The sequence below is a fragment of the Amblyomma maculatum genome, chromosome 1, assembly GCF_055883805.1.
Source record: "Amblyomma maculatum isolate TAMU_Amacu chromosome 1, ASM5588380v1, whole genome shotgun sequence".
NCBI classification, from domain to species: Eukaryota; Metazoa; Arthropoda; class Arachnida; order Ixodida; family Ixodidae; genus Amblyomma; species Amblyomma maculatum.
In genome coordinates, this window is record NC_139344.1 from 241,536,265 (window position 1) to 241,608,353 (window position 72,089).

At 45.2% G+C, this 72,089-nt stretch overlaps 2 long non-coding RNA genes across 3 annotated transcripts; one reads left to right on the forward strand and one right to left on the reverse strand.

Annotated features, from left to right (window-relative positions):
* Positions 1 to 22,982: 22,982 nt before the first annotated feature.
* Positions 22,983 to 35,137, forward strand: LOC146206057 (uncharacterized). The gene is made up of 2 exons (XR_014704332.1): positions 22,983 to 23,229; positions 34,933 to 35,137. It is a non-coding gene; the product is annotated as an uncharacterized LOC146206057 (long non-coding RNA).
* Positions 35,138 to 55,404: 20,267 nt separating this feature from the next.
* Positions 55,405 to 66,921, reverse strand: LOC146206058 (uncharacterized). Of its 2 annotated transcripts, none has more exons than XR_014704334.1 (4): positions 66,612 to 66,921; positions 59,773 to 59,858; positions 59,477 to 59,542; positions 55,405 to 55,733 (listed from the first exon to the last, which is right to left on the reverse strand). It is a non-coding gene; the product is annotated as an uncharacterized LOC146206058 (long non-coding RNA). The 2 variants fall into 2 exon arrangements; XR_014704335.1 differs by lacking the exon at positions 66,612 to 66,921 and adding an exon at positions 63,133 to 65,115.
* Between the last annotated feature and the right edge of the window lie 5,168 nt (positions 66,922 to 72,089).

Genomic DNA, 72,089 nt, shown 5'->3' on the forward strand with positions numbered 1-72,089 from the left:
CCACAATATGAGAAGCTGCACAACACTGTATTTTTGGAAATAGATATGACTGGTTAAAAACATCTCTGTGGAATATATGTGCCAATTACAGAAAACACTCGTCCTTTCAGGGTTAATGTCAAACAAGTGCAGTGATTCGTTTTGTGGGGCTGTAGAGCATGGCGGACGTGCGCAATGTCTTGGCGTACACACACACCAACACTTTGTTTGCTTCATCTGCTTCTCGAGACCATAGCAGAAAATATCCAGAAAGGCGGAAAGCAGGCGGATGTCGAGCTCACAGACAAGGGGAATTATGAAGAGCGTTTCACAATCTGGGGGCGGCGCGCTGTTGGTAAAGCGCTGGGCAGCGGATCCAAGGGGTGGTAGTCGATTCCAGGTGGAGACAAGTTTTATTATTATTTTTTTAACTCTCGCTTTCGAAAGCGTGACACCACTGTTGGCAACCTTCTGTCAACAACCTTCTGTGGACAACAATGAGGCATTAAAGCTTTCGCTATAGACCTTTTCACGACCCTGGGAGAAACTGATTTGACTGGGCTATGAAGCAGTCTTGAGAGGAGAATCCGCAGCTTATTCCTGTGTTACGAGCACAGCCCAGTCTCCAACACGGCAGCGCCCTTTGGCCAATTTTGAAAAGGTCTATAGGGTGCCTCGATACCTTCCGTCTCGTGCCTTGATGCCTTTCCTTTCCGCTTTCAAGGTGGAGACACTGCTCTCTTCGGCGGCATGTTTGGTCCCACTTGCCCGTTAAGCATTAGGCGCAAGGGGGCGGCGGTCGGTTTCGATAATAAAACCACCGCTATCGCGCGAATTTCCGAAAATTTGGTGTTAATTCTACCAAGGCAGGATGGCATCAGAGCGTGTTGTAGCTGTGAAACGTAGTTAGTTGCGTTAAATTCTTTCATATTTTGTTGTTCATCTGCCCAGAAGCTCTTTGCACTGAGAACAGCCTTTATATTCTGATATGCATAGCATACCCTCTCGCAGTTTGCTCACCCGTGATAGCCAAAATTTCGATTCTTTGGAACTTAGCGTGAACGTCTTCTTGTAGTGTAACAAAAGTAGTCAGTACGTAAGAGAGATACTTTGAGAACATTTTGAGATAGCGATAGAAGCTCTCTCTAGAAGGTTTCAGACTAGATTGAGATAGTGACAGGAACGCTCTGGAGATCCTGTATGTAGCATGCATGTTGGAATATCCGAATAATAGTAATCTATTTTATAAGTCTACTATTTATTAAAAGTGTGCACTGGTAATATGTGGAGGTGCACTGAAATTTCAGCCGATGTTTCGCTTTTTTTTTTCTGCCCTCCAGCGCGCCTTCACAAACGAAACTCCTCGTTCCGAGCTACACTTTCTGCACAATGCTATCAGAAGTCTCTTGTTTTGTACACAAGACCTGAGTCACGTGTCCTGTTGAGTAGGCTCGAAAGCGTGTCATGCTCTCGCATCGTTTTTGCAGCGCGTAGCCGGACAAGGACAAAGACGGAGGAACATGTAAGACGCAAAGGCGGAGGAACATGTAAGCGCCTGTGCGCCTTGCATGTTCCTCCGTCTTTGTTTTTGTCCGGCTACGCGCTGCAAAAACGATGGAAAACCAACTAGCCCGACAGCTTGTCCTCTTCATGCTCTCGCAGCTGTGAAGCTATATGCCACAGGCGAGGTGGGAAATTGTTGGTAAAAACGTGCCCACGAATTTGTCGTTTTCTATTTTTTTTTTTGTTCGTCATATTTTCGTCGTTTCAATGGGCGCTCAGCGAAATTGCGCTTTTAGCTGAAATGATGGTCACAAGGGGAGGTGAGGATCTAACCTGCTACGCAAAACCTAAATATACCGAGGCTTTCTTGAGTAACCTGATGAAGAAGGCGTTTTCTGGTAAAATGACCGCATTATATAGAGGCTTTCGCTATAAGGTGTCTATCTGAAGCTGTCGTCGCTGCATTTTGTGCAGTTCACAAAGGCACTCAGACTACCACTCCCTCCCACCCGCTTCGTTCGATTGTTCACCCTACCCCACTAAAATTATTCTAATGATGTCAGTAGGTAAAAGTAATCCCCTTTACCCATTTCAGTATAAAATAGATGGCGGAAGGTAATAAAAAAGGCTTTCATTTGTTGGAGTCACAGGCCATTGGCATGAGCATAAAAATTCTTCACGCATGTGTTTGCGCTGAAGCCTTTAAGTTTCTCTATCTTGCTCATCTAGATAACTCAGTGGCGATGAAAGCTTGTCTGTCGCCTTCTTGCATGTTTTCGTTCTGTGCCCTTTATGATGATAAATTGGTTTTTTATCCATTCTGCACGAATTTCGACTCGTCCGACGATTATAGTGCGAGAGCGGACGGTTCCGCACAAGATATATAGGCGGCAAGTTTCCTGCTTCCTTCTGATAGTTGTAGTAATTGAGCACGGCCCGGGGGCTACACTATTCAGAAAGTATAGCAATCAGGGGCTTATTTTGTCTGGTTTCTTAGTAACCCGGTCGCATGAAGAAAACCACTGAAGCTTCAGTGCTTTTCTTCATCATTAGATACGTTTACATGAACTCAACAAAATTCAAGTCTGGTACCCCTTTAGAGGGAAAGTGCAAAAGTGCAGATAGAGAGAGTAGTAAACTGGTCATGCATTTCCTTCTAAAAATTGGCTTTTTTTCGCATATAACCAACTCCACCCGCATTCTCTCGGGTTCATGTACATCAGGCTATTTACAAAAATAAAATACAACGCTATGTTTAAATTTATCCTAGAAAAGGAAACATAGCAACTACGATCCTGCAAGCCATCGTACCGCCAATTCACTCCCAAGTGTCCCCATTCAGAGGAAACGTAACTGTCTGCAAGATATTATTTCGAACAGGCGACTATAAGATGGATGGATGGTGGATGGAACATAGTAGCGTTTCCTTTGAAACGGGGGTGGTAGCAGCTGCTATCTTGTTTTATGCCACCAATCTTCCAGTCGTTTTTTACTAGCTTCCACCACTGGTTTATTCACCCGGCCACCGGTATCTCTAAACCCAAGAGCTTCAGGAAGAGTGACTACGCCTGCATCATAGAGGAAGGAAAGAAAAAAGGAGAGGCTCTGACTTCACTTTTTTGAAGCAGGCGCGGCCGCGCCGCTACCGGACGCTCTTGCTACTTGCTGCTACTTGCTACTTGCTACTACTTGCTACTTGCTGCTACTTGCTACTTGCTGCTACTTGCTACTTACGCGTATTCTGCAGTATTTACATTATTGCAGGTTCCTGCAACTAGAGATTTTACATCTCTCCTCCGCCTTTACCCTCCGCCTTTTCTTTCTCCGCAACGCTCACGAACCTCGGGCCCTTAGCAACGCTGTTGCTAGTGGCCCGAGTTTTCATAGCAACAGCGATCCCGTTGCTAATGGCCCGACTTAACTAACCCTAAATTTTGACGTCACTTCCGCCACACTTTCTCCAATGCATTGGGAATGGCAAGGGCCTCTCCTTAGTTGTTTCCTTTCTCCATGGCCTGCATCGACTTCCGGATGGATACCATTACATTTGAGTATAATATGGCCAATTGTTTCAGTGGAGTTACCACATACTGCACATGCGTCATCTTCATTGTTAAATTTCTTTTTGTAGCTGCGTGTTCTAAGGCACCCTGATCTATCCCTTACAAAAATGCATGTTGGGTGTCTATAGAAATTCGGATCAGATGTGTCAACATACGCTGTTGAAACTCTATCGATAATCATCGACATCTTTGAAGGTGCCGTGTTGACCCCTTGTTGTGCTCTTTTGGAATAGTGGCCCATGTGTTTCTTAAGAGCGCTTTTAGAATTCGCGCCACTGAAATTCTGTTGATTTCAGGCTCAAATGCTTCACAAACTCTGCAAGTGACGCTTTTTTGATTTTCTGCTACCTTTCCACTCCTGAACAACAGAAAATAGTACACGACCATCGGTTTGCCAGGAGCAGACACGAGGTGATTTTCATTAATGCAAAAGTAGTACAGTACATCTCCTAGCTGTGATAAGTCACCACATTCTATGTTCTTCCCCACCAATCAACAATCCTGTCTGATCAGTGCTGGTTAATGATAAGCATAGTGAGGCTTAAAAGAACAAAACAGATCTTGATCTTTTAAGCCCCATTATACTTACTCACTCATTAACCAACACTAAACTGACTAAATTGTTGATTGGTCGAGCAGAACATAGAACGTGTTGACTGACCGCATCAAGGCTATGTGCTGTGCTACTTTTGCATTAATGTAAACCACCTCGTGCCTGCTCCTGGCTAACCGTTGATCACACACCATTTTCTGTTGTTCCGCAGCGGAAAGGGAACACAGAATAAAAATGCGCTTTCGTGAACCCACAACATGAGCTGGGTTGTTTATTTGCTTTATTTCAATTCATGTGCAAGGTATGACGCCAGGATGTTTTTTGCGTAAAACGCTGATACGTCCGGGAACTCCTCGCATGTGATGCTGAAATAAACAATGGAAATCATAATTAAGTTGCGGCATATACTAACCTAAAAATCAAGCAAAGGCATTTGTGCGCTGCTCCACGTCATAGCTCAAGAAATTTCTTGTCTAAAATGAGTTGTTACTGTCTTTCACTGCTTAGATGGCATCGACCGCTGCCTCCACAGCTCAGCAGCACTACCACATCGTTCATTTCTCCCTGATAAACAATATATGCTGCCGCCAAAGATCCAATTGTGAATATAAATAGCAAAACGCAGGTCACAAGCATTACTACCCAGAAAACTTCAAGCAAAATTACCAACTATAGGCACTGAAATAAGTGGAAACAAAAACACTGCAAAAATGGTGGAGCTGCGCAGATTCAGATAACCCACAATGTGTGACAGAGGCATATTATGATCTCGATAATGTGTCCATCTCAGCGCGAGTACCGTATCGAAAGAGTACAGCACTGTGACGAACAATCCTTCAAAAACGGTGACCATGTAAAAGAAAGAAAGAAAATGTCGCCATCCCAACTGGCGTTCCATCGGCCCCAGCGTCCGCGTTAGAGACAAGCCTCGTTCTCTCTCTCTCTCTCTCTCTCTCTATCTCTCTCTCTCTCTCTCTCTCTCTCTCTCTCTCTCTCTCTCTCTCTCTCTCTCCCCCCCCTCCTTCTTTTCCGACGAGGCTGGCTTGCCTGCTAGAAATATTTACATGCGCGCTTCCCCTTGTAGCACACATTGTACAAGACTGGCACAAACACGAAAAGGAAAAAGCAAAACACTCACCAAAGTGCAGACGCTCCGCCCGCGCCGGCTTTTCGCCTAGAATCCAAAATGCCTGCGACTGTTGAACTTCTTAAACACGTCCTCCTTGCGCAGAAGCTGCCGCCCGAGAGCGGAGTCCTCCGAAGACTTAAATTCGTTTAAGTGTTCATGTTGACCACAGCCGCTGCCTATAGTAGAGGAAGTTGCATAAGCAGATACTGGAGGCATGCATCTGTATGTGAGTGCAGATCTGTAGAATCACTACTGCACAGCAATAACATATTAACTGGAAAAATATTATTGCACTCACCAAAGTATTGTTTTACAAATGAACACCAATCTCTATCAGCAGTAGTCATGCAACACTCGTGAAAATCCAAGCACAAAGAAATGTCAAGAGGACAAACTACAGTGTAAGAACTTCAATCAAGCGAACCTTTGCTGGGCTTATCAAAGCCAACAGCAGAAGGTTTGAAGGAATTGAGCTAATTATCTGAACAATATATCAGATGCAGAAGAGGTCAGCAATAAACTGATGGGCGTGTATAAAGATGCATGAAGCCTGCTCGTCTTCATAAATCATTTTTAAGTTAAGAAACCAAGCTTAAGACCATAAGCTACAATGTGTGGGGTACGTGAGGTACCAGAAAATGTTTAATTGAAAAATTGTCACTGCATGTCCCACAGATTTAAACTTTATGTGGAGTGGGGCTTTAATGTACAAAGTTGTGAAGTATTTACAATCATAGATAAGCATAATACTGAGCTCCAGGGAGTCTAGTTTGGCAGTCTAACAGTTTGTGAACTATCTTACTGAAGATCTGGTGCCCAAATAAATATTTTCACCTCCTCCCAGCGTCGACTAAGAATGCCCGACAGCCTTTGTGTAGGAACTGTGATGCTTTTGCTTAGTACACTTTTACAAACAAGTCTTTAGGTGCCTAGAATGTAGCACTATCGTAGCATAGATTCACAATATACAATAATCATCACTGGAAAAGCGAAGTCGACTATTTTAGATGGCATTCAGGAGAGTTGTCACCCACCTACCATTCAAGTGCTCCATAATTGAATTTAATTTACCAGCTTTATGGGCACAAATCACCCAGTGATAGGAAACTGGAGGGACGTGATGCCTATTTTGTGTATCACAACTCAGACAACTCAGTGCGTATTACAAAATGTTCTTCTGGCATTCAAGCAATCGTGACTAGAGTACACAGACAGGTTTACTTATAAGATTCGAATAAGAATTTTGCATGAAATGTGTTTGCACAGACTGCAGATGCATAGTTTGAAAAAATTGACAAAGCATCAAATTTTATTTCTTAGTCATGCAATACAGCACCATGCTACCTCCAAGCTCTAAACTTCTACAAGGAAAAGAGCATCCTTTTCTTCAAATTACAAGGCATTCTAGTATTTGGGGGTGTTATTTGGCATACACTAAGTGGCTGAGAAGCAAGCCTTGTTGCCTGGTAAAGATGGTATGTGCGATAATTGCAGTCAAAGTTCAGTGTCATTGACTCGACTGTTTTCCTGTCCCCCTCTGCGCCGCATGTTCCACACACAGGCATCCACCGCTCTTCTTCAGCAAAGTAGGTTGATGTGGACGGCAGGCCTTTTCAGCTACATTGTTAAAAAACACAATTAGAACAATGAAAAATACTAACAGTAAATGAAACTAGCACTATGGTTCATAGAAATTGTATAAACATAAAAATATGGTGAAGAAAGCCTCTGCAAACTGAGTACAGATAAAAGAACTTCACAAAGAAGTCAGCAACTAAAATTGGAGAAGCAATTGCTCAATTCCTTTGCCAAAGATATGTAACATCTTAAGAAACATGTTTAAAACAACAGATTAAAATAACAATCATATGCTGTTCCACAGTCTAGTAAAAAGGTCTACCGCATTAAAGAAAGGACAAGTCGCTCTTCTTATACCATGCTGGAGTTCTTAGCACCGAAAATGCGTAGAAGCATATTATTCCTCCAGCAGAACGTTTTTCTCTCCTGAAATATCTTCCTAGTGGTACTTGCAGCCTATAGAGAACAAGTTATACATTATGCAACCAGAAAAGTTCCAAACTCCGAAGCTGGTGCCATAAAGAAAAAAAAAAAATTTGCCACCCATCCTACACCAGCAGTGCCATGCTCCCTTAACCTGAAACCAGGCCAGTGGCAAAGTAATGGGTGAGATACCATGTAACACATGTTATGGTCCGAATGATTTAGGCACACCGATTTAGGCATCCGAATGAGAAAGGCACACACATCCAGTGTGTGCGCCTTGCAACAACTGGTAACTACTGTGTAGAGTGCACAGTAGGGGAGCCAAAGGTGCCATAATAATTTCACTTTCACTTCAGTTGTTGAATCACTTTACTGGTTCAAGAATCAAAGGAGCAAGACGAAATTGAGAGTGACGGACCATGCAGGCCAACAGAAAGCACAGTTTTATGGTTTACTTTCCTGTCTGCCCTGTTAACAATTTTATTAGCAACTTTTTTTTTTTTTTTTTTAGCTTTTAGCCCTGTAACTGGGTTGGAAGTACATCGTCGACAGGTAGACACAAGCCAGGCAGGCCGAGCAGCGTGTGAGTACGACACAATACGGAATTTATACTGACAAGCTTCTCGATTACAGACTGCCTGAGGGAGCAAAAATTTCCGAGGGCCTAGCTAGAGAACGAGTTTATAATATCCGGTAGTCTAGATGTAAATACACACGCGAAAGAGGCGACGCAGCACGCAAGCTTTTCGAAGGCATCACTTATCACGCTCGCACTCTCGAGGAAAGCAAATGCATACGTGCACGTCACACAGACAGTCGGCGTAGCGACATAACAAGCAAACGCAAGACATCTGTGTGCTCAAATAGACACAGAGCAATGCAAGCGGCACCATCACTCACGAAAGAATGGTTGCACTAGTTCAGTGAAATGCGCTGTTAATTTAAAATGCACTATCGTGCACAAGCCAAATCTTATCAAAAACCACATTCATTTAAAATAATAATGATGACCCTTCACGCCACGAATAGCTTCATATTATTTTGGAAACGAAAACATACCGCAGACTGGGGAAAAAAAAAAAAAAGTTTTACTGCTGATCGCTATCAAACAGCGGCAACAAGCTCGACGACCGGAGGCTCGTAAGGTGAGCGTGGCACCTTTCCATTCACGCTCAATAATTGCGAAATCGTTGAGGTCCTTACCTGTAGTAATATGTAAACACAGCCAACGTGCTTCCGTAGAAGCATCGGCGACGCAGTAACACGTCGCTTTTCTCCACAGTAGATTTCATAAACACGTTCGTCAGCTGATCACTATTTCTTGAGGATCTCCAGAGACACCGGCGCCTGAACTTCGGTCTGATAGTCTGTGGAGCACTTGGGGCACGTCAGAATGAAGCGTGAACCGTCACAAACGCGACCACTCTTCACAAAACACCACAAATTTCGTCACAAACAAGGAACAGCAATACATTTTAAAGGGACATGTTGCGCGCAGATCTCAATACTGCCGCCATCTTACCCAGTGTGGATGGATGGATGGATGGATGGATGGATGGATGGATGGATGGATGGATGGATGGATGGATGGATGGATGGATGGATGGATGGATGGATGGATGGATGGATGGAATATAGGAGCGTCCCCTTTGAAACGGGGTGGTAGCAGTCGCTATCATGCTCATTTTTCTCCATATATCTTAATTATTGATTTAGAATTTTTAACTAAACCATCATTCTATTTATTAAATTTTGCTCCTACATTACTAACATTATGTTACTTCTCTGCTTTTAAGCCACCAATCTTCCAGCCGTTTTTTGCTAGTTTCCACCGCCGGTTTATTCACCCGGCCACTGTTATCTCTAAACCCCAGAGCTTCAGGAACAGTGATTGCGCCTGTATCAACTTCCGGATGGATACCATTGCATTCGAGTATAATATGGTCAATTGTTTCACTGGAGTTTCCACATACAGCACATGCGTCATCTCCATTGTTAAAATTCTTTTTGTAGCTGCGTGTTCTATGGCACCCTGATCTAGCTTCAAAAAGTAGGGCACTGCCTCTTGAGTTATCAAAGAAATCTTCCTTCCTGATCTGCATTTTCCACTTTCGGTATAATTCCACACTCTGTTTCTTTTCCATCGAATTTATCCAATTTTTACCTTCTGTGTTTTTCACCTGTTGCTTAATGCTCTTTATTTCTCCGTCCTTGTTACTAACATACTTACTAGTTAGTTTCCTAGTTCTTTTCCTCCATTGTGAGTCAACGCTTTTTAGGTACAGGTATTTAAATACCTTAGCTGCCCATCTGTTACTGTCCAATTTCCTCAGGCGTTCCTCATATAATATTTTACTCTGAGCTTCCCGTACTTCGAAAGATGCCCAGCCCATATCTCCCTGTACCGCCTCATTTGTAGTTTTGCCGTGGGCACCTAGTGCTAATCGTCCAACGGATCTCTGATTTGTTTCTAATGTCGACTGTACCTCTGATTTTAGGCACAAAACCGCATTTCCGAAAGTAAGACCGGGCACCATAATTCCTTTCCAAATACCCCTCAATACCTCATACCTATTGTATCCCCACAATGCCTTATGCTTCATTATCCCGGCATTCCTTCGCCCTTTCGCCTTAAGTGATTGCTCATGCTTTCCAATGTATGCCAATCCTTCGTTTATCCATACCCCCAAATACCCCCAGTGTGGCCAGACTTCACAGCGCCCCCTGTTGTTCATTGGAGTTTCGAATTGAGCGGCCGTAGTGATTGCATGCCTTATTTACAAAAATAAACAAACGCAGCGCCGGTGATAGGTGGCCCTTGCCAGATTTTCTTTGAATCGCATTCATAGGGTCCAAAACTCACATCTTTTAATTTTTTTGTGCCGAAAGTAAGGTTTCGTCTATGTTGAAGGGCTGGAAAATTTGAACTCGTGGTGGAAAGTGCAATATTATTTTCCTCTGAGTTGCTCCAAATATAAATTTTACTACTCCAAAATTAAGATTTTGCCGCTAGAAAAACTTCTGCACCACTGATAATGTAACGATCACTCTCGCAACTGCCAGAACATTACTGCCAAGAGCAAATAAAAAAAAAAAGCTGTCCTTTTCCAGGCCATTTGCATTATTTCAGTCGCCGCATGACTGCGGAGAGCCCCCGCCGCAATTATTGCTCGCTGCGCAACTGTCGAGAGAGACCCAACATGCCGCCGGGAGGGGAAAACGGTGGCGCGAGTTGGTACAAAGGGCGAAATGCATCGAAGCACCCTAGGTTTTACCTTAAAGGCCCACTGTCCACCCTCCGGTCGAAAATATTTTCTTCCCCGGTGACTGTGAGACTTCGCCCCTAGAACGCAAGGCCGCAAAATGTTTTTGAAAAGAGTAGCTAATAACGCAGTTACAGCCACCGCAATCACCTGATTCTGTCATGCCTCTCTCCTTCCGTTCCCTCGCAAAGGTTTTTCACTCTCCTGCCCGAGGTCGTCTAGCCTCCGCAATACAAATTCCCCTTCCTCCTCCGCGTTTGGCGGGAGGTGGGGCGTGGCTCCCGCGAGCGCGAAAAAAAAAACGGTCGAGGGAGCGCGCGCCGCTGTATTCAGTCTGGCCGTGGCGAGGGAAAAGCGCGCTGCGAGCGGTAGACACCCATCCTTCTCCCGTCAGTCAGCGAGACGGACCAATGTACATCGTTCGCGGTACGTACGTCATTGCTGTGGCCCGTCGGGCCAGCGCAGGAAACGGGGAAGCTGGCTTCCCGGAGGAGAGCATGAGAGAGCTTTGAATTGTATTTTCGATGCTTTGCGGCGCTCGTGTCACTGTAGCATTTTGCACAGTCTATCTCCGGTACCTGATCGAAACACTGGGCTCCTTTGCTTAAAAGGGCCTTCCCCGGACAGTGGCCCTTTAAAATAGCGCTCCGCCGCGGTGGTGCAGAGGTAAAACGCCCGTTTAGTGTGCCGGAGCACCGGGGTTCGATCCCGACCGCCGGCGGCTGCGTTTCGATAGAGGCGAAACGAAGTGTCGTCCATGTGCTGTGCGATATTATTGCACGATAAAGATCCCCAGATGGTCGAAATTACTCCGGAGCCCTCCACCACGGCACCCCTTTCTCTCCGCTTTCAGTCCGACCTTCCTCCCTTCCCTTACGGCGCGGATAAGGTGTCCGCAGAGCAAATGTGATAGATACTGCGCCTTTCCTTTCCTGTGAACCAATAATAATTATGCATTTCTCGCTCTAGCTATGTTAAGTGACCTTAAAAAGGGGTGACAACTCTGCTTGGTGGAAACGCAGGTTCTCTTTACTGAACTTGAAATATCGAAAAATGGGGCAGGGTGCATTCTAGAATTTGTTTTAAATAGAGAAAGACGTTTAAAACACTCAAGAGCACGCTGACATGATAAACAAATGAGCTTGTTCACAGACAGTCACAGAATTAGACTTCACACATGCCAAAAAAGTGTCGACTGCCCCATTGAAACACAACACTGGCGCACACATCAGTCATGATACGCAGATCACACACAAGCTATAATCCACGAACTAAAATTCCGGAGAAAAAAAAACGCAGCGAGTCTAGCTGTGACGCGGTTAGCACATCGATGGGGATCTGCGATCATAACCAGCTGCCGCCAGGTGATGAGGTGCAGAACAAGCCGTCTAGCTGTAGGTCCTTGGTGGCGAGCGAGGATTGAGGATTCGGTTCTAGGCGCCTGGGGGAATGCCTCGACCCAGCCCCATGACAGGGACGTCATTCTTCTTCCTGGGAAAAAACGCGATCACAGGGATGAAACCTCTACCCAGCCCCATGGCGGGGATGTCATCCTCGATCCTGCGCACGAACGCGGGCGTGGATATGAAGTCTTCGTCCAGCCCCAAGGCGGGCATATCATGATGTATTCTGGGCACGAACCCGGGCACTGGAATATATCCTCGTCCAAGTCCCATGGCGGGGCCGACATTTTCCATCCTATGCACGAGTCCGGGCACGGGAATAAAGCCCCGTGTCAACCAAATATCGGGGATGTCATCTATCCTGTGCAGGGACCCGGGCACAGGACGAAATCCTCGTCCAATCCCCATGGCCGGGACGTCATCCTGAATTCTATGCACGAACCCAGGCAATGGATGGCCACGGCCCTGACTTCGTGCCTCGGCTTGGTGGGCCTCCAGCAACCGCCTTCCGGATGCTCGGTCGGCGTTCATGGCGCGTCAGCAGATATCGGCGGGCTTCTCTTTTAGTTGTCTTGCACAAAGAGGGCTCTAAAGCACTCTCGGAGCAGCCTAGAAGATGGCGGACGTCAAAGGAGGAACGTGGCGCGTGATGAGCGGACACGGAGCCCTAGTGCGTGCTTCGCATGATGATGATCGGCTCTCGACCGCACTGGCAATGCATGAGAAGATGAGAATAAATCGACGAAAAAAAAAACTCAGTTTCTCAGCTAACATATTTCGACATCGTGTTTGCCAGAGCATGACTAAAACACTTTTGTCGGATCCGGAGTAGATGCGTGGTTCTGAATGTAGAATTGTAGTGATATCATTTTTCGTCTGAAGCTACGGCAGTTCCATTGCCAGACTGTGATGCTTGACGCCAACACACCTGCCGGGTGTTATAGACGGACCGCCAGGAAGGAGTCCACTCAGAATGTCCATCAGGCCTTACCGCTCCCCACCTAGTAATATTGATGCCAAGACGCTCGGAAGTTAATATAAAATTCAAGTGGCAAGAGAAGCGAAAACACTCATGAGGTGGACTTCCGTCGAGGTGCGCGAGGACCTGCATGTCCCTCTGTGTACAGTATGGGCACGCTTTGAAGCAGTGAAAGCTGAGGAATGATCCTTCGAAGGCGTTTTGAACCCGTTGTTCGGGGCCGCACGCCTTGGCGGCTTGCCTAAGCTCCATCCGAGATCCCAACGTTAAAGGGACACTAAAGACACCAAAATATGCTATCAAAATCTAATAAACGGCATTTCGTGACATCGCTGCCGCATATCCGGCAGCAAAAAATCCAATTACTGCTGAGATATTGTGATAAGAAGTTGAGGTTTATTTTTAATCCCGCCGGCCGAATTCAAACTGTTTTCTCCTACTACGTATAGTAGGGCAGAATGACGCACACTATAACGCAAGAGGAGACTCCAGAGTGTCTTCCTGATGTCTGCGTCTATGTCACACTGCGCCGACGGAAACAATCGGCCGACAGTCGGTGTCGGCGCCGCGTCGCTCGCAAGACGGCTGTCGGCCGACGGTCGCCCACACTAGCGAGACAACGTGCAAAACCTCCCCACCGACTAGGCTCTCCCATTCTCAGTCTCTTCTCGTGTCATCATACAAGTCGTTTTCTTAATCCTTTTATTTTTTCTGCCATGCGAGATTCTCCTTTCTACACCTACTCCCGTTTTTATTTTACATGGTTTATTCTCATAAAATTAAGGGGCACTTTATTTTTAATTCTATTTCATAAAATCGACCATACCAAAACAAGCGCCTCACCAGTCATGATTATGGGCCGAGACTGAATGCTGCCCAGTATTTTACGGTTGTGGTTGCCGGATCAGAGCGGCAGTGTTCGAAAAATAAAAGCTGTCCACGGCGAATAAGAGACAGTATATTAAAAGCAGAAAAAAAAATAAAAAATATTTTCCCGTGGGATCGAACTTACGACCTCCTGTAGGATAGCTAGCTGCGCCATCGCCTCCTCTAGAAAGATGCCTGCTGTATGCACCGAAAACCTGCTGCCCTTACCTTTCCCTTTTTCTCCTTTCCACGTGAAGTGTGTGGGCGATTCCTCCGCCTGAGGGATATGCAAGACAAACACACAGCGGGCCGTGCAAGAAACATCTTTATCTCACTCCAGAAGGTCCATGGCCGTGCGGGAGGGAGGTCAGCGGGGTCGTCGTCTGGGCGGGCAGGTAGTGTTCCTCGGGTTGTCTGGGAGCGAAGAGAGCGAGGCGTATACGTGCGCCTCTCTTTATAGCCCCCGCGTGGGACCGGTTATCCCAGAATGAGCGGGGAGAGGCAAGGGGTAAAGTGGCGGCGCATCGGTAGCCGCGGGAAACGGTCACCACAAGTAACCACAAGTGGTATCTAGCGATCCGTGCGGCGCCCGCCTGCAACATGCATTTGCACATGCGCTTTCGCTTTCCGGACAACCGACACCGCACCACCCCCAAACCCCTTTGCAGAGGTCCACCTTCCGGTCGAAAATATTTTCTTCCCCGGTGACTGTGAGACTTCGCCCCTAGAACGCAAGGCCGCAAAATGTTTTTGAAAAGAGTAGCTAATAACGCAGTTACAGCCACCGCAATCACCCGATTCTGTCATGCCTCTCTCCTTACGTTCCCTCGCAAAGGTTTTTCACTCTCCTGCCCGACGTACAGTGCCCGAGGTCGTCTAGCCTCCGCAATACAAATTCCCCTTCCTCCTCCGCGTTTGGCGGGAGGTGGGGCGTGGCTCTCCGCGAGCGCGGAAAAAAAAAAAAAAAAAAAAAAAAAACGGTCGAGGGAGCGCGCGCCGCTGGATTCAGTCTGACCGTGGCGAGGGAAAAGCGCGCTGCGAGCGGTAGACACCCATCCTTCTCCCGTCAGTCAGCGAGACGGACCAATGGACATCGTTCGCGGTACGTACGTCATTGCTGTGGCCCGTCGGGCCAGCGCAGGAAACGGGGAAGCTGGCTTCCCGGAGGAGAGCATGAGAGAGCTTTGAATTGTATTTTCGATGCTTTGCGGCGCGCGTGTCACTGTAGCATTTTGCACAGTCTATCTCCGGTACCTGATCGAAACACTGGGCTCCTTTGCTTAAAAGGGCCTTCCCTGGACAGTGGCCCTTTAAGATAGGGGCGTATCTCGCGCCATCTCTCGATGACCGCGCGCAACTGAAGGCACACTGGCTCCAATGGGTAAGCGAGCGATGCCGCAGGCATCTTTCTAGAAGAGGCGATGGCTGCGCTAACCGCTGCACCAACGTTTATCTTAGTTCTATTAACGTTGCACTGCACCACAAAAGTTAGGCCTAATCGGCGCTTTCAGAGGTTGACATATATGGTTTTAGCTGATATGCTGTCTTGCAGTTTGAAAGTCGCGAAGGCAGGTGTAGTGTTCACCGCTTAACTGACTGTACAGCTTGCTGAGAATAAACTGCAGATAGTTTGAATCATGCCGTGTAGTGCGTAAAACCTTCGGCGGATTTCGTAAAACCTTAGGAGTATTTCACAGGGCTGGCCGCGGGACCACAGCCGCTATTGGTTCTGTTGTAAAGTTTAAGGCCGTGGCTAAAGGTACGTCGGACGGATTGGATCAATGGTCTTAAGGGTACATCCGACGGACCCGGTGCTTTTTTCTTCAGGATACGCCGGACGGATCCGGGAAATATTTTTCAGTGGTACGGCGGACGGACCCGATCAGGTGATCACATCTGACGGACAAGACACGTTTTTGTTCGCGGTACGTCGGGAAAGCCGGAGGGCTCCGGGAGGGGTATAGCGGACGGACCCGCACGGTGGGGTTCAGGTTTACGTCCGACGGACCCGACGCATTTTTCTCCGGGATCAGCAAGGTGTAGCAAGATATATAGATGATCCCCGGATGTGTGGTTGCAGCAACAACTTGGTAGCGATAGCTATATATGTAGCCAAATCGAAGCTGGTACGAGGTGTGCGAGATGTATGTACTGCATACGTGAAATGTGAAATTGCGAAGAATAGTACAATGGCAAGAATAGTGCTTAGAATGGGTGATAGACTAAGTGATGGCATGATGATAGGTTTACGTGAGTTGGACCGCGGCAGGGTGGCAAGCACGACCAGAGCGCAAGCGCATGTAATCGCGGTGTTGACGGCCAGCCCGCGGCTCGCACGCCCGCTCATTTGGACTTCGTTATCATGTGAATTAACGTCGACGACGGTCGTTATGTAGTTATGTAGTTTTGATTCTTCAAAGTTTCCTCACTTCCATCTGTGATGAGATGCGTCACGTAACGCCGTAACGCTTCGCTTTCTGCTCGCATTGAAGTTCGACGCTGCAAGTTCTACATACATACAAGTGGCGCTGAGAAAGCTGGGTAGCGCCGGCATGTCTCTAGCCCAAGCATCGCGTCTTTCGTGTTTGTTGTACAAATTGAGGTGTGGTTTGTGCATACCGTGAGATGCTGTGATGTCCGAATTACGTCCTACGAGAGTGCTGTACGTGTGAGACTACGAGAGTGCTGTGATGAGTACGCCGATGTCCGGACAGACATCAGTGTGTCCGTTCATGATCGGCGATGTTCCACGTGCATGTCAGTATTTATTAGGTGCAGTGGTAAGTCCGAAAACGTCGCGTAAAGAGAGCGTCGTGGGAATTTATTCACACGCGCCGTGCAACATTCAGACGAAAATAAGTAATCGACAATTTGTTATGACTGTGCTACAGAGCCCAAAACTCGGAAAACGGGAATGTACATGATACAGTTTTCGCACGTTGGAGTGGACAGAAAAAGAAGTGCCCTGCCCACACCGCCCAGATGCGCATTACTACAGGCGAAAGGGTTGAGGCTTCTGTAAAATAGCTGCCTGGCACAGCACCTTCCTAAATGTTCAGGCTTAATTTGTATGTGGTTGAACGCCACTTTATTGTTAATAACGGAACGAATATGCTTTATGTGTTAATGACTAGTGCTTTTTCAATATATTATGTTCATGTTTTTCGTTTTTTTTAGTTTCTTTATTTTTCACGCTAGACAAACACTAATGGTACACTTTTAAACTTGTCAGTCCAAAGCTGAAGATGAATATCTACAAAGCATGTGACAGTTTTAATGCTGGAAAGGTTGACGTGTATAGCATGTACATATACACGCTGCAACATCTCAGCGGCACGTTCGGCTACTTGCCCCAAGGTCGTGATGTTTAATCCCAGTGATGGCAGCCATACTTTGTTGGAGACCAAATGCAAACGCATCTGTTTCCTGCGAGATGTCAACGCAAAGTACAAAGCCCAAGCAGTTAACTTAATCTTGAGCTCTTCACTACAGTATTCGTCATAGCTACATATGTCACTTTAGGATGTGAAACCCTACATGCCACAGGTAGAGTGTTTTTAGATTTTGTAACCTCTCATCTATGCTGTGCAACATTTGGCTGATTGTATTTCTCAAACAGTTGTTGAAGATAAAACTAAAGTTTTTGCTATGGTTTCCTGCTTGGATTAATTTGCTAATTGCAGTTCTTTGGAACTTGCATCAATGCTGGACAGTTCAAATAGCAGGCAGTTGAATTACAGGAATGATGTGGATCATGCATTTCAGTTCTGACAAATGGAAAGCAACAGTCCCCTCCATGCATGCACAGGTGCCCTTAGACAAATACATGATCGGGTGTATGATTGTGACACATTATCAAGGGTCGACAGAAGGCCATGTGGAGCCAGTGTGATAGTCTTCATGAAGGCTAAAATAACATTGCACAACAGCTGCGGTACCATGCAGAAAAAATTGGTCATTTTGTGTATGATTAACTGGCCATGAATAGCATCTTACTCAGAGGACGATGTGATATACAATATCTGGTATAGCATCCCAAAAAACTATGGCTGTGAGAAACACATTAGTTGAGGGCTCCCGAATAATTTCGACCCGACCCCCTGGGGTTCTTTTACGTGCACTGACACTGCACGCTGCATGACAGGCTATTGTTTTGCCTCTTGAAATGCCCCTGCTGTGGCTGGAATCAAATCTGCATCCATGGGTTCAGCAGCCAAGCACTCTTAACTACTGAGCCAGCACAACGAGGTCAAGTAACAAAATGCATGCCATTACATTTCCTTCTAGCCTGTGGTTTCCTTCACAGTACTAATGTATACAAGGAAAAGTAAATAGCAAGAAAACACTAGTTTATTGCACATTATATATTCACATTTCAGCAAACATTCTCTAGAAAGAAATTTCTCATAATGATTGCATGGAAACCATGAACATTTTACAAAAACAAAACAATGCACTTACTGCACTCCAATTCTTAATAGGCAAGGTTGCATCTATGCTACTACACTGCACTTATCACAAAACCACAGGCCCCATCTGCTTTGGCCAATCACTTGATGAAACTAACTGAGACAGATGTCGCACACCACAGACTGGTCATTTCGCAACATATCTCTGCATACGTTGCATTTCAATTTCATGCCTTTCCACTTAGCTTCAACTGTTGCCAGCATTACTAGTCACACATCTTTTCTGCAATTTCTTTTTACACTGTTGGGATCAGCATCCTTGTTACCGATGGTCTCTGGAATTCTCGATGCTATAATTTTCACATTTTCCTCATTTGGGAGAACGAAGGAAATGACAAGCCTTGGGCAAACAAAAAATTAGGGAGACTCCTAATCTCCACCTGTAAGGGTATGATGCGCCAGCATTAATGGCTTTTGTCTGCAGATCCCATTGTGGATTCCCGTTAATTTACATGCCCTTTGCTACAAACGTAATTACTAATGCCTTAATTCATGTCTCTCTTATCTCAGACATACTCATTAGCATACAGTCGTAGGCTGCCCTGTTATGTGATAGACAACCTGGTATAGACCTCTGTAAGCCTCGCATTAACCAAACTGTACAAACATGCCTCCATGGCCTAGGAGTAACCTTTCTTACTCGGAGCTGAAATGACCCGGAACATATTTCAAATATAACTTTGTATGCGGGAGTTAACAGCTCCTGGCCTGTCGTGTGGCCTCGTGGCATTTGGCTCGTAGCACTTTTGGCTTGTGCACAGGGTCCATCTGTTAATCATACTGGCTATCATGCATGAAAAATACATTTTCACACAAACTGGTGGCAAATTGTCAAGTGGTGCACTGCAGATTCTGAAATGTATACCTATATGCATGCAAGGCTGGCATCATCACATAACATGATCAAGGGTTCTGTCGGTACCTGCAGTTAATGGCACTTTTGCCTGGAGTCTGCGCATACCTCGGCCAGAACTCCGGTCACAACAGCCCGTCCGCCGCCCGAAGAGGTCTCGTAGTGTTAGCAGCCAACGCTGCACCCCGTAGAGACCTGGAGTCGGTTCAGCCTGGTCGGTCTGGCCACGTCAAACCTGGTGATCTGGTTCCCGCTTCCTTGTTGAACAGCGCTAGCAGACTCTGCCACTCAAAGCCCAAAACACAGCAAGCAGCGAGCGCAAAACAAACTCTGAGAAGTGCCAGCTAGGCTGCCTTCATAACAATGATTGCCATTTCAAAGTAAAGAAAACAAAATAAAATTCGTCCAGAGAATTTTAAGTTCTCTTCCAAAATAGACCATGTCCGAGAAACAAAGAAAAAAACAAGATTTCTTTCTTTTTCTTTTTTTTTTTTTTTGCAAATATGCTAGCTAAAATTTTGATCCGTGTCGTAACATGAAAGATGCCATAGAAGGCCACTTCCTGTGATAACACATCCCAAGGTGGAGCGGTAGGTAAACGATAGTAAGAACAGCAGCAGCAGCAACAACAAAAAAAAAAAAGAACAACTACGCGAGCAAAAAAAAAAAGGAAAAATATATGAGATGCGTAGCCAGTTAACGTCTGGGAGCCCAACCAGAGAGGGTTATCCAGGGAAACTTCGGCTGAGGCCATCAGCGTTAGCATTATCGCGCCCATTTCTATAACGCACGTCAAATGCGTGCTCCTGCAAGGCTAGACTCCAACGCAGCCTGCCATTTTTGGCCGACATATTACGAAGCAAGTCAAAGGACAATGGTCAGTGTCTACAAGAAACGGAGGCCCTGCCAAATAACACTACAGCTTCTGAATCGCCCACACGAGACAGGCGCATACCTTTTCTGATGCACTATAGGCCTGCTCGCATAGGGTGAGCTTCCTACTTACAAATACAACAGGGTGCTCCTCCCCATTGTCATCCTGCTGGCTGAGGACGGCCCCCATACCGCGGTCACTCGCGTCGCATTGTAGCACAAACAGACGCGTGTAGTCTGGAGTTCTCAAAACAGGCTGACTGGCCAGGGCCGCTTTCAGGACCAGAAAAGAGCGTTCTTTGTTCGAATTCCATTCTACTTTGACAGGTTCATTCTTTCGCAAACTATCGGTAAGGGGGCTGGCGATTTCGAGAGATTTAGCTTACCGGAGACGTATTACGTCTCCCGGAGACGTACAGACGTAGACGTATCGGACGCCTACTGCGCATGCGTGAAAATTGATGTAGACGTATTCGGCTGACACCGGGCAAAACACGTATCGCCCATACGTAAGACGTATCGCTAGACGTACATGCAGATGATGATGATGATGGCTATCCAATAAAAAAAAGATAGAAGTTAGTTGTAATAAATACTTCAAATAATGTCACAAAAATGTCACATGCAGATCCCCCGAAGTCATCATGTTGACGTGTTAGCTGTGTTTCGAATAATTATTAATTTGAGCTCACATTTAACCACTTTGCCGGCGCCGTCTGCTGCGACCCGGTTGCAGCAGCGAAATGCTTCCTGCAACCGGGTTGCAGGAGCAAAATGCTTGCTGCAACCCATGACGTCTTATCCGGTTTAAGAAAAACGTCACGTCCGGCTATTGTTTTGTGGGTAGGTGGTTGTTTTTAGTAGCAGAAAGGCTGGTCGTCGGAGCCGTGGCCGTGGGAGCTGCGTCGCCGTGCCAGCCGTGCGCTCTCGTGTTGTACGGTATGTAAGCAATTTTTTCTATTTTTTAGATATTTCAGTATGCATGTATTGAGTCATTACCCGCTGTCTGGAACTCTACATTTAGTTTTCAACTTCCCTGCGCCCAAATGTTCTGTTGACGACCATTGAGCCTGCTTGGCCGGCAGTGGGCCCGAACGGCCCAAAGGTGTATTATAGAAAGTTTCAATCGAAAGCTCAACGTAGTTCTACACCAATGAACATGCGGTTAAATACCGTTTATTAGGCCAACCGCACGAAAGTCTCAGTCATGTAAAACACGCCTGACTACCAGTCTTGCGTGCGCCTAAAAAGGGCGGGAAACTTGGGTGAGCTTTCCTCAGCGGTCTGGATGAATATTTATTGATTGTAACGTCTTTGAGCTGATGGAGGGACTTGAGGAGATACTAGGACATGACAAAACAACGCGTAGAAGCAGGAAAGGTGAGGATCACACAGGCCTGTGTGGGAAGCTTTTGTTTCGGTGCACCACGACGTACTAACCATTTGTGCGACGTGACCCTTTGTGTGACCCGCATTGTAATGACGCGGTGTAGAATAATGATTTCATACCTCATTTTATGACTGCGCACTGTCAAGTGTATGCAGGGCCACTTTCTAATTACGGTGAGGTAAGCGATTTCGCCTTGTACTTGTCTTAATTTCTTTTGTGTGTGTAAACATCGCTTATAAGCTGACGTCTAATATTTGTACGCAGGGACCTTCCTGATATGTGTTTTGGAGTCTAGCATGGGCTTGCTGGTTGCTGAGGCTGGACAAATGGGACTATGAAAGGCGGAGGCAAAACAATTGCTGTGCCACCGGGACTGGTCATTTGTTTTAATTTTTACATGGGGAACATGGCACAGGTCACCAGTTTGCATAGAGTGCATAAAGGATTCGAATAAGCAAGCATCCCTGCAGCTTCCTGCAGTTGCGGTGTCCAGCTTGTAGTTCGCAGCCTTTCTTTCTCAGCTGCAATTAATGCATCGCAAACAGTGTGCAATGTAACAGTTGATTCAGACTAAGAAAACCAGACTAGCTCCAAAAACAAACAAATGTTTGCACGAGATGGAAGATCAAACCACGCTATATTGTCTTCTCAATTCGCTGTGAGAAACTAGCAAAGCTGCCATTCTTTAACGAATGGTATTCCTGCACAGATTGGTTGTGTCGCTTTTTTGTGCGTGTGACAAAGTTGCTGCAAGAACTTTATTTATTTATTTATTTGGTTACTATCAGGGCCGTTGAGCAGCTAAAAACAGTGACAGCTTCTCCGGGCACCGATATGCCTACCAGCCGATTGTGGCAGGGTTGCTTCACATTAATCAAAGCAGCCTAGCAAATGAGGCTCACTGTAGCAGCAAGAATTGTGAGCACGCCCTCGCACTCACTTGCTTTGTCATCTCCTGCATCTTCTGGCGCAGCAGCGCCGTGCAGTCTCTTTCCGCTCATCAGAGATGATCCTTTTATGCCAGGGGTCTTGGAGCACGGCCAGCGAAGCTGCGTGATGCAGTCTGCCCAGCTCAATTTTCAGCTAACGTTTTGAAAGCATTACCACCAGCCCTAATTTCAAACTAAAATAAGCTCAGACTTAGTACCCAGTTAGTACGCATTCATTTTTAATAAGGCGTTGACCACTTAATCTGCATGAACTTTCATTTGACATCACTATGCCTTCAAAAGCAAGGAGCCAGACATCCTGCCTTTTCTTTTATTTCCAAGTGTGCTTTTTTTTTTCTTGCTGAGGATTATAAGTGTGGTATTTATTAACAGGTATGTCATTTCAGTACCTCTCTCCGAGTGATCCTGAAACTGCTTTTGTCGGGCATTCAAGCGGAAAGGAGCACACGTTGCTTTTCTTTTGCAATAATGGAAGGGCTTGGTCTGGAAAAAAGAAGTTTTGCTTCTTTTTGTTCATTTTATCGTTATTTATTGTACTTTGTTTTCTGTTGTTTTGTTATTTTCTGGCTCCTGGATCATGAGAGAAAAGGCTTTGTCAATGCGGCCCACGTAGCAATATGAGTTTGAGACCGCTGCTCTATGCCCATAATGACGTGGCTATCAATGGATTTCATAATGAGTTTGTTTGAGGTAATTGTCAAGCAAAAAACTACCATATGCCACTGGTCGGCCCGGACACACAACCTCCGCATCATGGTGTTAGAATAGAAATGCGTGGGCGGGCTGCTCCACACCAAGCAGTAAGTGGCGATACCGATGCGCTGATTTCTGTAGGCTGCCGAGAGACTGCGTTGACTGTTGGTGGCCGCGGGTTCGCTGGTTGCCGCAAGGAATGGCAGTCAGTTCTCAACTTTCGCTGACGCCCCCGCTCTACGCCTTTCTTCGATCATGGTATATTCTAAGTTGTAATGTAATGTGGAAAAAACGTGCATTGTTCTCCACTGTGATACAGACTACGTATTCTGCAATGAAAAATGTCAGCTTTTTTTGGTGCGAAAAGATGTCGAACAGCTTCAGCTATAGCGGCCGGCATACCAAGATAGGACCGAGCTATACAGTCACTGTTTGTGAGGGGCATTTGAAGCCCAGGTTTGTGTCCAAAACATGGATGACAGAGTTAAATGGGCATGTGCTACAAAGCGTTGCTCGTTGCTAGCAAAGGAAGCGGTCCCCACGATATTCTCTGCCGGCCTTGCCTACCTTTCAGACTTCAAAAAGTAGAAAGCCACCCACTGAAAGGCAGCCCCAGGAACCGAAAAAATAAAAGATCGTCAAACCTTGTGTAGAAGTGTCAGGTGAAGGTAGCACGTGCTTCACACGACACTGCGTGGGCATGGGCCGGCCCAAAAGCCGGCTGCGGCTCAGCCCACGGGTCGTCTGGGCCGACTCGTGAACATTTTTGCTGGACCCGGGGTGGACTTAAACGTGCGGGCCCGAGCCGGATTCGGGCTTGTACACAGAAAGCCGATGTCCGATTTATAGTCACTTTGTCAGAGTAAAAATCCGCGGCGTCGCAGCAACGAAACGGATGAAATAACTGGTACGCTCCGAGAAAAAGGTTTAGTCTTCATAGCTTATTTATTTACTTATTACGGCACCGCGGTGGCTTAGTCATTAAAGCTCTCGAGTACTGGGCTGGGATACCCTAGTCTGATCCTAATTGGGAGACAGCATTTCGGTCGGGGCTGAAAGCATGGCAGGCATATGCTATAGATGACAGTTTCATTGAAGAACCCCATGTTGCCGAAGTGATCCGAACGCCTGTGCTACAGCATCCTCATACCTTGAGCCGGTTGGGGACCATTACTCCAGACATAGCTTTTTGATGTCATGTACACTTTTTTTTTTTTTTTTTTTTCGTTGTGAGAATATTCAAAACCAAACGTGGGTATGGTTTTCATTTTTAGCTGTTGATTGGAACGTCTCATAACAGAAATAGCCGCAAAGGCTTGATAGAGTTTAGAAATCTCCTTGATGTTGAAATAAGATAAATCTTGAATGAGCAATGTTTAAATGAGTCAATTAATGTCGTAAGCAATTAGACGTGCGCGGGCCCATTGAACGATTCAAACGAATATATTAAATTACTCCCCTCTGTGACTGAAGAGCAGCAGTCAGACACCGCTCTTGCATGTTTTAAAGCTTAAAATGCCATGTGCGGGTTACTCTAGTGTGGTGCAGCGTGGCATTCGCCTAATAAATTAGAGTAACGCTGGATGAGGCTGTTTAAGCTATCAGCGAGCACAGACAGTCTGGTCTGCGATAAGGTGCTTCCGCGTATGGTCAGTTTTGTATACCACTGGAGACTAGGAACTGGAAACCTCATACAAGCCACTGGGAAGGGCCAACGTGTGAACGCTTTATGAGGTTTGGCCTTTTCCAAGGTTGCTGTTCAACACTCGGGACGCCTCAGCCACAGATACAGTCTTGCTGCCGCAACGGCGCCATCTTTCTCGAAAGGGGAAATTGGAGGCGGGGGGGGGGGGGGGGGGGGACCTTCTACATGCAGAATCAGCGAAGAGCATTGCAGCCAGAACACATGCCGGCCCTGGCGGCGGTGCGATAAATATAGCTATGATATAACAGCGCCTCTCGCACACCACAGGGCGGGCACGCCGCCTGAGCTTCTTGTCTTTCTTCTACCACCGTCGCCTCCAGTTCAGATACATTAAATTGGGAAGAGTATTGGTTTTCTCTTTCTTTGACGGAGGTGATACCTACACTTAACTAACGGCTGTTTTGGCATGGCGTGAAGACTACATACACATGCAATTGGCTACCTTGCGTTTCCTCGAGATTTTAATGTTATATTTTGCTGCACGCGGTGTCTAAATATTAAAGCCTCCTCACAAGAAATCCGATTACTTTCTCTCTCTCTCTCTTTTTCCTTTTTTCGGGGCCCCCTCGAAAGTTTAGACTTGGTGGGGAAGAAAGAAGCCGCTGTGGCAGTGTAAAGGGCAGCACACGAGGAGCTCACTGACTGCCGGCGTCTCAACAGTCTGGCACACACCTGCGTCGATCGGCGTCTGTCTGCGTCCCATTGTCGGGGGCACTCCCATGTCGAACGCGCCACTGCGCGCTGTCGGCAAGACGAATTGGAGAAGCGTAGTGTAGATGGCTAGCGAGGACTTGGTCTGGGCCACACCGTCTGCGTCGCAAGGGCCGTTGCGCGCTGTCGGCCAGACGAAGGGGATGACCGCGTGGCCGGCTTGAGGGTACTGACCCAGGCGGGAAGACGCCGAGATTCACTTGAACCTTTTTATTTCCCGATTGCCCGACTTGGGCTGCTGTCGCCGTCTGGCCAAATACCCCGCGTTCCTTTCCGGTGGGGAATTCTTGTCACAATAGTTGAAAGCGGCAGCTCTCGCGTTTGTCTCGTTGTCGCCATCCTTAACAGGGGACATGGCTCTTAAAGCTATCTTTCCTACGTTTTTCAACAAATTTGATAAAACCTGGTATTCTGATTTAGTTTCTTGCACTGATTTCAAATATATAATTATGTTTCCAATTGGCCAATTAGTTCAGAAGATAAAATGAAATTGTTCATAATTTGCGGGAACAATGAAAAAATAACCGCACTGCAAAAAATTCACGTGAACACTTTGCTAGGTACTAGAAAGCATAACAAATACAATGTTACGTGCACTTTTGTATAACAAATATTAGCGATGTTATAGCAGTTTAAAATTCACTGCGCCAAATGTGAGTGCCTTCCTGTCTGGTTTAGAGCAAAATTGAAAACTTTGAACTGCTATAACATCGCTAATATTTGTTTAAAAAAAAAAAGAAATGCTCCTAACATTGTATTCATTATGCTTTCTAGTACCTAGCAAAGTGTCCATGTGAATTTTTTTGTAGTGCTGTTATTTTTTTATTGTTTCTGCAAATTATGAACAATTAATTTCATTATCTCTTGAACTAATTGGCCAGTTGGAAAAATGGTTGCATGTTTGAAATCAGTGCAAGAAACTGAATCAGAATGCCAGGTTTTATCAAATTTGGTCAAAAATTGGAAAATAATTTTAAGAGCCATGTCCCCCTTTAAGCAGAAGCGAAATGCAATACAGCTGACATATTTCGTGGTGTGTTTGGAGACTGTAAACGGCCTAAACTAATGCATTCGTTTTCAGCTAATTTCTAAGTCTAGAGTTATCATGGGAAGACGAAAGAGTCACACTGGCCGTACTGCCCGAATCCGTGGGTCTCACTGCCTGTCGGAGGTTGGGCACACTACAAGCAGTGGCGTGCCGCGCCGGCGCGGCTCGTTCATACACAACCCTTCAGACACCACGCTCCACATCATGTTCTACTTGGCACTTGCTGTATTTCATTTTAAACCAGCCAAAAGACGAGACAGAGAATAGAAGCGAACGAGATGAGGCTAGCTTCTGTGTCTCGTCTTTTGGCTGGTTTAAAATGAATGATTACCAACTCGCCCAGTCGTTAACCTTGTTGCTGTATTTACAGGGCATTCCCACGTCTGCTGCTGTGGTTTAGTTTAGCACTGATGAACGCTGTCTATGTTGGGATACATGCAACATAAATAGCTTGAAAGTAAAAGATTGCACAGCCATTATTGTAGCTAGTTTGTAAAGCATGGGATGCATAATGTGGAGGTCTCGGACCTCAACAGTGGCATGTTCCTTGTTTTTGTTTTGTTTTCCTAGTTTGCAATGAGTTATTTCTCATTTGAGAGTAGATACACTGCTAATTGCCATTCATCACCAATGCAGATTTTGTTTTTATTAGTTAATTATATGCTTTCCTCAATTTTTTCCTTTTCTGCTAAATAGAAGAACATGAGCCTCTCATAGCCTGTGTTGCTTTGGGACATTAAATCCCATAAGCCAGACCAGCATGAGCCTCGTTTCTGGCAGTCATAGATCTATTTCATTGAACCTCTTTGTTAATAATAAGCTTGTCAAACATACGTCAGACAAAAACATACAGTATTATGGGTGTGACACCATGAAGGTGTCAATCATTAGAAATGTCACAAGTGTTGGGCAGGCATGGAGGGCCCATCATTAACATGTTAAAATTAAGGAAGCTCCGGTGCCACTCATGCGAAAACATGAGAAGCCACTGACAGAAAGCCGTGGAGTAGGGCATCTGGAGGAGGAAAGGGCTATCCTTAAGTGCAGTCTATCCTCACTGAAGTTATTACTGATCAGTGCCTTGGAAATATTGACACATGCCATTCAAAGACGACGAAGGTTTGAACGGGCGATTCGGAAAAGACGACGAAGCAATACGGTGCTGCGCTTTTGTGCTGCCTTGACTGGCTGTTGGTGTTCTTCGGTGCCAGAGTGCCAGAGTGCCTTCTCTGTAACGTTACGTTACAAATCTGGTGGAGGAATAGCCAGGTATCGATCCAGTCCTGCATAATCAACCTGTCAATACGGAGCTTACCCCCGTACATCAACGCCTCGGCCGCCGCCTACGTGGAGAGCCCCCTGAATTTGGACCCCTTCCGGCCGCTACCAGGACGACGCACCCTCAGACGGCCGTAGAACCTGCTGCAATGACATCTGAGAGCAGGCTTCCCACCCACATTCTGTGTCATCAGCCGCGAACACCCCCCTCTTTTCATGGCGACGTGTTCGAGGACGCCGAGGACTGGCTTGAGAACTACGAGCGAGTTGCTCGTTACAACGGGTGGACTGATGAGCGTAAGCTCCACAACGTGTTCTTCGCTCTTGAAGAGTCTGCACGGACATGGTTTGAAAACCATGAGGCTTCCTTCCCATCCTGGGCAGCCTTCTGTCGTGATTTCAAAGCCACGTTTCCTAGCGCCGACCGCCGGGAGCGAGCAGAAGCTGCGCTACATTCACGCATTCAGCGCCAGAACGAGAGCGTGCGTATGTTCTTTGAGGACATGACACGCCTTTTCAACCGTGCAGACCCACAAATGTCAGAAGATAAGAAGCTGCGTCACCTGATGCGGGGCGTTAAGCAAGAACTTTTCGCGGGACTGGTGCGCAGTCCACCACGCACTGTGGCGGAGTTTCTCAGCGAGGCAGCGACCATGGAGACAACGCTGCAACACCGAGCCCGTCAGTACAACCGTGACGTGAATATCATTAGGTCCGACGCACCCCCTGTACATGTCGGCAGTGACATGGACTCATTACGCAATCTCATCCGTTCGGTCGTGCGGGAGGAACTGCAAGCGCTCCGGATGCCTTGCAGCACAGCATCTTTTCCTTCATTGGCTGAAGTCGTCCGGGACGAGGTGCGTATGGCAGCTCAGCAAGTTGCTGACGTTGTTCCCCAGCAGCGCGTTCCTCACCAGACGTTTGACGCGAGGCCCACCTACGCGTCCGTCCTGAGTAAGGCTCCCCCACCAGACCATAGTATCAACGCCACAGCTCCAGCAATGGAGCCGCAGGGTCCCCGCATGGAGCACCTCGCATGGAGCCGCATGCAGCCTCGATACTCCCCTCCGCCAATCTACCAGCCACCCCGTAGAAGTCAAGTATGGCAGCCCCGGGATCGTCGGCCCCTGTGCTATCATTGCGGTGAAGCCAGTCACCTTTACCGGGCGTGCCCGTACCGCCGCGTCAACATGCGGGGTTTCGCCTCGGAGGGCCTCTACCCTCGGAATGCAGAACGGCCCACTGAGATTGCAAGCGACCTTGCAGCACGACAGTACCCCGTCACATCCGGTTACCAAGAGCGTCGGACTACGTCCCCGACGAGCAACCGTTCGACAAGTCCCCACTCTTCCCGACGCCGCTCTCCCAGCCCTGGCCGGGAAAACTAATACCAGCGGCCTTCGGAGGCAGGGTCGCTGATGTCGGGAAATGTGAAGATCCTCCGTCATCGTCAGGCCGACCCGACGAGATTTCACTTGTGTCAGGTAGCGACAGCATCCGGCATACTACCTCCGATTTGTGTGTAACGATTGATGGAGTGGATGTCACCGCGTTACTCGACACTGGTGCCGATTATTCTGTAATGAGCCGTGGTCTCGCCCGAGAATTGAAGAAAGTTTTGACAAATTGGTCCGGCCCGAAAATTCGTACGGCGGGAAGTCACTTGATTGAACCTGCAGGCAAGTGCACAGCGCGGGTCGGCATCCGTGGTTTTGTGTATGTCGGAGAATTTATCGTGATTCCTGAGTGTTCGAAAGACTTGATCCTTGGTCTAGACTTCCTGCAGACCAACGGCGCTGTCATTGACCTGAAAGAAGCGCGTGTTTCTTTTTCGACGAAACGAGCCGTGGCGCGCATTGAAAACGAAGATCCGGGTCTGAACGTTTTGCGTATAGTCGACGATGACGTGAGGGTTCCGGCACGTTCTAGTGTGCTGGTTCTTGTAAAGCATGATTTGTTCCACGATTACGAGGGCATCGCCGATGGGCACCTTCCGCTACTACTCGAGAAGGAATTAGCCGTTGCTCGAGGACTCGTACAACTCCAGAACAGTTGTGCTACTGTCCTCCTGACAAATTTTGCTAAGGAGATGCGGCATCTCGCCAAGGACACGGCTGTTGCCGTCCTTCACGATGTTACTGCCTTACCTCATTTATGCACCGCCGGAACGAACCCTAAAGAAGAGGCCGCACCTTGTCATGCTCTGCAAACCGTTAAAATTAGCCCCGACTTGAGGCCCGATCAAAGGAATCTTCTCTCGGCTCTTCTGAGCGATTTCGCAGACTGCTTCGCCACAGGCTCGAAGGTCGGTCGTACTCCTGTCGCCAAGCACCGCATCATCACCAATGAGACCACGTTACCGGTATGCCAGCGCCCGTACCGGGTTTCTCCTAAGGAACGTGACGCCATTAAAACGCAAGTGGATGAAATGCTTGCGGACGACGTGATCCAGCCTTCGACGAGCCCATGGGCGTCGCCAGTGGTCCTTGTCAAAAAGAAAGATGGCACCTTGAGATTCTGTGTCGATTACCGAAAGTTAAATAACGTGACCAAAAAGGACGTCTATCCGCTGCCCAGGATTGATGATGCCCTCGACCGACTACGCGATGCCAGGTACTTCTCCTCATTAGACCTCAAAAGCGGATACTGGCAAATCGAAGTGGATCAGAGAGACAGAGAGAAGACTGCATTTGTGACGCCCGACGGCCTATACGAGTTTAAGGTGCTTCCGTTTGGTCTTTGCTCTGCACCGGCCACGTTCCAACGTATGATGGACACGGTTTTATCAGGTCTCAAGTGGCAATCGTGCTTGGTGTACTTAGATGATGTTGTTATTTTCTCGCCTACTTTCGAGCAACACTTGGACAGGTTGCGCATCGTGCTTCAAGCACTCAAAGGCGCGCAACTAACGATCAAGCCTGAGAAATGCCACTTTGCTTTCAAAGAACTACGCTTCCTCAGCCATGTTGTCAGTGCACAGGGCGTTCTCCCTGATCCCGAGAAGACTACCGCAGTGTCAAATTTTCCACGTCCCACCGACAAAAAGGCACTTCGACGATTTCTAGGTCTTTGTTCGTACTATCGACGCTTCGTCAAAGATTTTTCTAAGATAGCTGAACCACTGACAGCACTAACCAGAGATGACATACCCTTCCTGTGGGGAGACGATCAAGAGCAAGCCTTCCAGGAGCTTAGAAGCCGCCTACACAAACCCCCAATTCTCGCCCATTTCGATGAAGACGCCGCAACAGACGTACATACTGATGCCAGCAACGTTGGCCTTGGCGCGGTACTCATTCAGTGGCAAGGCGGAGTAGAACGGGTTATCGCCTACGCGAGCCGAACACCCTCACGATCAGAGGCGAACTATTCGACAACGGAGAAGGAGTGCCTTGCGGTAATCTGGGCCATCAGCAAGTTTCGACCATATTTGTACGGACGACCCTTCCGTATTGTCAGCGACCATCATTCCTTGTGCTGGCTGGCAAGCCTTAAAGACCCGTCTGGACGCTTAGCTCGTTGGAGCCTCCGTCTTCAAGAGTATGACGTTACTGTTGTCTATAAGTCGGGACATAAACACCAAGATGCGGATTGCTTGTCACGCGCGCCATTGGACTCCACCGCAGTAGAAAACGCCGACGAGTTTCCCTTTATTGGGGCCATTACTCAATCTCATATGGCTGACCTTCAACGCAAGGACCCGGAGCTCGCGCCGCTCATCGATTATCTGGAAGGACGCGGTGGTAGAGTACCGCTTGTTTTTCGTCGTGGCTTGCAGTCATACGCTCTACGAAGTGGAGTTCTCTACAAGCGCAATTTTGAAAGATCAAGAGAGACATTTCTACTCGTAGTACCTACGCACCTACGGCCTGACATCTTGAGCGCTTGTCACGACGAACCGTCCGCCGGCCACTTGGGAGTTAGTCGTACGCTTGCAAGAATTCGGGAGAAATACTATTGGCCGAAATTATTACCTTCAGTACGATCCTACGTTAAAACCTGCCATGACTGTCAACGCCGAAAGACTCCACCCGTGAAACCAGCTGGATTTCTTCAGCCGATCGCTCCACCGCAAACTCCATTCCAACAAGTGGGAATGGACCTCCTTGGTCCTTTCCCGAAGTCAACTAATGGAAAGCGTTGGATTGTTGTCGCGACAGACTACTTGACCCGATATGCTGAAACCGCGTCGCTCACAAATGGAACTGCCACCGAAGTAGCAGAGTTTTTTGTCCACGACATCGTGTTGCGTCATGGCGCCCCGGCTGTTATCATTACCGACCGCGGGGCAGCTTTTACGGCCCGCCTGACTAAGGCTATACTGCACCTTACACATACTAGCCATAGACGGGCCACGGCATACCACCCGCAAACTAATGGCTTGGTGGAACGGCTAAACAGAACTCTGGCCGACATGCTGTCTATGTACGTGGATATAGAGCATAAGACCTGGGATCAAATCCTCCCATATGCCACGTTCGCATACAATACGGCACTTCAGGAAACGACGCGGCTCACACCCTTCGAGCTTGTCTTCGGCCGTCGAGTGACCACTCCACTGGATACAATGCTGCCCGTATACACCGACGACGAACATGAGCTTGACCTGGACATTGCTAGTTTTACTCAGCGTGCGGAAGAAGCGCGGCAGCTGGCAAGACAGCGCATATACCTACAACAGCAACTAGACGCTGACCGTTACAACAAGGGACGGCGCTTCGCTGCCTACGAGCCTGGAGACTATGTCTGGATTTGGACGCCCGTTCGTCATCATGGGCTCTCTGAAAAATTGCTGCGTCGGTACTTCGGCCCATACCGTGTCCTCCGCCGCCTCAGCGACGTTACTTATGAAGTTGAATCCGCGACCCAAGATCCCTCAAGCCGCAGACGACGCAAGTTCACTGATGTTGTGCACGTCGTCCGGATGAAACCCTACTACGATCGCCCCGCTGACTAATCTTGAGACTGATGGCGCCCCGTTTTGTGCTGTGGTATCCCATACCAACCTAGCATACTATCTGTCAGCTCATCGCATCAAGCAGCATTTGCAGCATCGAGGCGATGCTGCCAAGAAGGGGGGCAATGACACATGCCATTCAAAGACGACGAAGGTTTGAACGGGCGATTCGGAAAAGACGACGAAGCAATACGGTGCTGCGCTTTTGTGCTGCCTTGACTGGCTGTTGGTGTTCTTCGGTGCCAGAGTGCCAGAGCGCCTTCTCTGTAACGTTACGTTACAATATTATCAGAACAGGCATGGATAAAAAAAATTATATCCACAAGATAAAGAGTGGAAATGTGCTGCTTATTGATGTGAACTCCGAACTAGTCTAGTGGTGCTTGAGCACATCATAGTGGTATAGTCCACATTTCTCAAGCTAAAAGAGTCATGTTTTTAGTCAAACTTATCGTTCGGGCATCAAGTATAGAAACAAGCATTGCATTTTCTACTAGTTTGTTCCAAATTGTTGCTAAGGTCATTTGTGTTATTTTAAACATCTATACATGTTTTGGCTGTTAGTCTTGCATTTTCAGCAATGCATTGATCTTTGAATAAAAATCAAATAGGTTATTTTGGTATGTCAGGTATAAAAAATTCAGCTAATAAAATCTTTTGACTTTAGAAACGTGCTTCAAAACAATTTGAATGTTTCAAAACTCCCGTTTTATAGCTTCAAAGTGCTCGAGCCTGCTTCCACCTCTCCAAGTTGGTTTGTGGTTCAGGTCATTATTGACAATTCTGCATGACTGAATTGATGTCTTCAATTTGGAGTTTTGGGGAGGGTTGCATCCATTGGGAAGAGTGAAAAATGCTGGCCGAAGATAAGGAACGCTGCATTATGAAAATTCCGATTGCTATTGGGCAACCATCTCATGGATGATGGCACTTGAAAGCGTTTTGACTGGAGGTACTCTCACTGCTTGGGCTAGGCCAGTGCAGCACTTCATCTTACAGGAGCATATGCACCTAATTTTGGTCGCATTTTGCTTGTTAATGACATGCAAAACATTACTCTGTACAGATCATCACCTGGTTTTTATCTTCAACCGCTAAACAATTTATAATTGAATTTTTGTCATCTGTTTCAGGGTGTCTATACTCCATTAACACACTGAATGTTAGTAGTGCTGCTACTGCACTTAAAATCAAGTGTTGGTCTCTGTTTGCAATATTTTTTAGCTGCTTTGAGAAGTATGATGCTCATGGACAGCCTCCTTAACAACATGAACTGGTGTATTTGTGATGAGGACCATATATCAGACAGCCAGAGGTTTTATGATGCTAGCATTGTAGCAACTGTCGTGGTCCTGTAGTTCGGTGAGGGATTTGCCCATCTTGTGGTTGTTGCCCGTTTGCTGTGGCCACCCTCAAAGTAAATAGCTATGGTCCTGTCACATAGTTTGAGAACTTCTTGTTACTTGTATGGAAATTACTGTTTGGCACAAAATGACTTATGGCTGCCATCATGTGCATTATAGAGGGCGAGCGACTACATTTCGGTGGAACAGTTCCTCATTCTTTTTCACAGCCCATAGGAAGGATTTCGCAAGTTTAGAAAAATGAAATGTTCACAGCTGAGTCAGTCGCAATTCTGGAATCATGCTGTGTAGTCGACAAACGCTACAATCCGAGAGCAACGCATGTCGTCTAATGAACAGTGCAAGCGAAACTTCTTGGATGCAGCAGCAAATGAAAATGTGCACACATGGTTTTCAAGATGTCTCAACGTTTATTTATATGCTTCACAACCTACCAAAGCCCGCACGCTTGCGTTATACCAAAGCACAATCAGCTGTCTGTTCTGATGTCTGCGGCCAGTGTTGATAAAGTTCTTTACCACCCATGGTGTCCATTTCTGCTGTGCATATGCACTGCAGTGATACATTGTCACACGCATGCAGAGAGCACTAGTACTGGCCTTACTTAGGGTAACCTTTTCGCTGTTTTGGCTTTTCTCATTCTTGAGCTATGCTACAGGGTGCACACTTTTCTTCTTGTCTGGTTCCTTTGACGAGTCATGAATTCAGCATTTGTGCTTCTTTCCTTTTTGAGGGTGTAGTGACCATATGCAAATCCACTATTAGAATATATGAGCTGCTGCATTAGCTGCAGTCCTGCTATCTTTTTATTTAAATTTGGTACATCTCTGAGTTTCTCTGGGTGTTTTGTTATTGTTCTGAGCTTGCATTCTTTTGTTTTTTCTCCCCGTGACAGCCGATCCTGCACGTGACTGATACTAGTCGAGAGATCACAACAGCTGCCCACCTTTCAAAGCATGGCATTCCCTGGCCCAAGTTGACTGCTCCCTGTGCTACTGGCTCAACAGTGTACTCACAAGTCTGCACTTCACTTACGAGCGTAATGGCAACACACACACGTTGGCCATAGCTTCTGTGTCAAAATAAAGTATTCCTACTTATGTGCCTTTTCATTCATTATTAACGCACATGATTGGAGTAATAAACACTCCAGTGCCAAAACACCATGTTGACACACTCATTTATGTTTAGACTGCCTACCTTCTGCATTACTTCTCTTTTTGTAACCTACCTAGTAAGGTAAGTATTTACTGTATGTGTCATAGAACCACATGTATTTGTTATTCCTTTTGAGACGGGAAATAATCCGCAAAACCAGTGAAGTAAGAAAAGTTCACAGATATATTTCGTAGACAATTTTTAGAGGTAAGCCCAATGAAGATGTTTCGAACTGCAGACAGGGACTGATGATAAAATGGCAAAGTGGGTGGTGTTTGTTGAATTGCATAAGATTTGTTTAATTCAGTATTTTGCAGATGAGCAGCAACTTTCTTAATTGCAATGCTTACTTACACCTATACTGTCACCTCATGTAATGCTCAAACATTTGGCAGTGCTAATCACTTTACTAAAATATTGAAATCTTGGCCCTTCAAAGTGAATTGTGTTCAATAGCGAGGTGACATGCTTGTAGCAATGAGATTCTAACCTTGGATGCCCGCTTAATACACTATTGCTGTGCCTCTATGCTACTGGGATGGTGAGGCAGCATACTAAAAGGGCATAAAAAGCGTGTGCAGTAATTCTTTACATGTAACAATAGTTGAAGCCGTCGCCTAATTTAATGTGACTGCATTAAAAGGCCATATTTACCAAAAACGGCAATTTGAGCGACAAGGATGAGTGGCAGATAGTATGACCGGATGGATTGGTCTGTGTGATGTGAGGACCATGGTATGGTCCAGCTGCCTACCCAAGCAGCTCCTTTGACATGAGAAAAACTCATTGCCTTTCAGAATCCCGTCAGATGTGTGAGTTGGGAGTTCATTTACATAATGTGGTAATTAATAATTTCACAAATTGGTATGTGTGATAAAAGTGCAAACTAAGATTGGTGAGTCAACAAGTAGCCAACTAAATGTACAGGGATGAGGATACAAGAGTCGTAAATGCTGTGGCATGTTTTCCTTAACAGCGGTGCTGAAGTGCCCCCGAAATATTTGTTGCATTTGCTCAATTTATGTGTATTTCAGTTTCTGGTATAACCTTTCCCACACCTTTAACCTTTAGGCACAGTAATTATAAGTAAAATCGGCAGTTAAAAAATAGCATTGTCAAGATGACAGCGTTCCAAAAATTGAGAAATAGTAATTAAGGTACGTATAGCAACAAAAGTTGCTACACTGTACCATCAGCATACACGTGTGATCCCAGCCATTTTTGGAACCATAAATGCAGTATTAACATCATTAGTTTATCAATTCAGTTTCGGATCCTTATGTTTGACAAGATTTTAATGATGAAACTTTCAGCTTAATGCCTCCAGTAGCCTGAGTATTCTGAAGCATAGCATTGTTGCCTTACTTAATTACTTGGCACACTTTCCAATTTTGCAGTGAGAAATTTTCTTAGCTTAAAACTGAAAAATTTGGCAGTAGTCTGTCAGGGACGAAGCAAGCTTTTGGAAAAGGAAAATAGAGTAAATGTCTCCGAGTAGACACCTCATATGTTCACTGTGAATGAAACTAATGAGCAAAAAAAAAAAAGCATATGCTTTCAAGCAAAGTATTGCAATGCTTAATATTACATAGAATTCCTCCTGGCACATATAGATTTCATATTTCAAGCTGCCAGTTTCCATCATGCAAGGACGACATCTGCTAGTTTCTATACAGCACCTTCGTGCTTTCGCACTGGCAAGCCATGTTTTGCGAGAGGGTACCTTTCTAAGTGGACTCAGCTAGGCTTAACCTGATTTCCATGAAATATATATGGAAGGGTGCTTAAACCAGATGCTATCAGGCTTTAAGTATACCTGCAGGTAAGGGCCCTGCCAACTACTATTTTTAATAAAGAAAATTTGATATATCTTCGTCACTTAGTGTTTGTCAAATATACTCCCTCAAGCACAATTATAGTGGTCTAATTGAGCTGCTTGGTTGATACTAAAAATGAAAACGCAGCACTGACACCAAACATGGATGGGCTACTGCTCAATTAAAACGCCTGGAGAGAGTGCAACGTAAATCAATTTAATCGCTTTCACTTCTTTCTTGTCGACTGCGACGTAAAGTATCAGCAGCACTTGAGCAGTGGTCACCTTTACAAACCAAGCATGCTATGCGTCTGGTCATCGACTGGCAGCTGTCGGCCGGCGCATCGTCGCCGTCGATTCTCCTAGCGACGCCACGCCCTCCGCGGCACGGATTCAACCCTCTTTCCAGTTTGGTTGCTAATGGCCATCAATTTTCGCTGATTATTGCACTATAAGCAGGTAAGCCATCTCTACTAATTGAGCACATAAATAAAATATTTTATCGAGTTTAGTTTACAGCGCAGCCCTATGGCAGTCTCGTTATCGGCGAAGCGAATAAAGAGCACATCAGAGGATGAAAGTTCGGCGATTCACTCTGATGCATATCTTACGCACTGGATTTGTTAGAGACCAACATGGAATAATTTGAACAAATTGTTCTATATAAACGGTCATTTGGCTGCTGGATATATCATTGCTTGTAAATCCGGCAGCGCAAAATATATAGTAAAAAAGAATTACTTCTTTTTCCATATTTTATGTTCACAACAAACATATGCATAACCACGCACTGAGATCAAGTGCCACATGAAAATTCGTGCTTCCACTTCAGTTCGAATAATAGCTCTCGAGGTCAAATGTTCGAATGAGTCGCGTTACATATGCTGTGTATGCAAGGTGGGTACGTGGGGGACGAATTAAACTGCACTGCAAAATATGGTTTGGTTTGGTTTATGAGGTCCCGAAGCAACTCGATCAGGCTATGAGATACGCCGTATATAGTGGAAGCTTGCTCCGAGAATTTCGACCATCTAGCTGGGTTTTTACCGTACCGCGCAGTACACGCGGGCGCCTTGTTAGTATTCGCTCCCATCGAAAAGCAGTCACCCCAGTCAGGATTGAATCCCACACCCTTGCACACAGAAGTCGAGTACGCCAACTGCACCAGCACAGCGGGGGAGGGGGGGGGGGACTGCAGAAGACACTGTTGCGTTGTTGGGTGCTTGGTTTTGCCCGCGGCTGCTACATTTTTGTGACATAGCCATGCAGTCCCGTTCCACCTAGCTTCCACTGGGCCATCGCAATTCAATCTCGACTTCCTATAAAATCGCAACCATGCAATTCCTGGCACGAAGTCGCCCCCTGGTCGAATTAGCATGGCTTACCCTGCTCGAGTCGCTCGTTTATACACGCTGGCCAACAAAGACGTACGGGATCTGTTGGCTCTTAAATGATCACAACGGTGCACTGCAATGCCGATCGATGCCACGTACACGCTTACGGGCGGCATGCAATTCGTTGCAGCCTCCGCTGCTGCGGGTGCGAGTCATGAAAAAAGAAAGTATGCCGGGACTGCGGGCATTGCAGAATTAACATGCAGTTTCACGGGTTGGTTCGGCTGGAGGCTTTTAATTGTGCACGTGTATGCGGTGCGATAACAATTAATTAAGCAGGCGCTGGTATATAACTGATAATACTTTTTAACTAGTCATGCGCACTAGCGCCTCATTTACTAACAGCTATAGGTTCGCTGAGGTCGCAATTATAATATCTATATCAGTTTTTTAAATTTTGGAAACACCATTATCGTCCCCGCTTTTAGCACATGAATTTAGGCCGCGCATGGCAGAAAACGAAACCTCTCGGTCGAGGATAATTTAGTGCGCGCGGCATATATATGTACGGGTGTACGTTGTACGATCGCTTCGCTAGCCATTCCTCCCGGGCGCTCCCGAACATTATGAAAGGAGTGACATCCGCGGCGGTACGTGGCGCGTATTCAGCATGCATGACTAGCGTGGCGATTTGCGCTCACCCGCTGTATAGTTTCGGTTTCGCCTGTGTACGGCCGAAACTACCCGAGCAGGTAGCGTAGATGGCAGCGTACTGCTCCGAAGTTGTCACTTGCTCCTTCGTAGCGCACAGGAGGGACGGCAAGCTTCGAAGGCAAGGTATACCCGCACATATGAAACGGGCTCATAAGAGAGCCAGGTCATAGCCTCCTCTATTTTTTCGAAAAAAAAATAGAGGAGGTTATGGCCAGGTACGCGCTCGATCATCACAGTGGTTTCAATTTAGCCCGCGCATAAAAATTTCTTGTGCTAAATACGCCAACAGAATTATGTTTTGGGAAAGTTTACACTGATATAGATACTGACATGGGCGTCGGCATGACCCCCTGCATGGTGCCAAAAGATTCTTATTCACTGAAACTGCATTCAGAGCACAATTTGTTCATTCTAGAAGGACAAACTCGTGGAAGTTTAAATTTTGGGGCTTGTGTTATTAAATTAAGGAAAAAAAGTATGGGAGATGGAATAAACCCCACCCTTTACAACCCCTTTACTGATACATTATCACCAGGTTTGATTTGGTTGTTTAATCTGATGCAAAAATTCATAAGAATAGCAATAAATGGACAGCAGAAGACAATTAAGTAGTTCAGTTTGGTAGTTAAAATCTTAAGGGTCACTGTATAAAATGCTTTTTGAAGATTAAGAAAAGGTAGCTAATTTTATTTGAGTTGAACATGCCCATGCTTCTCATTTAGTGAATCCGTATATACAAAGCATTTCTCATCACCTGATGGGCCAGCTCATCAAGACACTTACAGTAATTGTTTAACTGTGGCTGCTTCCTCTTTGTACGAAATAAAAAACTAACTTGAATTTGAGGCAAAAATTTCTAAGAAAGGAAAAGGCGCGAGTACTGAGTCATCAAAAGTGCCTTAAAATTGAGATACTCGCTTAAAATCAAGAGACTTAGCTGCAGTATATGCAGCCAAAGAAGAAACAGAAAAAGGCTTTTGAAATGTCAAAACAAGTGATTTTAATAGCACCACCAAAATTCAGCAAGAGTACTGGGCAATTTTAGAGTGTATGGTTAAAGCAGAATTCATTTTACCCAAATTTAATACTCAAGTTGGCTGTTCTGCCAATGCCAAATTTTTATAAAAAATTTTAACACTTAGCACAAAAAAAGCCTAGCCTTGAAGGCTTTTGCTTTCTTTTCTAGAATGCATTCATACCTTCAGTTAGAAATGTTAAGAGAAGCACGATCAAAAGCGACCATTCAGAGCTTCATTGGAACTATCCAAAATATAAGTTATGAACTGCAAAATAAAACGACCCAAGTTTAAGGTCTAATTGTGTTTTTTAAGTTTCGCTCTCAGCTGTGCTGGTTCCTGTAGACCTTTCCTCAACTCTTTAAACTGTACTTCAAGACCTAGTAGAAGTAGTAGTAATAGAGTGCCAAAGAGGTTTGCAACTTATAGAGCCAGGGCCATCTGTCACTTCGACATGGAGGACTCCAGCCAGGTACACCAATTAAAAGGAGGAGAGTCAAGATGAATGGGGGACTGAATGGCAATGGTGAAAAGGAAAAGCAGTGTTCTAGGTTAATGCAAATGAGAGATATAGTTGGGACAAGATGCTTTAGGTGGAAACGGTAAAGAAAGAAATGCGCTGGGAGAAGGAGGAAGAAACTTTAATGACACGGAGTATTAGGCACCGAGAATGTCCCGAGTACGGATCACCAAAGCCAACCAGTCCGTCAGCTGATGCAAGACTAGCCAAGCCCACCAGGTCGCGAAACAAAAGTGAGGAAAATGAAATGTGCCGGGATGGTGAGAAAATTTGTTCCCATTTTACGTTTGACAGGAAATTTAGTGACAGAAGAAAGGAAGAGGTGTCAAAAGAAGAATGAGATAATCTCGAAAATGCCTGGAAAGCAGCTTCATTCATCAAATTGACAGGTTGAAAGAAGCCGGCTATCCGGAACATGGTGTCATCTCAGTTGCTGAAGGAACCTATAAAAAAATGAAAACAAACAGCAAGGAAGCTATGCCTAACACAGCGGACAGAATACAACAACAAAATCTGGTTGCAATACCCTATCTGCACAGCATATCGCATGATTTGAAACAAATAGCAAAAAAGTAAATATCGAAGTAGTTTTTACAGCTTCGGAAAAGTTATTGAAGCTTTGTAGGATCACTCAAAACTTGTGGTGTGCAGCAACGCGCATGTAGCATAAAACACCAGACTTTATTTGTACCCTGCAGCACAGGTGTGGTGTACGAGATCCCACTAAGCTGTGGGAAATGTTACATTAGACAAACGGGTAGATGCCTCAATGAATGGCTCTGAGAACACAATTATACCTATGAAAAACTTGCAAAAAAGAAACATCTGCGAAGGAAACGTTGCTTTGCACTGCAGCAGGTGCACAGGTTGTATGCCCTGGCTTCTACAGGGCTTAAAGCCAGGGGGTGTGTCAGAGACCCCCCCCCCCCCCCCCCCCCCCCCCCCGTAATATTTAAGAGGGGTCTGAGATCCCCAAAAGCTTGAATTCAAGCATGAGGACTGTAAGAATACAAACCAAGTAATCATTGTTTTGTTCTTGTCAGTGGTGTAATTGGAAGATTTCTTCTCTATCGTTTCAACAGTTTCACATTGAGCATTAATAAAAACCAGAGATGGAGAAAAATAATGATTTCTCCCCTTTGCATAAAACGATTTGCAAAACAGGCAACCAGCCACTTTCTCTCTTTATTTCCCTTTCCACCAATGCTCGAATCAGTACAGACCCCCTCCGATTGAGCCAGACTTTAAGCACTGGGCTTCACAAAACAAAGATTATTGGTAGAAGCAACAAGCAGATTACAAGAGAGATTCTGGAGGCAAGAGTCATCAAACAGAAAAAGGGCTTGTGCGTCAGTGCACCTTCAATAATGCTCAGTGAAAAAGAACTTGAGATCCTGTAAGTAGCGTAGGTTTACTCAAAACGCTTAGTATTGTTATATCTTTTCTTGTATGGCAGTTTCCGGTTCTATATCTGGTGGTTTTTAAGGCTAACGACACGACTTAATCCTGCTCATTCATACTTTACATTTTGACAACAGAAGCCCATATACAGCTCAACCTGGCTTTTTCATTTGTCTTCATCGAATGTTTATTTTATTTATTTTTTTGTCAGTGCTTTGTTAGGAGAGAAAACTGGTATATGTGTATATGACGTTTTGACTTCGGCTGAGTCACATGTTATGAAAATGTGCATAAATTCCTCCGTTTTCCAATAAACCTCAGTTGACAGTCGGTGCTGTGTTCATCTCCCTACCTCTGACCACATATATCTCAATCTCAAAGACCTCATTCCAATAGTAACATGCACAAGTATTGATACAGTCATAAATTTATTACAATGAACAAGACTTTGCTGTCAACCATGATGAACTTGACTTTCTGCAACATCTAATGTCAAAGTGAAAGTGATCGCTCCTTCTGCTTATAAGCTTTACTAATTATTAAGGAGATTATTAAGTTGGTTTAGACCTCAAGGCAGAATATTAGTTTAAATAGTTTAGTCACAGAAACAAAAAAACACGGAAAAGAAATTATAACCGAGCTTTTTCTTGGTTGAAGCGCCGTATAGAGGAAGAAAGTAAATATATTTACACAGGTGGAAGCAGGCTCAAGCATTTTAGAACAGCTCAGGGAGCAGTAATAAAGTAACTTCGGAGCAGCTTTGAAGCAATAAAACGAGAGTTTTGGAGCAATCACATTATGTCTTGGAGCAAGATTCTAGACTCGCTTTTAATAATAGAATTCTAGCTTCCTCACTTAACTCTGACTGTCGAATATTTCGAAAAAAAAAAAAATCACCTCCAGTGTCGAACTATTTCAAACGCTATGCGTTTAGCGCAATACCCGTACTGCAAAAACGCCGCGGGACGGCATACAGCCGCAGCACCTGTACGGCAAAACCAGTCAAAGGGTTAAATAGCAGCAAATGGAATGCTGCCTTCTACACTTCATAATTGAAGATCGTTTAACTAAGAGATTGATACTGTTTTGTAAGATTCAAAGGTGGACTTCACCACCTTGATGCACTCAAGTATTGCCACTAGTTCGAAGTTCACATCAATGAACAGTACATTTCTGCTTTCTATCTTGTGCATATTCTTTTTGATCCTGCGCCTGTGCCGATAAATTTCTGGGTACTGGCCAGTAACGCCTTCAGGGAAGATAGGTGGCACTTTAAGTATAGCCTTTTTCCCCTTCAAATTCATTACTTTATGGCCCTCTGTGGCTGCTCAAATTATTGCTTGAGCTATCTTAGTTTTAGCACACTGGCGATAGGCCCTGTATGACTTTCCAACACTTTTGAAAACACATTTAGTGACTGGCACCTAAGTGGCATCACCTCCATAAGAGTTCCAAGTGTGCTTTTGTCTGTCGTAGGCATAACAGGCTAGATGGTGAAGCACCTGCTTGTATTCACAGCAGAATCGCTACAAACAAACCGTGTAGTTCGCTGCAGCTGGAAAAGTTTCCAATGGCTCGTAGTCATCATCGGCCAGACTATACCAACTGCAGGGTGAAGGCCTCTCCCATACTCCTCTACCTGTGCTAGCTGCATCCACTTTACTCCTGCAAACTTTTTAACCACATCCGCTCACCTAACTTTCTGCTGTCCCCTGCGACGATTTGCTTCCCTTGGAATCGTTTATTACCCTAAGCGAACATCGGTTGTCCTCTCTACGCATTACACGCCCTGCCCATGCCCATTTCATCTTCTTGATTTCCACTAGAATGTAATTAACTCAAGTTATTTCTCTAACTCACTCTATGTGCTTCCTATTTTTTAACGTTACACCTACCATTTTTCATTCCATAGTCATCTGCGTTGTCCTCAACTTAAATAGAACCCTTTTCGTTAGCCTCCATGTTTCAGCTCCATAGATGAGTAAGTGTAAGATGCAACTGCTGTATACCTTCCTCTTGAGCAATACCGCTAAGATACTAGTCATAATCTCGGAATACTTACCAAATGCACTCCATCCCAATCTTATTCTTCTAGTTATTTCCCTTTCATGATCTAGATCTGCGGTTACTACCTGTCCTAAGCAAACATATTCGTCTACAACTTCCAGTGCTTCGCTACCTCGTAGTAGTCTGGTGCGCCTGCTTCACTCGCTGATCTCATTTCCCTCACCACAGGCAATTCAAAAGGCCGGAAGTAGGTGCTATATCAAGAGCACAGAACATTTTCCGTAACGAATTCCTCAAATTTGCTTATAAGCAAACATTATGCTGCATACTTTTCTAGTATATTAAAATTTTATACATATTAGGCTCGGGTGAGATGCATTACACCTCTGCTACCGGTGTGCTGCCATCGTTTTGACTACACCAACCACATACCCTGTATACAGAACTCATAACAGACCATTGCCCAGCTGCGCTTCTCATAGTCGCTTAACTTAATTTTCTCGGATTGCGGTTCTTGCTGTCAATACCAGTAATGGCCCACTCTGCGGCAAAACCGTGCTCCACTAAATTTAATGTCAGAACATTGATGCAGTCGAATTGGAGCAATTTTGGAGCAGGGAAAGCAGGCTGGAGCAGAATGAAGCAAATGGAGCAGCACTTCCACACCTGCATTTAGGATGAATGCAAAGAAAGGAATACTGCAATCAAATTCTAAATTCTAAGTTCATTCTAAGTTCAAAAGGCAAGCCACCATGTCAGTGTTATCACTCAGTATCCTAATTTCTAAGGTCAATATCACAGGAAAGACAATTGTGCCAAGCTCAAGTTTAACACTGTTCAACATGATCCAGTTACATATATATATATTCCTGCCGAACATAATCACAGTTCCCATATTGTAAGGAATCTTTATCAACCATGCTTTTATTTATGTGTTTATTGATACCTCAGAGGTCCTAATGCAAGACTTTACAATGATAAATGGCGACAGGCTGGTGGTATACATGGCTATGATTAGACAGGTTCTTCGATGGCAGTACTGAAGCTTACAGGATCACTGATGACGGATGATTCCAGTTGTGAAAAGTGCTTGCGAAAAATGACTCATGAAATGTAGTTGTGTGGGCATGCGGTGAAACGCCACTTTTACGATGACCTGTGCGAGGTGTTCTATACACAGGTTAGCCGAGACGACTGCCATGAGGTCTTGTATGAAAAGCTTGTGATAAAGGCAGGGGCATGAAGTACAGTGACTAGAACAGAGACTGTAACAGAGATTTCATGGCAGAGATGCTGAAGGAGTATTCGAGGGAATGAAACTGGTGGCATGGTTTTTAACAGGCTCATAAGGTTCAGTAAAGTTACAGTAGTGTGGATCAACTATATGATTGGTATATTAAAGTTGTGATCACACAAGGGTTTTGTAATCTAGTAATTTTACACAAGAAGGTGCCAGCCATGGGTAGGTTACGATAGAGGTATCCAACAGTTCTATTAGAGTAATTAGTTACATGGCTTACAAGGCAAGACAATGTTAAGCCATTAGTGAGGTGAACACCAAGGTACTTAAACGAATTCTTTGAAAAAGTAGTACTAGTGTTAATTTTGTAAGTAGGATGTGTTGTTTTGGCAGTGGTGAGAAGAAATCAACAGTTTAAAGCTTCTCAGGGACGGAGGCCACATAGCACATCACTATTGTATGCGAATTAGATATTGATATAAGCCAGAAGCGTCGGACGAGTTGGTTAGAGCAGCGAAGTACACAGTCATCAACTAAAATGTGGATGGTAGAAGTTACTGAAGGGAGATCGTTAAGAGTAAGGGACAGTGCTTTGTGGAACACATAGCTGAAAGAAAACTTTGAGAAAGAGGACTGGGTATTAGCAGTAACAAACCGCGCGCGGTCGGTCAGAAAGCCTTGGATCAAACTAGTGGATAGAGGTTTGTTCAATTCAGGCAGCTTCAGCAGAATGCGGGCAACGTGAAAAATGCGTGCAGACAGGCGACGCAACTTGGGAAAAGCGGTAAAAGAAAATCGAGTACCGAACCTGCTGGATATTTTTTTTCGAAGTTAATATTGGGATATATTGAGGGCGAAATGCACCATTTCGGCTCCATATTAGTGCCTATACCCTGTGCGATTCAGGGAACGTAGGAACGGGTGAATGCTAAATATTTTTTACACACTCTTGCACACTACGCGAACGCGCACACCTCGTGAATAACGCGAAATAGAAGTGTCCTTTCGCTAAGGCAGTTTTGGGAAAACTGCTAGCAGCTTCGAAAAGACCCGTTTTATCTGGAGTGTCCGGCACTGCAAAAGAAAGAGCACATAAACACCCTTCCAGAATCAGCCAAGCGATCACATACGGTGATTACATAAACACCGCAACCTTCAAAACGAAAGCCAAGACCACCTACACATTGAGAATATTCTTCTTCCATGGCAGCACAAACCAAATCACGATCCCCATACACAGGCCTTTTACATACGCTCTTGGTTTTTACTATGCCACACTGTGCACCATTCATGCTTCAAAAATAAATCCAAGACGCCCTGTTCGTAAAGCAACACGCAAATATGATTTGTTGCAGAATGAACGGAGAGACCAACGGGGTCCGCAGGTAGGAGCACTCTTTCAACTTCTGTGGATGCACGAAGCCTCTAATGCGTCTATCGCCTCTGTCGTTACTAACGTAATCCATGAAGAAACTGCAAGATGAGCACTGAGGCACGAAATGTGCACGGCGCAAAAATCGCGATTCACACGACCACACATTTCAAACGTCGTTTACAAACACACGACATGTGATCTGCCTTGGGCTTTCCTGCAAAAACACCAATCCGAAAGTAATAAACAAAGCCAAGCCAATCCATGGGTTGCAATAACGATCATAGAGTTCCTTACACTGTATCGCCTGTATCCCTTCTTTTTTTTTTTTTTTACTGTGTCGCCAGTGGTGAAGCGCGGTTCTCGATTGTTGTTTCCCCAGTGCCTCTCACTAAACTGCAGTAAGAAACTCTATGATAACGATAGAGTCCCTAGAAGTACAGTGCCTAGAATATACTGGCTAGTGTGACGAGCGCCCGCGCTTCCCTATGGGCGAGGATGGCGCTGTTTGCAATGAAAGCCAATCGTTAGCGGCAGAGGGCGCTGCTTGTCGGGAGGGTACCACCTGAGCAGACGACGCAGTTTTCTCGCTTCAGAATACGGCAATCTGATGGTGTTGTGCGTGCGTGTTAAACCTGCTTCTGCGCGTCTTTTGCTTTCACGAAGGTGCAGCAGTTTATTTACGGTGTAGTTGTTTGCTCATGCGAGTCGTTCCGCACTTCTACCTGTTCGGCGACGATTGCATCGGTTTTTTTTTTTTTCGCGGTTTGTGCGCGCGTTTTGTGCTCGCCTGTATCCCTTCTTTTTTTTTTTTTTTTACTGTGTCGCCAGTGGTGAAGCGCGGTTCTCGATTGTTGTTTCCCCAGTGCCTCTCACTAAACTGCAGAGAAAAATGCCAAGGAGAAAGCGGTGGTGCACAAAGAAGACTTGCTTTTTTGGCACACGGGGCTACCGCTTGAACAAGGAGCTGCGCTATCTGATGCTACGTAAGTACGCATTCTGTACAACGGGAACGAAGCATCGATAGAAATGACGGAAGGTAAACGGCAACTGCTTTTGTTGGCGAGAAACATTTTTAGAGCATGCAGTTATATTCACAAGAATGGAAACTTGGGCGAGTCGGTAACGGTGCTCCATGACAGTGTGCAGCACAAAGAGAGCACACAATCAGGCGCTACAGACAGCACCTGTGTTGTGTACCTTTTCTGTGTCCCTCTATTGTCCTTTTGCGCTACACATGTCATATGGATGCGGTTATATATTAGGCGCATGTTTCACCGTAAGCGCGGCAACCAACGAGCTTCCTCGCGATGAACCGGCTGCGTCTCGCGCATATTGTGAATCTGAGAAAAAAAAAGAACAACTTCGTCAGCTTCTTCATTCAAAAGATGGTTACTTCGGCAAAACCTTGTGTGCAATCACAGGCCGCGATGTACCTTAGCCGCTGTAAGTAAAGGTTCCTCGTTTGTGCTCTGCTGTTCATGCAATTCTGCCACATGTGCCTGTGTTTGTTATTACATATACATAAAAGGAGTGTTGCGTGACTTTGTTTCCTGTGTTGTTCGCATATACAATATATAAATAAAACTGCGCGTACGTGTTTACTTGTCAGCAAGTGTACAGTGCGCAGAAAGAACCATATGTCAATAAAAATGAAGCATTTCACTTTGTTCCAGAGATTACAAATATATTTTATATCAATAAATGCCTATGCTTTAATTGTTGTTAGAATAGAAATTCTGGGTTTCCCTTTGTGAGCACGGGATGTCCGGGACTAAGATGCTCAAACTTCGCAAGCAAGAAGCGTTAAATACGTGCGCCGCTTCCAGTCGCGAGAGCGTGGTAGGCAGCAGACAGCGCGGCTGGTACCCACCCAGTTTGCAGCGCTCCTGGCGGCGGCCGCCGGCATTCATCGCTCATGGTGCCACCCGGGAGGCCTCGGTCGGCACACTAGCCAATATATTCTAGGCACTATACTAGAAGTATTTGCTAGTCTGCCGTCCGAGCGGGGTTCCCTATGGATAGAGTCCCTAGAAGTATTTGCTAGTCTGCCGTCCGAGCGGGGTTCCCTATGGAACCGGTTGGCCGCTTCCCGGATGAAAGCGCAGGGGGCGCTGCACGCATTCGGAGCGTGGTCGCAGTGGTCGCATTGTGTACGTGGTGCTGTGGCGGTTGTGCCGTACTGCGAGTCTGCGCCGCGCTGATCCGTTGGTGCCGTGGCAAGGCTCGTGCACCACGTGCACTTCTTTTCGCTCGCGAGCCGGAATGCGCGCAAATTAGCTAGCATGTGTGCAAGTGTGCCTTTTTTATGGATGTGTGATCGCGTCATGTCCAGAAAACGGGGTAAGCGTGATAGCACGTGTTTCTTGCCTGGGTGCAAGAGCGGGTAGCGCTCGTGCAAGGTGAAATGCTCTCTCTTCAGGACACCGAAAGACGCAGGGAAGAGGCAAGAGTGGGAGCGCAACATCAAGCGCGACGGCAAAGCCAATAACATTGTTTATTGCCTCAGCTAGGGCATAAAGGAATATGTAAAACGAAAATTAAAAGGCGTAATAAATGGAAGAAAATAGGTTGGCTATGTTCTAATAAAGTTCAAGAGAGAACGATGATAAGGCCCTGCCGATATTGTCGGCTTCAGTGGCGGGCAAACCCACAAGGGGTGATTATCTTCCTCATTATTTGTGAGTTGCAGACAGGAAATCCTGGACGTTGATATAAATATCGGTATATATAAATATCGGAGAATCCGGATCGGCGTTGCCCTCACATTGTGAGCGACACCTCAAACCATGCTTTATTGAGCGAAGTTTTAAGACAGGTAAAGGTAATTGAGATTCCCCGGGATGTTACGCAACTCACGAAGGATACCATCTCAGTGCTGTTTCCTGGCACTCCAAAATACTTGTTGAAACCCCTGCCTCTCAAGAGAAAGGATCACTTGTACGAGCAAAAACAGTCAGCAGGGAGACCTGCAGAGAAAGAAAAAAAGTGCACTGATCCTGAAGCATCAGCCTAGTTGCATTAAATCCGTTTGTTTTGGTGCTCGCATGGAGGAAGTGTTTGCTGGTGTTCGGTCGTGTGCTAGAATTTGCTCCTGCTATCGGTGCAACCTGCCCACGTTACGTTACATCATGCCGACAGCATCCTTCACCCTTCACGACAGGCACCCTATCATGGGATGAAATTGAAGACATGCATAGATTTCAACGGGAGCGCGATATTCCTAAGCCTCGAAGGAACTTACGTGAGCGTGGTACCCTTCAACATCGGCGCCAACAACAACACTGTGTTCAACAGGATTTTTAGATTCTAGAAAGAGGATTTCGGAGAGCTGCAGTTAGCCCTCCTAATTCCAAATGAGGTCATCAGTGCGCAGCGTGTCAGAGTCTCTGGCTCCGAGGCACCTTGGCACAGCTCGACTTTTACTTCGGTCATCTAATCTACGATATGACAAGTGGCTTGATCTGCAAGCTCTTCAGCGATTCTCCGAGGTAAGTAGCGCATGGTGTGGTGGCAGTGGTGGCTTGACGGTTACAAGCCAAATTATTGATAGCAGTGCTTTCTGTGTCAAATAAATATGCCCGCCGAAACATGTAAAGCAAAGCTGACTGGCTGTGGCGTTTCAGTAGTCATCTTTGAATGCGAATTAGCGCTAATCCTGAGGTTCAGAGCTTATCAAAACAGTCTAACACTTGTGCAACCGCTTATAGCGCTTTCAAGCGGATTTAAAGCGATAAATTCCTTGTGAGAAGCGGGGCGGGATGTCGTAGCGCGTGCACACTGCTACGCACTCTCGCGCTACTCATTGCACATCATCCCCATCAGCTTCCATGTGTGCATGAACGCTACCGAGCCTTCTACTCGATATAACTACGTCAAAACCCTACCATTTTGTAGTAGAAAGGCACCAGCGCTCATGCTCCTAGGGATGGTGGCATGGGGCCAATGCTCTCTGGCGCGTAACGGCGTTGTGTCGTTTCTAGCAGGCGAGCAGTTTTGGCTACTGTAAAACATAATATACATTAACGATTGCAGTTTACTCGTGCCCAGTCACTGAACGTCTGCTGTAATCATTCTTTTTTTACGTCAAAAAACTTGTGCAAAAGCATATATATATACCCCTGCTCTCCAACTCGGTTGTAGAGCTTTGGGAAGGTGCTCTCTTGTCGACATCGAATTTAGTGAAACTGTTTAACGTCCCGAATGCAACCAGTGCTATGCTGCTTTTCGATCTTGCCTACTAGCACAGCATAAGGTCATCAACATAAACACTAGCACACTTACAAGTCAATATTTTTTTTTATTAAATTAGGGAAGTCCACGGAAACACAAACTGAGAAATACGCAAAAGGTTGTTATCAGCACAAGTTATTTTTTAATTTGCTTCATGTATTAGAAATACTCAACACAGAAATTTCATAAAATTTTATGCAATAATTTAAACAATGTAAGCAATTTTGGATTTGGCCCTTATCGATATGAAAATCTATATTTGACCCTACTTTGACTGAATGAAATTTTTTTAAGAGTCGTTTCTAGCCTCTTTGTGAAAATACCTGTAAATGATCATACTGTGAATACAGCTGATGAGGAGTTGTAATATTCATTGTCACACAATCAGCAGCACTGATTTGCTCTAAAGTGAGCAAATAAATGCTTTATGGGCTTCTGCTTCAAGCAAAGATGTGAGGCTATTTTCTATTGGTAGAAATTAGTTGGAATGTGTTTAATGAAGAGCTATTTTAATTCAGTGCACCATTGTATTGCCGGGGAATGGTAGATGCACATAGGATGCAAAGCGACAAGACAGCGGCAAATATTGTCGTTTCTTGCCAGTTTCGGCTGTTTGCTTATGTTGCTAAATGCAGAAAGCCGCTGCCAACAGGCTAAACTAAATGTAGTCTTTTATAAGTTATTTTGCGAGCTTTATGCACAAACTGCTTCGTCTGCTGCAGGCCTATGTTCCCAGTGTTTCTATCTTCTGGCTTCAGATTTTCCTGTGATCTCTTCCTATCCTAGACAGTGATAAGGAAGTAGCTATGGAGAAGCAATAATTGAATTTACACTCGCAGTAGTCCACCCTATCATGCTAAAGCTGAGAAAGAAAGCTGTCAAGAATAAAATAGATTTGGCTCATTTCCATCTGCACATCAGTAGAATCTGGCTCATTTTTGAATTGGCACATGATTTCTGTGAAATTCCTGGTCTTTATTTACATCCTTACTGTCTCAAACCGTTTGCAAAAGTGAGATGTATATATGATCTTCCAATTACAAAAAAAAAAAAAAAAAAAAAAAAAAAAAAAGAAGAAGAAGAAGAAGAAAATAACTAGTGTAGGTTTCTGAATTTCGCTTGCTTTGAAAAAAAAAGTCAAGTGTCGATGATAGTGTTGAAAAAATCCGGAAGCACTGCGGAATCTACACTGCAGAAATGTGAAAATCTAAGCGTTGCTGGTGCACACGATGCATCACGTTTGCTCTCATCATTATGAATTGAATGCACCATCATTATCATTGCTAATGTCATCACTGCTAATTCCAACTTCATTGTCATCGCTACTGTAGACAAGGAGAATTTTGATGTGTGTTTCACGATCCCGAGCGTTGCACAGTTGGCTAAAGCGCTCGGATGGGGATGCGAGGGATAGAGGTTCGGCTCCCAGCGGAAACAGGATTTCAATTTTTTCTGATGGCATCATCATGACGTCATTTTATTGACAGCTATAGTGTGACCAAACAAACGAATGCCGACAGTATGAGCCATTAAAGATTTTCACCTTAAAATTGATGGGCCTGTACGAGGTAACGCTAGTGAACTCTTCCAAAAGCAATGCAATAAGTATTATGCTAAGGCACAGTAAAGAAGGTGCACACTGAAAGATTATTTTCTCATGACCACTTTATAGGGACTCTATAAGCGATCGTTGCTTGCAGCCGCTTCAATTTTTCCTCCTCAGGCGGTGCATGCAAAGAAAGGCCCCCGTGCTCAACTGCTGGGGTTTCATCTTGGCACAGCAAGGCAAATTTGTCGACCGTCTGTGGCTCAGAAGGAGGACTTCTCTGGGCACAAGTGGAGCCTGTGCAGAAATATCAGGCACTAATGTGTACCAATGCCATAGTCTGCCAGTGGGCCATTTAAAGGAAGGCGTCACGATGCAGCTAAGCCTGTTCAGTCATGTCTTCATTGCAGTAACTAGCTGTAATATGTTTTTCATATTCAGGGGAGTGCATTTCCAAATTAAAGCCTAACATCTCTGCTGCGAAAATTCCACAGGTACTTTTATATTTTTTGAGTTGGTTTTTGGGAAAGGGTACTCAATGACCCACCTCATGAAAAACAGCTTTTCATCTGTAAAGAAATGTGGCACTTAAGTATGTGATGCAAGATTGTGTTAGCATGTGGCATTTTATAAATTTGTAGGAAAAAATTGTATCTAAAAACTTGCAACTGTAATTACATCTCATTATACAAAAAGAACAGAGGCACCTGTGTAGACCCACATTGGTTATATTTTTAATTCTTGCTATATTTTAGGGATCCTCAAGGAGACCGTGCACTTTGAGAACCTGCAGAAGATCACCATGGGTCATAAATATGTGATCTATAGTGATGCAGCCTACCCTCGATGGCCTCTACTCTACAAGCTGTTTGGAGGTGCCGTACTGCAGCCTCATCATGTTGCCTTCAACAAGGCAATGAGCAGTGTTAGGAAAGCTGTAGAGGAAGGGTTTGGCAGCGTAGCACGGGATTTTGCTTTTATTGACTATTTCAAGAACCAAACTTTGAGATGGTAACAGGTAGGGCGCATGTATAAAGTTGCGCAATGAACTGCCGAACATCTTTGTACAGCTGTCATGTGTCTATGTACTTTGTCTTGTGTCTGCCTCAGTTAGTCAGTACCTTGTGCCTTCTCAAACATAAGTGTCGGCCTACGTCCTGCGGTCAAAAAATTTGGAACATTTTTTTTTTTTTTTTTTTTAGGCTGCCTTTCTCAGTAAAATATAGACAAGCATGGCAAGCAGTGACCTTCATAGTTGAGGCATTTGTCAACAGTCGCAGAATTCATCTCTGTATTCCTTACAGCAATAATTGCAGCATGCAGTGGTGCATATCTTGTAAATAGGGTAAGTGCACTAGGAAACTTGGACATCAGAAACAAGTGGAAAGGAGGCTTGCAGACTCACAACTGGATTCACTAAGTAAAGATGACACATATAAAGTGCACAAAACCGCATGCTCAACACTATACTTTTGCTTGCTGTATATATGTCCTCTTTCGGTTAGTAAAATACAGTTGTGAGCCTATGTACGTCCATGTCCACTTCTGTTTCTGTTGTCCGTGTTTTCTAGAACAGTTACTCCATTTCCAAGATGAGCATCACTGCATGCAACAATGCTACCCAAAGATTTATGCTGTTCATTTGTTGACGCTGTTATGCCGAGATGCAGCTTTATGAATTTTTTTTTTTATGCGAGATGCAGCAATATTTATCTCGATTGATTGCAGCAGTGCATGACTACTTTCTCGTTGTTCTCGTCTCACAGTGTTCAACATGACATGGTGTGTGCGTGGTGGCATTTAGGGTGGCGTGTGATAGTGTTCGTGTTCAAATGCAGGGGTTTTTGCCTGAGTGTTGTGTGCAGCGATATAACAGCTTCGGTTTGCCATCTCGCTACTTGGCGAACTGAAAGGACGCGATGACTTTGGTTCGGCGTTGTCTCCCATGCTCCTTTGACTGCGTGACCGTCTACCGGTGAACACCCGACAGCTGCGCTCCGGACCAACGGCTTCACTTGTTCCCAACGCTAACTTCGAACTGTTAGTGGCACGAGGTGCTTGTGACCGCAAATATGCACTAGACCACCAGTCTGAACGCTGTACCTGAGTTGTGCTGCGTGGGCCGTCTCTAGTGTTTCACCCGAACGGTTGTGTGTGCATTTGTGTATTGTCTAGATTAAGGAAAGGTGGTATCTGAGTTATAAAAGTGTCTGTATCTGTGAAGTACCATCTGCTTTGGCGAACGACGCGGCGAACCACCAAAGCCTGTCTTCGTCAGGCCGTCTGACGGCTTCAGTGAAAACCTGTGCTACCAGATGCAAAAAGTGATGATGCCATTTTATGGTTTTTCACTTCATGCCGCTAATTCACAGCTCATATATTCATTGATCGCATGTGCTGCTAGAGTCATTATTCAGAGTTTTCTGTACACTACTAAATTAATTGTACTCTCATTGAGCTGTCATGTTGTCATCATGCCCGAGACGCTTTGCATTGTAGCCCTATCCAGTAGTGCAGCCAGAGCTCGAGTTTTACCATAGTTGGCATCAACGAATGCCGCAGATGCCCTCTCCCTCTGTTTCCGCACTCTTTATAAAAAAAAAAAAAAACTAAAGTCGCCTTTGAATCTCCTAGATTTTAACCCTGCGAAACTGTGTCTAGTCAGGCCAAAGCTATCACGCATATCTTTTTCTTTTTTTTGCAGCTGTGGGTTTCGTGGACCCTGAAAATCACTTTGTGAGCCCTTATTTGAGAAACACTGACCTATGATATGCTTTTAGCAATTACCACTATGTGACGGGACATTTTGAATTTCTTTTGGTGAAGTGGTGACCACAGGCCACTAACAGTGTTTTCAACGTTGTAGCTGAGGCTCACTTGAGAGAGGTTGTGCACATATTTTTTTTTTTCGAGTCATTGCATATGTTTACAATTCTAACAATGCAAATATTTCTTAAAATATGCAATTTAAAATTAGTGTAATGCCCTTTGCAGATAATATTGGACCTGTATTTGCGAAACTGTAGCCTTAGCTACTTATGCACCATAAAATGCAAGAACAGAAACACACCGACAGCATTTGTGTTGCAAAAATGTATTTGGGATTTATTTGGCAAAGTGAACATGGTCGAGAGAGTTTTGGAGAAAATAAACTGGTGCTATCTGCAATGTGATATAGTGCCAACATAAATAACTTTCATTCTTTCATCAGCGCAATCAGCATCTTGTCAACTGATTGCCAAGATTTCACCAGCTGATCTTCACATGTCCATCTTCACACGGGGCAGTGTTCTTCACCATGTGCTGCATAAAAAATCCGTGTTGTATTCTTCTACCTTCCTGGAATGAAAAGGTGCAGTGTTCACAGAAATTACTGTAAAATTAAAGCTGTTATGAGAAAGCTGGAGGTTGTTTAATATTGCTCTCCAGCTGGTATTGCAGTGAATAACTACGCACATGATTATTCATGAAATGTCTGGGCATATGGCATACCCCTATATCATGGCACAGAAGTGCAGCAGTCTCCTCTTGTGAATGCACCTATCGGGGGTAGAATTGCCGCTCCATTTGCTCCATTCTGCTCCCAAACTGCTTTTCCTGCTCTATCCTGCTCCAAAATGCAATATTGCTCCAAAACTGCTCCAAACTGGCTGTTTTTCTACCATCAAATTTAGTGCAACACGCAAACAATGTCTTTGCACCAGTGGAAAAGATATAATGCATCTAGCACTGGCCTTAATACAAACGAAATTTTTGTAAGGGAAGGAAGCATGTGGCATAATAAATATTTGTTTGCAAGTAAATTTAATATGAATCACTGGCGATTGGAGATAATTGCAAAAAAAATGCACTGTGCATGTGCCGTAGCACCTCCTCTCAGCCTTTTGAATCGCCGGTGGAGGGAGAAGCAAGAGCAGCAAGCGAAGCAGATAGGCGCAAACTACTGTGAGTCGTTCGGAAGGAAACTTGTCCGACTGGAAAAACCACATGAGTTATTCTAATGGTTGTGGTCTAAGAACAAGCAGGCACTTATCGAGCCTCTTTTTCAGTAACAAGCTTGTCGGGCCTACGGCAGACAAAATCATACTTGAATCGTTATGGGTTGGCACTCCAAAGATGTCACTCACTAGGAAACGTCTCAAGAGTGTTGGAAAGCCATACAGGGCCTATTGCCAAGATTTAAAAAATGAGCTCCAGCATTGCTCAAGCAAATAATGATAAAACTATTGGAAGGAGGTAGTGAAGTAAAAATGCTGAAGAATGAAAAGGCTACTCTTCAGTGCCATCTACATTTCCTGAAGGCACTACTGACCACTGCTCAGGAATTTATCAGCACAGGCATAGGATCAAAAAGGGATATGCACAAGATAGAGAGCATAAATGTCATGTCCATTAATCTGAGCTCCAAATTAGTGGCATTGCTTGAGTGCATTGAAGTGGTAAACTCGACATTTCAATCTGTCAAGTCAGAATAGGCAACTGCGTTAGGTCACAAGGTCACATTAGGTGTTCAGTTATAAAGCACACCAGCAAGCATTTTGTTTGCTGCTAGTCTGTTCCAAGTTGTTGGTCGTTGTCTTGTCAGAAATGAGTGCGAAGTTGGACAGGCATTGAACTTGCATAAAAAGGAAGAGCTCATCTTTTTCTGTCAGAAAGAAAAAAATTACTACAATTATCAGAGGCATTTGACCTTAGGAACCTGCTTCAAAACATAATTCAAATGCTCCAAAACTCTTGTCTCATTGCTCCAAAGCTGCTCCAAAACTCTTGTCTCGCTGCTCCCAAAGCTGCTTCAAAATGCTTGAGCCTGCTTCCACCCCTGACCTATGTATCAGACCCATTGATGAGTGTCTTTAGTGGTAATGGCACATACCCACGGCGGGGAATAGGCCATGGTATATAGCAAGTACAAAAGGTTCATGGACAAGCAATTGAGTATTTTGATAATTACGAATCTTAAACTAGAATTTCATGAAAAAAAAAGAAAGGAAAAGAAAAGGCAGTGAATTCTCATTGTAGCAATCTACCTGGTGTGATTATATAGTTGTGAACAGAATTGCACACAGCTTGTAGGGTATATCCCTTGGCACTTGCCCCGAAGGAGAGGAGAATAAACACAAATAGCATGCCTGAGTAGTCACCATTTGAACGATCTAACAGTCACTAACAATGTTTCACAAGGAAGCCTGCTTTGGCCACTGTTGTTGAAAGTGTTCATCAAAGACATTGCCCACATCGACATATCCATTAAATTTGTCGTACATGTATAGGGTGGATCTGGTACATATGATATGGGCGTGTCCAGAAATCTAAAATATAAATCGAGAGACAAAAAATAATTTTGGGAAACTACTGTCGAGCTCACACCCTGAAACTCTGCTAGGTCTAATCCGACTAGCTGACGTCGCCCATGTCCAAGGACTCCAGGCCGTCATCTTTGCGGATAAGTTGACGCCTATCTTGCGCCTGTTGGATATTTATTAGTTTTGCCACCACCACATGCAGATGACTGTTCTATTATGACCGGCACAGATGCAGACACGTTGAGAAACAAAGCAAAGCCTTCCTGTAAACATTATTGTTGTGGCTTCAATCAAACAAACTTAATATAAATTGTTCAAAGACAACGCTAATTATTTTCCCAGAAAGAAATTTTCTTTTTAATCGTGCTGTCAGCAATGAGAGCCGGAACATTATATTTGTAGGCTCGCAGAGAATACTAAGTGTCACGTTCAACAGCAATCTATACTAGGACTTGCCTGTTGCTGGCATATGCAAAAGATTTTCCATGGTATTTGATGTTATTTTATGTCAGTGAACGCTCCTTCTGATGCACATTGAAAACAAATTGAATCATTTTTTCACATCAACCAATGCATTAAGACCACAGTGGAGGAGTAAACAATAATATAATTTTGCCATCCTTTTCTTGAGGATAAATAAAATTCACCAAATGGGTAATTGCGGTAGAAATGTCTCTATAAAATATTACTTCTGAGCTTTTGCGTTGATTATGCACATTATGCTCTTAGGTCATGGTGCAATGACCTAAGAGCTGGAAATGCATCACGCGTCCAGGCAAACATCACAGAAAAGTGTGAGGCCGCAAAAAGAAAAAGCATGTGGGAACTTCCCACGCTTTGCCCGATGATGAATACATTCTGGAAAGGGGTGCCTGAGGGCACACCGCACAGGAAGATACGGTGGCTGTTTGGGAGAAGGGACATGGCCATAAAACCATTACACTGATCCATTAGGAGTTGAGTTCTACAGATGCTGTTTTGATCCGCTGTATGTGACATCAGACATGCCCTGTGTTTTTCTGGCAGACAGAGACTCCTTGTTCAACTATTGCAACGCTATCAAAGTGAAAAAGGAAGTTTCTATGTCTCCTCGCCCGTTCCCAAGGTATGACTGCAGGAACATTGCTTACCAATACTGTTTGATTGACTGGCTGATTGACCCAGAGAGATGTGCCATGTCTTATTGGCCAAAGTTCTGTGAGAGGGCTGGATTGATTGTTTAAAGGCTTCTTGTGGAGTAAAAAAATACTGGCCCTGGGCAAGAGGCTCAATAGTCTATCATTGCTATGAACTTGCTTTTGACCTTTTGCTGTTAAGACCTTTGAAGTATGTACATAAGTCTGCAGAAGTGCAATCAAATTTCATTGTTTTTGTTCTCTCATCTTCGAAATGTCATTCTTCTCTCAAACCGAAGACTCAGTCATGCCACCAAATGGAGTGTAGGTTCAAAACAGTGAGACAAGCATAACAATACACAAAGCATTGCGGTGGTCTCGTGAGTGTGCACCATGAACATAAAAATTTGTGAATAATTTGTTTTCCTACTCATTTATTTCATTTATCGCTGCTTTCATAGACCATTGCATTTTGTATAATGCACTGTTGCTGCTGCTGGTCCGTGCATAGATTTGGCATGAATGCAAAAGCTAACAACTAGGTTCTAGTGCAGTTGTACTAAGCAGTCTTGAGTTTTAAACTATAGTAAGTTGCTAAGGCATTGAGATAAATAAAACTTTTTACAAATTGGTGCTGCTCAAAATAACGTAAATATGTCCTCACCCCTCAGGGGCACTGACTGCAGGCTTGGTGTTGACGGCAGCGGCTCCACACTGTGCAGACTTGTGGCTGTGCCATGGAAGCAAACAAACAAATGAAAGAAATAATTATTTCTGCAGCCATGAGATCTTGGGCTGTTTTCCGGTGCATAACAACATGCACGAGCTTACTTTAGCACTCTGGCTAGACCTTGTACACAGCAGTAAGAGAATCAAGACTGAACATTGCAGTGCTTTGTAAATAGCTGTAACATGTTCAACAAGAACATTGAATAAAGTAATATAAGTGTTGTCGCTTACTATTCCGGGAGTTGTCATGATTGCTTTTATCATCATGAGTCTCTCTGGGCACCATGTCCTTCAGGCACTTGCAGGCTCATTTTCATCTGAAAGGGAATAACCATATGAGACACAGATGATTGGTAATTAACTTGCCAACATAATACAGGATCTAATTGTGCAGCTGAAAGTTGCACCAGGACACTAGAAAGGTGCCACGACGCAGACACTGTTGCCTTCATTCAATGCAATGGTCCTTAACAAGGATCCTTTTTTAAGTTTCAGGTGTTTTTATAACACAATGAGCAAACCAGTTCAGCCTCTGCGACTTGTAAATGCTAATAGGACTTCCAGTGCCTGAATGTTTTGTCCAACAGCATAAAATATTGGCGCACTTAATTTCACGTGCTGACACAGGGACACAAGTTCGTAAGCTTGGGGAAAAAAAAAAAATAAAATAAATGACCTCTTGCAATATTTGGCTTTGGCACTGCATTCAGCATGTGCTGTTAGCTAATGGTGCCAGACAATTGTCTGAGAAGATAAAGTAAATCATCTTGCAATCAGTTTTCATTTATTGTGGCTCCTGGTGGCTGTGCACATTTACATGCACATGTAAACAAAAGCAGCTACACGACGTGTATTATATTAGGCTGTGGCTAAAGGTACGTCGGACGGACCCGATCAATGGTCTTAAAGGTACGTCCGACGGACCCGGTGCGTTTTTCTTCGGGATCTGTCCGACGGATACGGGAAATATTTTTCAGAAGTACGGCGGACGGACCCGATCGGTAGGGTTCTTCCGACGGACCCAACGCATTTTTCTCCGATATGGGCCTTGGGATCCGTCGGGAAAGCCGGACGGATCCGAGATCCCCAGATGTGGTTGTAGCAACAACATGGCAGCCATATGTAGCCAAATCAAAGTTGGTATGAGGTGTACGTGCGAGGTGCAAGAAGTATGTACTACATACTGCATGCGTGAAATGTGAAATTACAAAGAATAGTACAGTGGCAAGAATAGTGCCTAGAATGGGTGATATACTACGTGATTGCATGATGATAGGTTTACGTGAGTTGGACCGCGGCAGGGTGGCAAGCACGACCAGAGCGCAAGCGTATGTAATCCGCGGTGTTGACGGCCAGCCCGCGGCCCGCACGCCCGCTCATTTAGTCCTCGTTATCATGTGGATTAACGTCTACGACGGTCGTTATGTAATTATGTAGTTTTGATTCTTCAAAGTTTCCTCACTTCCATCTGTGATGAGATGCGTCACGTAACGCATCGCTTTCTGCTCGCATTGAGGTTTGGTGCTGCAAGTTCTACGTAGTACAAGCGGCGCTGAAAAAGCTGGGCACCACCGGCGTGTCTCTAGCCCAAGCATCGTGTCATTCGTGTTTGTTGTACAACTGGAGGTGTGGTTTGTGCTTACCGTGAGATGCTGTGATTACGGATTACGTCCTACTAGAGTGCTGTGTGAGACTACGAAGAGTGCTGTGATGAGTGCGCCGATGTCCGGACGGACGTCAGTGTGCCCGTTTATGATCGGCGATGTTGCACGTGCATGTCAGTGTTTATTAGGTGAAGTGGTAATTTATTTACACGCGCTGTGCAACAATCAGACGAAAATAAGTCATCGACAATTTGTTAGCCTGTACTACAGAGCTCAAAACTCGGAAAATGGGAATGCACATGATGCATTTTTCGCATGTTGGAGTGGACCGAAAAATAAGTGCCCAGCCCACACCGCCGGGATGCGCATTACTACAGGTGAAATGGTTCAGGTTTCTGTAAAATAGCTGCCTGGCACAGCACCTTTCTAAATGTTCAGGCTTTGTACTAAGGCCACTTTATCATTAATAAAGGAACGAATATGCTTTATGCGTTAATGACTAGTGCTTTTTCAACATATTATGTTCATTTTTTTTCGTTTTTCCTTAGTTTCCTTTGTTTTTCATGCTAGACAAACACAAATAGTACACTTTTAAACTTGTCAGTTCAAAGCTGAACATGAATATCCGCCATGCATGTGACAGCTTTAATGCTAGAAAGGTTGACGTGTATAGCATGTACGTAGACGCTGCGACATCTTAGTGGCACATTCGGCTACTTGCCCCGAGGTCGTGATGTTTAATGCCAGTGATGGCAGTTGCACTTTGGTGCAGGTGAAATGCAAATGCTTCTGTTTCCTGCAAGATGTCAACGCAAAGTACAAAGCCCGGGCAGTCAAATTAGTCTGGAGCTCTCCACTACGGTATTTTTCATAGCTACATATGTCACTTTAGGATGTGAAACCCTACATGCCACAGGTAGGCTTCATTGTTTTTTAGATTTTGTAACCTCTCATCTATGTTTTGCAACATTTGGCTAATTTTAGTTCTCAAACAGTTGTTAAAGATGAAACCGAAGCAGTTCTTGGCATGGTTTCCTGCTTGGATTAATTTGCTAATTGCAGTTCTTTGATACCTGCATCAATGCTGTACAGTTCAAATAGCAAGCGGTTGAATTACAGAAATGATGTGGATCGTGCATTTCAGTTCTGACAAGTGGAAAGTAACGGTCCCCTCCTTGCATGCATAGGTGCCCTTAGACAAATACATAATTGGGTGTGTGATTGTGACACATATCAAGGGTCTACAGAAAGCCATGTGGAGCCAGTGTGATATTCTTCATGAAGGCTAAAGTAAAATTGTACAACAGCTGCTGTACCATGCAGAAAAAAATTTATCATTTAGTGTATGATTAACTGACCATGAATAGCATCTTACTCAGAGTATGATGTGATATACAATATCTGGTTTAGCATCCCAAAATAACTACGGCTATGAGGAACACAATAGTTGAGGGCTCCGGTATAATTTCGACCACCTGGGGTTCTTTTACATGCACTGACACCGCACGGTGCATGACGGCCTATTGTTTCGCCTCTATTGAAGTGCCCCTGCTGTGGCTGGAACCAAATCTGCATCTTTCGGTTCAGCAGCCAAGCACTCTAACTACTGAGCCAGCACAACGGGGCCAAGTATCAAAATGCGTGCCATTACATTTCCTTCTAGCCTGTGGTTTTCTTCACAGAACTAATGTATACAAGGAAAAGTAAATAGCAAGAAAACACTAGTTTTATTGCACATTATATTCACACTTCAGCAAACATACTCTAGGAAAAAATTTCTCATAATGATTGCATGGAAACCATGAACACCTTACAAAAACTAAACAATGCACTTACTCCACTCCAATTATTAATGGGCAAGGTTGCATCTATGCTACTACACTGCACTTATCTCAAAACCACAAGCCCCATCTGCTTTGGCCAATCACTTGATGAAACTAACGGAGACAGATGTCGCACACCACAGACTGGTCGTCTCGCAACATACCTCTGCATATGTTGCATTTCAATTTCGTGCCTTTTCACTTAGCTTCAACTGTTGCCAGCATTACTAGTCCCCCATCTTTTCTGAAATTCCTTTTTACGCTGTTGGGATCATCATCCTTGTTAACGATGGTCTCTGGAATTTTCGATGCCATCATTTTCACATCTTCCTCATCTGGAAGAACGAAGGAAATGACAAGCTTAGAGCAGAAAAAAAATTAGGGAGACTCCTAATCTCCACCTGTAAGGATATGGTGTGCCAGTGTTAATGGTTCTTGTCTGCAGATCCCACTGTGGATTCCCGTTAATTTACATGCCCTTTGCTACAAACATAATTACTAATTCCTTAATTCATGTCTCTGTTATCTCAGATATACTCATTAGCATACGGTCGTAGGCTGCCCTGTTAGGTGATAGACAACCTGGCATAGACCTCTGTAAGCCTCAACCTTTCTTAATTGGAGCTGGAACGTCCCAGAACATATTTCAAATATAACTTTGTAAGCTTGACTTTACAGCTCCTGCCATGTCATGTGGCCTCGTGACATTTGGCTCGTGGCACTTTTGGCTTGTGCACAGGGGTCATCTGTTAAATACTGGTTAACATGCATGAAAAATACATTTTCACACAAACTGGTGGCAAATGGTCAAGTGGTGCACTGCAGATTCTGCAATGTATACCTATATGCATGCAAGGATCGCATCATCACATAACATGATCAAGAGTTCTATCAGCACCTGTAGTTACATAGCATTTCAATGCCCATTAAAGGACCACCTCAGACAATGGTTGTTGTCACCACAAGACCTGTTCTAACAGCGTACTGACACCACTCCACTGAGCGATGGACATGTATATGCATACCCTAGATAGCTCATGATTGTGGATCTCATTTATTTCTATGACTTCCAAGGAGTTCCTGTCGTCAGAAACCCTACACTTTATGAAATCGGGACAGTTGTCTTGAAAGGTGATGAAAAGAAATAACCAGGTTACCTTGACGCAATGCTAAATTACAGAGGGTGAATATGCTGCATGAAGATACCAAGAAGCTTGTACAAAGAAAAGTGAGAGTGAAATGGCAGGATTTTTGAAACATTGAAATAAACTACAAACTATACTTGTCAAACCTGTCATTAAGGAATGGAAATCATGCAGTAATCAAAAACACAACATGGAGGCCATTTTAGGTCATCTTCACAAAACACATACCCACACCTGACACACAGCTTCATACTTATGAAAGAGAACAAACCAATATGTAAGGAGTGTGGAGATGAACTAACAATGAACCATATCTTACACGTGTGCCAGAGTCGAGAAAATAAGAGGAAACATTTGTACAATTTTGCAACAGATCCCTTTCCATCCCAGCATGATCGTAGGAGAGATGTGCAAAATTCCTGCATTTTTGATTTCCTAAAATGTTCCAAAACAAGCTACATCCTAGAGAACATTTTAGTCATTACACACAAAATAAATACATTAAACCTTGTTCTTGGTGCATGGCAGAATTAGTCACTTATGCATCATAAAAATCAACACAATGCTGTTGGGTATACCTTGGTTAGCTATGTTATATGAGACAAGCTTTCGGTCTAGTGTGGTCCTTATTCACGTGACAGCGCTGTCATGAGGGTCTATGTCCCAGCGATCGGAAAGTGACCTGTTCCAATAATTTTACAAACTGAGGGCGATTCTACAGATTTCTAAAGACTGGAGTGCTCAACTGTTTTATCAACGTTCGCCTGCTTTGACAGCCTGGAGTGAAACTGTTGAAGAGAATACATTTTTGAACATTTACCGTGTTTCTAAAGGCGCTGCTTTCAATTACGGGGCCCACAAAAAGCAGCTGAATGTCAAACGCCGCCTAGGTAGGCTTCCTAGCAAGACAGCGGTGTAGCGTGGAAAATCGCTCCGCCGGTACATCGCTGGCGCCGCTGACTTGACAGGCGAACTGTTCAAACTTACAGTATACTGACCACACCTGAAACACTGAATTGCGCATGATCAAGGCAGAATTTCTCTAACACTGAGCACTGGTAGCTATCGATTTCGCGCCCAATATTGTGAAAATTTTCCTCTCTTCGATCATTGATACGTCCACGGCTGAACATTTATGCGCCTCGGGGTAGGCCAGCCGTTGGAACATGGATGCGTGGTTGTAGCAACGATCACTTGCATGGCACACTCTGCAAAATTCCAAGAGTCAGGTTCTGCAACGAAATGTGCAGCGCACATTTTCTACCGCGTACCTAAGTCTGGCGATGCATGCATATCGATCCCGGTCGTTTCAAAGCTGCGCGGCCGTTCAGTCGGGTCACGCTAACCTCGAGCATGCGGGGGTTTAAACTACATGTACGCAAAATTCAACGACAAGAAAAAGATGCAGGCTAAGCACTTTAGTCTAGGCTTCCCCTAAATACCAAAGAACATTGCTGTTCACAGGGAATTCGGATCATTCGCGCTTCCGGCTTTCCGGTTGTGCACTCTTGCGGTGCGGTGCAGTAGGTCTTCGCCTCGACGAGTCGATGTGCAGCTCGCCGGAGTAGCCTCTAGTAGATTCGGCATGTCTTCTGCCACGGCTCTGAGGTAGAATTTAAACGAAGAATTTAGCTAGAAACATCCTGTTTCCTCGGTCTGCGTGTGAGGAACGAGCATAATGTCATTTTACATACATACTTTGGACTGCCGAATGTTCTGCACGGCGAGGTGTGTGTGTGTGTGTTGTGCCGGCGCTAGATCTTCGGAGGTCGATGCAGGACCTGAGACAGCGTAAATGGTAGGAATAGCTCGCTCGCATTACGGGCAGATCGAGGCGATAGTTTAGTGCGAAGCGAAAGCTGCTCGTGAATGTGCGTATCTCGATGCCAGCTGGTGGAGTAGCATCGCCTGCAGCTATGTGCGTGACAGCGATACTTGTACACAATCCTGAATGAAGACCGTGATCTATATTAGAACGGATGCACTCTTCGTAGCACCTCATCGAGAGTCGCGGCTAGCTGATATCAGAGGATAAGATTCATTCACGCGTAGCAAGCGGAATGTGGCCGCGTTCGACGTGCATATAGTCATGAGCCTGTATATCGACGTCCGCCGTATCTTTTCGAGAATCGAATGGATACGTCGGACGTACCTTTAGACACTTCGATTATATTATGCAACTCGAGCCATGCTTAGCAAAAATGCTGAAATATCATGTATCTAATTCGCACAACGTAAGTGGCTTTTTACTTTGCGCTGCTATTCCCCAGCAATCGACTAGGCGGTGTTCAGACGGGCGGGCCGTATGTATCATGGGAAAGCATCATCCACCACCACTCCTACTCGGAGCGCACGCGATCGGCAGGCGCCGAGTCACTGCCATTCCGAGCTACTCGAAAGTGCCGTTTTCGTCACATATGATAACTAATTGTTCCGCTCGGACAGTCCGCTGTCCAGTCCGATCGTCTGAACAGAGAAGGTAGTGAGTAGTGACTTACCAGAATCATTTTTTTTTTTTTTTTTTTTCTGACGCTGGATGGCTTGCAAAGGCCTTTGCGAACGCCTTCATTGCGCAGCGGAGCGAGCGCTCGTTCGCCGTCGGCGGATCCCTAGAAATCGTTGCAACTTCTTTCGACGGCGCCTTCTCCCTGCGCTGTACAGTGTATGTACAGGATGGTGGCGATCTCGAGCTACTTGCTGGTCGTCCGCCGCACTGAAACGCTTGCGCATGATGTTTTCTTGGCACGGCCGGGGCAAGGGTATTACAGCATTTGATGACGCCAATGTGAAAACGGGAGAACTATGTGCCCGTTGCGCACAGCAGCACTCTACAAGCACTCGTAGCACCATCCCATCGGCGCTTGGCTTAGCTTGGCGGCTTGGCTCCATGGCTGCTGAACTCTCGTGAGATCTCGCGAGATTAGGACGTCACGCGGCATACGTCTCCGGAGTACGTCTCCAGCGCCTGTACGTATCGGCAGTGTTCACGCATGCGCAGTAGGCGTCCGATACGTCTACGTCTGTACGTCTCCGGGAGACGTCATACGTCTCCGGTTATCCGGTTAGTCCGAGAATGACCGAATATCTGTCTTGGTGACTGGCCTGGGGAATTCTGTTATTGCCGCTACCTTTAGTTCTAGCGGATGCCGATAACCGCGTCCGACAATGTGACCTAAGTAAGTCACTTGAGCTTTTCCCAACTGACATTTCTCCGCTCTCACAGTCAAGCCTGCCTCACGTAACCGTGTCAGTACATCCCTCAAATGACAGAGGTGTTCCTCCCAGCTATGAGAAAAGACAGCTATTTCATCCAAATATGGAAGAGCATAGTCCTCCATACCCTGTAGCACACGGTCCATGAGACGGGAAAAACAAAAGGGAGCGTTTTTGAGGCCAAAAGTAAGGACGAGAGGACGAAATCTTCCTGGAGGGGAAATAAAAGTGGCGATTCGGCTCGCTTTCTCGGTCAGAGGCACCTGCCAATATCCCCTAATGAGGTCCAGCGTGAATATATAATGAGCACCACTTATGGCCTCAACCCTTTCCTCAAGATTCGGAATCGGGTAGCTCTGATAACGTGTGATCTCATTCAGACGGCGGTAGTCGATACATGGACGAGGGTCTTTACCTGGCGCCTCAACCAATATGATGGGGGACGTGTATTCACTCTCGGATGGTACAATCAGCCCCATGTCTAACATCCGCTGAATCTCAGTTGCCAATATTTCCTTCTACCGGGGTGAAACCCGGTAAGGCCTGCACCGGATGGGCTTGTCGCAAATTAGCTCTATATCATGTTCGATCAAGTTAGTCCTGCTGGGCCGGTCAACAAAGCAATCTCTGAACTCTCGCAGAAGCGTTTCTAGCTCTTCTTTCTGTTTATCTTCCAGTATGACGTCGCATTCAATTTTCTGGCAAAGTTTTTCGAGTGCGGAATCTAGTTGTACTTCTGAAAAAAAAAAAAAATCATTTTCCATCTCTTCAGGAACATTTAGAGCGAGCTGCACAACGGGTTCCCTCTGTCTGCACGGTTTCATTAAATTAGTGTGGTAGATCCTCACCTCTTTGCGTTTTCCCGGCATTTTAATAACATAGTGTCCGAAATCTGCTGGACAACCTCTGCGGGACCCTCCAATAAAACATCTAGTTTGTTCTTCCGCGACGCAGTCAGTATGAGCACTTTGTCTCCAACAGCAAAAGTTCGTTTTCGGGCGTTCCGGTCGTAATATAGTTTCGCCTTGCCCTGAGCTGATTTCATGTTGGCCTCCACTAGCTCGCGACATGACTGAAGACGTTCTAGTAGCTGCAACACATACTCAACCACTGTGGGGTCCTCTCCGCGCCCTTCCCATGCCTCGCGGAGCACCTGAAGCGGGGACCTCATTGAACGGCCGTTCTGCTGGGCTGAAGCCGATATGTGGCACGGACCTCAACACAAACATGGTAGCTGGCAAGGAAGCCTCCCAATCTGTTTTGTTTTCATGGCACAAAGCCCTTAGCACTCTATTCAACACGGAGTGCCAGGCATCTACACTGTTGCTCTGTGGGTGCCGTACGGAACTATGTATAATGCGAATACCGCATCTCTCAAGGAAGGTATTTGTCAGAGCGCTGGTAAAGACGCTGCCCTGATCACTCTGCACTTCGGCCGGAAAACCCACTCGAGAAAACACAAAAAGCAGCGCTTCGACCACCTCTACCGAGCTTACTTTCTTAAGTGGGACGACTTCCGGGAATTTGATGGCCGGACATATTATAGTCAAAATATATCTGTAACCTGACGTAGTTACAGGCAACGGTCCCACTACATCTACAACACGCCGAAAGGGCTCTGTGATTATGGGCACTAATTTCATAGGTGCCTTTCTGGTCTCGTGTGGTTTGCCAATTCTCTTGCAAGTGTCGCATGTCTGAACAAATTTTTCGACGTCTTTAAAACATCCGGGCCAGGAGAATTCTCTCAGCAGTCTGTCTTTAGTTTTTTTTTTTTTTTTTTTTTTATACCCAAGTGACAGGCCCAACCTTTTCCATGCGAGAGGGCGAGAACTTGAGCTCTATACTTAGATGGGACAACAAGCTGGTCGTGTTCTACTCCTTTCCTGTCCTTATACTGGCGATACCATAGGCCAGACCGGCGCTGGAAAGCAATGTTTTTGCGTGATACACCCGTTTCTCTTTGGTCGCTCAAGTGGTCGCAACGCTAGCTGCCAGCAATTCGAGCACATTCTCCAGATTTACCGTGGTGGAAGGGCCCTGGTACACGCGAATGGGAGGCCGAATTAGATGCATAGGGCAGTGACCACACGTCAATACGCATAATTCTAATCCGGCAACAATAAAAACATCAAAAGAAATGTATCCTTAACGCACTCGGGTGGTGTTCGACAAGATTCTCGCACCAACGCTGTCACCCAGATGCGTTGGTATCAGTATTGCAAGCTGTTCTTAAGGAACACACCATCACTACAACTGTAAGCGAGGATCAGCAAACTCCAGATCTTCATCTTCTCCAATTATATGCATACACGTAGAAAACGAGCGGAGATAGAGGCTAACCGGCACCCTGAGGATATTCAAAGAAAAATAGCTCTCAATCGACTGACAGCTCCGGCACGTCGCCATGAAAACAACTCGCCCAACAAAGATTGACTGAATGGTGCAGTAATTTGGCCACAAATAAGGACAACAAAATTATCTGGAGGACATTCAGAGCAATGGAAAAAAAGAGACAGATTAAAGATCATGCGGAAAGTATCCGACTTGCCCTACAGATAACGCCGAAGGAGTTTTCCAAATCATGTGCAGCCTGCCGCCCCACCGCCGACAAATGACTCAGTAGATAATTCAGGATTGACATCTCCGTTTACAACATTGCAGCTGATGTTTGCCATAAAATATTGGAAGAACAAAACAACGCCGGGACATGATGGAATCCCATACGAAGCGTTTACTAAACTTAGAAGGAGAAGCTCTTGTTGTCGTTTTGGCTGTAATCAACGACGTATGGGGAAAAGGGGAAATTCCAAAAGAACAGAAACATTCGGTCGTCCTCCCCATTCCGAAGGCCGGAAAATCTGCAACCAGCATAGAGTAATTGCCTTCTATATCCTTAACGCCTACAATTTGTAAACTATATGAAAAGATGGCCGCCACACGCTTATCGTGGTGGCTTGAAAGAGAAAAAAAATATCATCCACGACAAATTGGATTTAGATCAAACCTTGGCACATGTCACAAACCCCCTCCTTTACGGTCAACAGAGGCACGGGATCTCCTTTACTGTTACCCGTGGTCCCTCTATGAGGTTTGGGAAGACAAAAGTTAGGCTGGTCGACCCGTGAAGTACGTGTGTCGGTGTGTGATTGAAGAATAAGTTCAAGATGGGCACTGTTTTTTACAAACAATTGAATATATATAGCAGTCCAAATTACACTACATAATAATAGAGTACAATAAAAAATAAAAAACCACGACACGATCGTGATAAAAGACTACTCGCTAAATGACAAGAGGAAAACGTGACAATGAACAAAACACTGCGGTAAAAAGAAGACTTATAAAAATAACAAAGCAAGTATTGCAGATATAATAAGTATGGGCAAGGGTTAAACAAAAAACAGCGTAAAATACTAAGTCAGATCAAGGATAACAAAGGCAAAAGCAATATTCAATTAACCAGCAGTCTGTGGCAAAAAGGTATTCTTACAGCATTGTCAGATGAGGCGTCGAAGGCTGAGTTGATCGGTAACGGCAGCCGTACAGATGAGGAGAACGATGCGTTGATCGCGGGCTCGGTGAAACACAAGACGCTTTCCCAGAGCGGCCGCGAGAGAGGCCCGGAAGACTGAATCTTCCCAGAGCGCACTACCACGGGCGTGCCGCGATATGCGTTTTTATACCCTCGGCTGGCCGCGCTGTGGCCGCGTCAAGGGCGAGCGGTCGCTGCCCCGAACATCATGTCGAAGTATGCTCGGAAGAGCGGGGAGATCCCGTAAGTTCCGCTCTATAGGTGAGGCAGCTTGTGACAGCACACAAAGAGGATTGGCAATATTGGCTGAATTCTACAGGTGTCTCCTCATAGCCATCTTGTGCGCATGGTGGTGGCTACAGACGTGAACAAGGCATATGACAATGTGCCACATTCTAAGATAATTAGGAACTTGGAAGATTTAGGAATTTATTTGCAGGTTACAAAAGTTGTATTTAATTACTTCAAGACCGGAAATTCTCTATTAGGCTCAGTGGAGAACAGGTTGGAAGTTACAAATGAAACAGTGGAGTACCACAAGGTTCAGTCTTAGCCCCTTTACTGTTTAATATAGCGTTCATACCATAGGCAAAACAAGGCGAAATACCAAATATAGAGGGCCTGATTTATGCTGATCACGTCGCAATATGGTCAACACATAAACATCTACCGACGCAGAACTGTCAACTACAAGAAGCTTTAAACACTTTGGACGGGTACGTACGGGAAGCAGGACTGGAAATTTCGCCTAAAAAATCCAGTTACATTCATGTGGGGAACAAGAACGGAAGGAAGAAATTGCAAGATAACTTTACATAACTTCACGGCGTAACACCCGAGCGGCTAGCCATGTAGGCCCTCGGCTAAGATTTCTCACGTACACAGCATCCCCACACTCGAAAACCTTTCAAGGCACACTTTGACACAAATCCGCGCTTTCCATGTCGGGTTGAAGTCTTGACAGGGCAGAGCGGAAACTCCGTCCCAACATGAGCTCTGCTGGTGCCTTTCCGGTCTCAGAACGAGGGGTGGAGTGCTGCTTGAACAAGAAGAGATAAACTTTACACGCCACTGTGTCTTGTCTCTGCTTCTTCAGTGTGTACTTGAGCTTCAAAACCATCCTTTCTGCTCTTCCATTACTTGAAGGATGATACGGTGCTGTGTACATTACCTGTATGCCGTTTAGCTTCAGGAATTCCTAGAATTCCCTGCTTGAGAAAGCAGTCCC